The sequence below is a fragment of the Miscanthus floridulus genome, chromosome 2 (genome assembly GCF_019320115.1).
Source record: "Miscanthus floridulus cultivar M001 chromosome 2, ASM1932011v1, whole genome shotgun sequence".
NCBI lineage: Eukaryota > Viridiplantae > Streptophyta > Magnoliopsida > Poales > Poaceae > Miscanthus > Miscanthus floridulus.
Window position 1 is genome coordinate 151,106,473 of NC_089581.1, and position 70,090 is coordinate 151,176,562.

The 70,090-nt window shown below is 44.7% G+C and overlaps 6 protein-coding genes and 2 pseudogenes across 8 annotated transcripts; 1 reads left to right on the forward strand and 7 right to left on the reverse strand.

The window, feature by feature from the left end:
* Positions 1–929: 929 nt before the first annotated feature.
* LOC136540098 (26S proteasome regulatory subunit 4 homolog) lies at positions 930–4,149 on the reverse strand (annotated as a pseudogene).
* A 21,751-nt stretch (positions 4,150–25,900) lies between these two features.
* LOC136533011 (CASP-like protein 4B1) lies at positions 25,901–35,386 on the reverse strand. 3 transcript variants are annotated; one of them, XM_066525592.1, is made up of 6 exons: positions 35,199–35,386; positions 34,236–34,408; positions 29,220–29,400; positions 28,549–28,961; positions 28,307–28,442; positions 25,901–26,387 (listed from the first exon to the last, which is right to left on the reverse strand). In XM_066525592.1, the coding sequence occupies exons 3-6, from the start codon at positions 29,247–29,249 to the stop codon at positions 26,196–26,198; spliced, it is 771 nt and encodes a 256-aa protein (XP_066381689.1). In that variant the 5' UTR covers positions 29,250–29,400; positions 34,236–34,408; positions 35,199–35,386; the 3' UTR covers positions 25,901–26,195. The 3 variants fall into 3 exon arrangements, with proteins under 3 accessions (XP_066381689.1, XP_066381694.1, XP_066381684.1); XM_066525597.1 differs by having other exon boundaries at positions 28,549–28,891; positions 29,220–29,405; XM_066525587.1 differs by having other exon boundaries at positions 29,220–29,405.
* Positions 35,387–37,866: 2,480 nt separating this feature from the next.
* On the forward strand, positions 37,867–39,847 carry LOC136540099 (uncharacterized). The gene has a single exon (XM_066532090.1). The coding sequence runs from the start codon at positions 38,035–38,037 to the stop codon at positions 39,526–39,528; it is 1,494 nt and encodes a 497-aa protein (XP_066388187.1). The 5' UTR covers positions 37,867–38,034; the 3' UTR covers positions 39,529–39,847.
* Positions 39,848–40,529: 682 nt separating this feature from the next.
* LOC136540100 (uncharacterized) lies at positions 40,530–41,097 on the reverse strand. Its single transcript, XM_066532091.1, has one exon. It carries the CDS (start codon positions 41,095–41,097, stop codon positions 40,615–40,617), a length of 483 nt encoding a protein of 160 aa, XP_066388188.1. The 3' UTR covers positions 40,530–40,614.
* Positions 41,098–55,807: 14,710 nt separating this feature from the next.
* Positions 55,808–57,494, reverse strand: LOC136540102 (uncharacterized). Its single transcript, XM_066532093.1, has 5 exons — positions 57,369–57,494; positions 56,725–57,068; positions 56,501–56,627; positions 56,102–56,179; positions 55,808–55,864 (listed from the first exon to the last, which is right to left on the reverse strand). Exons 2-5 carry the CDS (start codon positions 56,875–56,877, stop codon positions 55,851–55,853), a joined length of 372 nt encoding a protein of 123 aa, XP_066388190.1. The 5' UTR covers positions 56,878–57,068; positions 57,369–57,494; the 3' UTR covers positions 55,808–55,850.
* On the reverse strand, positions 57,129–58,928 carry LOC136540101 (kinetochore protein NUF2 homolog). The gene is made up of 2 exons (XM_066532092.1): positions 58,117–58,928; positions 57,129–57,982 (listed from the first exon to the last, which is right to left on the reverse strand). Exons 1-2 carry the CDS (start codon positions 58,249–58,251, stop codon positions 57,374–57,376), a joined length of 744 nt encoding a protein of 247 aa, XP_066388189.1. The 5' UTR covers positions 58,252–58,928; the 3' UTR covers positions 57,129–57,373.
* Positions 58,929–60,478: 1,550 nt separating this feature from the next.
* LOC136540103 (laccase-3-like) lies at positions 60,479–63,665 on the reverse strand. The gene is made up of 4 exons (XM_066532095.1): positions 63,429–63,665; positions 62,939–63,335; positions 62,531–62,659; positions 60,479–61,889 (listed from the first exon to the last, which is right to left on the reverse strand). Exons 1-4 carry the CDS (start codon positions 63,540–63,542, stop codon positions 60,742–60,744), a joined length of 1,788 nt encoding a protein of 595 aa, XP_066388192.1. The 5' UTR covers positions 63,543–63,665; the 3' UTR covers positions 60,479–60,741.
* A 3,743-nt stretch (positions 63,666–67,408) lies between these two features.
* The window catches only part of LOC136540104 (probable leucine-rich repeat receptor-like protein kinase IMK3), an 8,600-nt pseudogene continuing 5,918 nt past the window's right edge, over positions 67,409–70,090 (reverse strand).

Below are 70,090 nucleotides of genomic sequence, written 5' to 3' on the forward strand. Positions count from 1 at the left end.
TTTTGCGTAACCTACTACTCTTTCGGTTATAAATTATAAGACGTTTTAACTTTTCTAAATATAGATATTTAAAATCTAAAAAAGCCAAAACAGCTTATACTTGTGAATGTAGGGGGTACGTCTTCGGTCTAGTTAACTTTCGCAGAGCCAATTACATCTTATGGTCTAGTTTGGCCTAGTTAGCCTGTGTTAAATTTAGGAATAACATGGATGAATTTATTTTAATTTATTGTTTGATTCAGGGTCTATTTGAAACTACTTCGTTCCATGTTTTCTTCCCTCTCAACTCTCGCACCCACACCTGTTGGACCAAAATCCGTGGGGCTCTGACCCAAAACCGCCCCATCCCTTATCTCGCCCTCAAGTCCTGTAACTTTTTTTTTATCATACAAGTCCTGTAACTTGGAGACGGAGAAGACGGTGAGGAGAGGTGAATTTTGTTCGATCTGCATCTGCACCGAATATCTCTCCGGGATGGTTGATTGTTCCACGCTTCCATCCCACTCCCATCCCGCTCGTTTGAAACCAAACAGCCTTCAATCTGGGACTTGCCCCGTCCACCATCCCATCCCACCAACCAAACATATGGTCATAAGAGCATCTCCAAAAGACATTCTAAATTCCACACTTCATATCTTCATTTGGCTAGTCACTCCATAAAAGCTCTCTATATAATTCAGCACACTCCAACAGACTAGACATATCTCACACTCTATATTCTATAAAAGGAGGAGAAAGGAATGGAATTTTAGAGCAACTCAAACATGGCAGATAGCCCGTCAAATTGAATAGCACTGGCACTGGCTAGTCTGTTGGAGACCAGATTTCTTGCATGTTAGCTAAAAATAGAAATAGCAAGTTAGATCCCAACTCTCTCGGAGATGCTCTGAGATTGTAAAATAAAACCATAATTTCCCAGCCGCAAGTCGAACTGCCAAACATGCAAAAATCTTTGTTTTTACAGCCAGAACGCAACAGTCTATAAACAGAACTACATTTACGAATAGTCATACATGTCCACGCCTGCACACAGACAACCAGCATTCAATCTCATCCTGACTCATCGCTGCCATTTCATATATCCAGTCCTAATAGGATAACTGTTGTTTGAGTTGTGTGTTTCCAACAAAAAAAAATGCTGTAATAAGCAAACATTCTCGGACCATTTAAGCAGATTACAAACACCAAGGCTTCTAGCGCTGCTGATGAGTCTCACATATAGAGGCCCTCTGGTACGCCTTCTTTCTTCTTGAACATGACCTTTTCTTTGGCCTTCTTGAAGTCTGCATGCGTCACCTAATGCAACGGAAACCAAATAGCAGATCATGAGTGGATATTTTCTGTGACCTTGTATCCAAGTTATAGGCTATTACAAAAGGTTAACTATGGTGAATTTGCTTATAGGTACAAAAAAAAAAGTGAATCAGGTACCAACAAGATTAGCCAAAGTAGCAGATTTATGGAAAAACAGAAGGGGGTATTTGGTGTACAGAGTTGTCTTACCTTCATCCGCCGCTCTCTCAAAGCAAGCAAGCCAACTTCAGTACAAATGGCCTTGATGTCGGCACCTGAAAACTCATCTTTTGACATAATAAACTCTTCTAGGTTTACATCATCAGCCAGTGTCATTTTCGATGTGTGTATCTGCTCATCAAAACAAAACCTGGTAAGAACAAAGCTGCTTTTCTATTAAAAGAATAGGACTGAGAAGCTTTCGTCACATAGAAGCACCTGGAAGATGCGTCGCCTGGTCTTGACATCAGGTAAAGGGAATTCAATCTTTCTGTCAATTCAACCTGGGCGAAGCAAGGCTGGGTCAAGACTTTCAATGCGATTTGTTGCTAGAATAACTTTAACATCTCCTCTTGAATCAAAACCATCCAGCTGATTTAACAACTCCAGCATGGTTCTCTGAATCTCACGCTCGCCACCAGAATGAGCATCATACCTACAACAGGGCAAGAAACAGCAAAACTCACATTAATCCAGTTCACTAGAAGCGCCAGCAGCAATTTTTTCATAACCAAAGAAAATAGCTACTGTGGTAGACTTTCATGTCTGATATATCCTACCTCTTTGTCCCAACTGCATCAATCTCATCAATAAAGACAATTGAAGGAGAAAGATCATCAGCCACCCTGAACAATTCTCTAACAAGCTTGGGACCATCACCGAGGTACTTTTGGATCAATTCACTCCCAACAACACGCAAGAACGTTGCTGATGTAGAATTGGCAACAGCCTGCAGCATTCAAAAGTTTTATGTAATTAAAAGATGATTTTTACGAACAGAGACATAGTATTCTCATACCAGAACTTGAGAATATCTTATGTCAGGAAGAAAAAAAGAATGATAAGCGTTCAGTTGATTCACTGCTTTATCGATGGGCAAAAATAACTAAGGCATGGAAATAAAAACTTGGAACTGTCCTCAAGGAATCAGCACAAACCTTTGCGAGTAGAGTTTTCCCTGTTCCAGGTTCCCCATATAGTATAACTCCCTTTGGAGGTCTGATACCAATGTCCTCATATAGCTCAGGATGTGTTAAGGGTAGTTCAACTGCTTCTTTGATTTCTTGAATTTGAGCATCCAAGCCACCAATGTCAGCATAAGACTCCAAAGGTGCCTTTTCAACTTTCATGACAGAAACCATAGGATCAACTTCGTCTTGCAAAATACCAACCACTGACAGAACCTAAGGGACACATTTGGCCAAGATGTTTAGTGTTTACTAAATAAGCATTCAAATCAAGAAAGTACATAAAACGCAGAGTACATCACTTGAAGGGCAGCATCGTATCTGCTAAAACAATCGTGAAAAAGAAACTGCTGTATATACCAAGGCAAACCTCTGAGGGCCATGAAATGCATTATTACTTGAAGTTGGAGTGACAAGTTTTCTACCTGCCATTTAGATCACTAATACTCAAAGCTGCAATATCAATTTCCAAATATTTGTATACCAAAGTATATGCCAAGTTTATGTGCATGGTGGGAAAAGAAATTATTTTCTTTATAGCACATGACAATACAATCAATAACAACACAGCAGAAATGTCAAAAAAAAAAAACAGCAGCCTAAAAACTATGCAATGATCTATAGATAGAAACCAAACAAATTACATTCTTTAGTTTCCACACGAGGTCATATTGAACAGATATATTATACACCCATAACTGTGAATTCACAGTCCATAAGCCTAGATGAATTAGCAATGAATGAATTTAAACAAATATAGAATTCATGGAATTCTCTCAACTCTTTATTGTGCTTGTGCACCTATGAAACACGATAATATGCTATAATTGTGTCCTTCAAAATTTTAAGGTTTCTCCACATTCCACCATACAGAACCAAAATAAACCCAATGTTCTTACAGTAAAGCCAATAAATTAACCAGAACAGCCTATTAATTATCACTTGTTTACCACTAGACACAATAGAAATCATAATATTCATATAAAAATTAAACTTTTTCCACCACTGATCTCCTGAATACCACACTGAATCACTAACTGAAACATACGTAACACTTTCAATTCCGTATTTTAATCCATGAGATCAATGCGAAGATTTCATATATACCTTGTTGTGCATCAGAATGGCACATCCAGGCTCGAGCTGGTCCTTATCGACGAAGGAAAGTATCCCGACGTAGTACTCGGGCCCGACGGACGAGGAGACGATGGCGTGGCTCTCGTCGATGATCTCCTCCAGAGAACCAACGCTCATGGGGGTGCCGCGGAGGTCGTCGACCTTGGATCGGTCCTCCTCCGTCTTATCCTCGCTGGGGCGCAGGCGCTCCTGGCTGGCGACGAACTCCTCTTCCATGAGGAGGTAGTCCTTGACGCGTTCGAGCTTGAGCAGGCGAAGGCGACACTTTGAGAGCGGCGCCACGGCTCCGCCTCGGAGCCCTTCTGCCGCTTCTGCCTCCGGCCGACACGGGAAGGGGCGGCAGGTGGTTCATATTTCTTCTTTCTTCCCGTCGCCCTGCTTGCGGTCGCCCGGGAGCCCGGGCTGTTTGCCCATCCCGCCGGGAGAACCTTGTCCCATCTCCGGCAGCCGTGAATTAGGGTTTGGCTCGGTGTGACTCTGTGAGAAGCAGGAGAAAGATAGGAAGGTGGAAGGCTAAGGGGAAAAGAGGAAAACGGGAGTTGTATATCAGGTTAGGATTGAGGAACTCCATCCCTCTATTCAAAATTATAAAACATTTTCTCTATTTTAAACTATAGTAACGTATTTTGATTTTATAGATATATTATTTTTAATACATATTTAGATATGACGTATATCTAAATACTTAACAAAAAAATATATATACTATCTAAAAATATCAAAACATTTTTCAATTTAGAATAGAGTGAGTACTAGAGCATCTTCAAAGGTTAGCCAAATTATTTTCTAAAGATAAATTTGGCTATTATTGAAGGAAAAACATGACTCTGTGAATGACTCTAGCTCTCCGTTTCACCTCATTCACTATTTATTTTTGGATAGCCTACCTTAATAATCATCCAGCCTCTTGGTTGTATAGAGTCTGTTGAAATACTCTAGTATTTTTTTTTTGTCAAATCTATTTTAGAGAATAGCTAAATCAGTAAATTTGGCTAGTCTTTTTTGGTAATCTAAGGCTAGCCACTTAGAGATGGCACTGGGTTGGATAAAGTATGCATGAAATGAATAATCGTTTGTGATAAATTGCATATATATCTCGTAGTATAAGATTTTGTATCCGTATATGGAGGTGAGATTTTTTATCTATACCCGTCGAGTATAATACATGTGCATGTTATAGCCACAAGTTAAAGTGTCATTAGAATAATTAGAGTTAGTTATAGTTTTATTAGCACTAATGGAAGGGTAGAATCTTATATTTGTATCACCGGCAGGCCGCGCTACACCATACCGCGGGTAGAATTGTCTCTCTCTCTTTTTCCATTTATTGGGCCGTTCGTTTGGCTGAAATTGACTGAAAAAATCAGTCAAAGCTGAATTGTTGTAAAAAAAAATATTGTTCCGGTTGAAAAAAGAAGCCGAACAAACCGGCTTTTAAGGTAAGCCAAACAGGGCCATTTAATCTCTCCACACTTCACACTGTTACAAACTAGAGGCAAATGAACGCCTCATTTCAAAATCGTGAGAGCAAAATCACGAGGTTTTTACTTGTGTGTCAATATAAAAGTTAATAATTATTCATAGGTCATTTAAAAAGTTGAGATCTCGCAGGTGCCACTGCTCTGAACTATTTTGCCTCCCACGCCATTCCGTCAACTTTTGTCGGTAACGGTGTTAAACACACAGATAAAATGACCATTTGCTCTATAGTGGGGCCCATATGTCAGTCACCCAAACTTTCCTCTTACTCTTCTCTTCCCTGTAGCCAAGCGAAGCCGTGGACGGCAAGCTCTCTGGTCGCCGAGTGACCCGCAGCCGGCACCCAGGCCACCGCCTACGGAGGCGAGGACGGCACGGCCACCATCTGTCACGTCGCGCATCTTGGTGAACATGGTGAGCAGGTCTGATCTGCGCCCTGCCGGCCATAGCCTCGGCGAGCTCCTCCTTGCGCCTGTGGATCACGTCGTACGTGCACTCATCGACGCCAGCCAGGGAGTGCTGGAGCACGCGCTCGTACCGACCCCCGTGGCAGTCGAGCACGTCTGAAAGCTCTAGTTTGTATTTGGTGAATTGATGAACCCCTAAGTGCTATCCCTTTTACTCTAAGTGATTATGAGATAGGGCAGCACATTCCAAGTGGTGGAGCAAGTGATGATGGTCATGTTGGTGGTGATGGCTATGGTGATCAAGTGCTCGGGCTTGGAAAAGAATAAAGAGAAAAATAAAAATCTCAAGGCAAAGGTAAAACTTGATAGGAGCTTTTGTGTTTTGGTGATCGAGAAACTTAGCGAGTATGATCAGATTTAGAATAGATAGCCGCACTATTAAGAGGGGTGAAACTCGTATCGAAATACGGTTATCAAAGTGTCACTAGTTGTTCTAACTCATTACATATGCATTAGATTCTAGTGAGTGCTAACACCCTTAAAAATATTTGTGAAAATATGCTAACACACGTGCATAAGGTGATACACTTGGTGGTTAGCACATTTGATCAAGGGTGGTGAAGTTGGAGAAGAGGAGGTGCTGTTTTCACTGACCGGACTCTGGTTCCAGAGTGACCGGACTCAGAGGGGCACGTCCGGTCATTTATAGCAGTGAAGGACTCGGTCTCGTGTGAGACCGGATGCCGGTGCAAGAAGACGCTTGTGCGTCCGGTCGAGTTTGACGTATGCTGACGTGAGCGGTTGTGCGAGCGAGAAGTGGACCTGACGCTGGGCGCGTCCAGTCGCTCCTAATCGGACGTGTCTGGTCTTCAAAAGGCCGCTCGGAAACCTTACTAGATTCGACCTGACTCTGAGTTGGCGCCCGTCATATCAGAGCTACGGCGCGTCTGGTCGTAACATTGGGTGCATAGGCGCGTGCGTGATCTGACGCAGTGGAGGTGCGTCCAGTTGCCGTACTAGCGCGTTCAGTCATCACTTAGGCGCTGGCGCAGCCAAACTCGATCGTTGGGATCGCATGGTCATCGTTGAACATGGGGACACGTGGACGCCGATCCATGATCGGACGCTGGGGGTCGCACGTCCGGTCGCCCCGAAACCAGTGAGGTAAAGGGGGCCAACGACTCTTTTCGAAGGGGCTCCCTATTTAAGTCATGTGGCTGGCTCTTGCTCACTCTATTGACCATTTTCGTTGACATAGCAACCTAGTGAGCTAAGCCAAAGTCCTCCCACTTATCTCCATCATTGATTCATCATCTTTGTGAGATTGGGAGTGAATTCAAGTGCATTGCTTGAGTGATGGCATCTAGAGGTACTTGGTGATTGTGTTTCGCTGTGGATTTCACTTGTTTCTCTTGGTGGTTGCCGCCACCTAGATAGTTTGGTGCAGCGAGGATTGTCGAGCGGAGGAAGGTGCTTGTCTCTGGCTCCGATCGTGGTGATTGTGAGGGGTTCTTGACCTTTCATCGGCGGAGAGTCAAAATATACTCTAGTGGATTGCTCGTGGCTTGTGGATCCTCATCATGTGTTGGTTGTATGACACCCAATTACGGGTTAGGCGTGTGAAGCATATTAGCGCGTGAACCTTCAAGTGAGTGAATCGCCACAACGGGGACTAGCTTGCCGGCAAGCAAGTGAACCTCGGTGAAAAATCTTGTGTCATCATTTGTCTCTGAGAATTTCTAATGTGATTGATTGATTGTCACTTGACACGGCGGTATATCATCTCTACCTCTCTTGTATTACTTTTTCTAGTGTAGCTAAGCTCTTTAGTGTAATTAGTTTTGAGAGCTAGCTTATGTCTTGTATAACACCCTCGGTGTTATACCCTAAATCATTTACTAAAATATGTCATGAGCATCATGTTTATGTGTTAGTGCATGTGATAAAGTGTGTAGATCAATTTCTTGTAACCTAAAATGACTAATGAAAATGTTAAACGAAAGTTGATTCAATAGTTCATGTATATCAAGTAGGGTTAAAAACTAATTTTTATTAAGCAAAAATACTATAGAACATGTGTGCGATACTTAAATAAAGTTTAAAGTACAAACTTTGTAGATGACAGTGAAATACTTCCTGTCGAAAAATGATATTACTAACTAATATTTCTACTAGCCTAGAAATTACAAATTGAAATCAAGTTCAGCTCAAAAACAGAAAAATTTCCAAGTTTGTCAACAGCTAGACATTGCTATGTTTAGCAAATTATTTTGAGAAATTGAGTTAAGGGGTGGTGTCGTGTTTTAGCTCGGATTGGAAGCCTAATAGGCCCTCTTTAGCATAGTGAAGGCGGTTTAGTGTCAACCTCAACCGTTTAGTTGCTATCGATGTTTTAAAATTCGTGCACGTCATAGTCTCAGGATGGTTGACGCCATGCGCATGGCCACCCCGCGCCGCACACATGGCCACGTCCCACGCGGTCACCTCGTGCCGCCACACTGGGTCGGTCAAGCCCACCTAGGCTTGGCCGAGGCTGGCCACAACGAGCCGCTGGCCCCGTGCCCTGCTGCCCTGCCTTGCGCTATCGCCATTGGTGCCGCCATGGCAGCGCTGCGCTGCCGTTGCCTCGTCGTCACATCCGCAGCCCCCCTATGGCTCTACACCGTTGTTCGCCCTACCGGTGGCCTACCGCTGCTGCTGTTGCGTGTGCTTGGCATATCCATGGCATCAGCACATGGTCGTACCTACTGTCGCCTCGCCCATAAAGGCGCGGTAGTCGCTCGTGCCGTGTTAGTCGTGGATGCGCGCACGCCTTGTTCGTAGCGCCTGCGCGTGTGCGTCTAGTTCAGGCCGCTCGCGTCCCGCCAAGGCAAGGACGAGCTGAGCTCTGACCTACCCCCTCCCCTCCCTCTTTGTTGTTGCCATGGTGGGCTAAGCCGCACCATTAAAACAAGAAGGGAGAAGTCACCATTGCCCGATTCGTCGTGTGGCTGGCTCCCTCACCCAGCTGCCAAGCTACCCGTCCCCACCCCACCTTGAATGGCACCCGGTCGAGCTTCAATTTTGGAGCTTTTCCCCGCAACCGTGCCGATAAGGCCGAGTCCACCCATCCCTGAGGGCAGCTTTCGCCTGACCACCTTGGGCCAAATTGGCTGCACCGCTAGACTCGTCTCGAACCCCTCCTCTCCATGCGCACCTGAGTCATACCCCTACCGCTGTTCCAATGCTACTGACGCGGTCGTGTCCACCATGGCTCATCACTAAGCTTGCCGTGCGTACGTGGCCAACCCTGCTCAGGGCATCTCCAGCCGAACCAACGCCTTCGCCGGGTCCTTTGAGTCGCTAATGCTCACTCGCTACCTCTACTGCTCCCTTAGCACCATGGCTCATCAGAACATTGTTGTCGCCACCGATGTGGAGAAGTCGCCCTACTTCGTCTCCGGTCTCTGAATCGCAGCCCATTATTGCATGTTGGCCCGTAGGTGAGCATCGGTCCTCTAGATGGGTCGCGAGAGTCCCCAGTTGGCTGGCGTAGCGGCCCAGTGCCGGTCAATGCCGCGCTGGTGAGCGTGGAGGCATCGGGGACCTCCTCGATGCGAAGACAGGTTAATAGGAGGGCTTTCTTGCATAAACGTTGTCTGTAGAAATAGTGCACATAGTCATCGTATTAATAGAGGATAGCACAAGGTGTTTTTGCAAAAGCGCCAGCGTGCGCGGGTTTATTCGCCGTGGGCCGGCCACACGTGGGCCACTGAAAGGTCCTAATATAGCTAGAGGGGGGGTGAATAGCCTATTTAAATTTCTATAAACCAACTAGAGCAATTTGATTAGTAAGATAAATAGCGTAATGCAAACTTGCTCTAGCTCTACGAGGGTTGCAAGCCACCTATCCAATCAATTCTAGTTACAATGATAGCTAGACACACAACTTGCTATGATACTACTCACTAAGAGCTCTCAATCTTTCTACTCTAAAGAGCTCCACTAAGCAAACTCAAATAGCAAAGTGAGCTCTCAAATCTAATTACACTAAAGAGCTTGCTACAACTAGTTTGCAAGAATATAAACGAGTGAGTAGGATGGTTATACCGCTGTGTAGAGGAGTGAACCAATCACAAGATGAAGATCAAGCCAATCACCGAGAGAATGCAAATGACAAGAGACAACCGATTTTTCTCCCGAGGTTCACGTGCTTGCCAACACGCTAGTCCTCGTTGTGTCGACCAACACTTGGTGGTTCGGTGGCTAAGAGGTGTTTCACAAACCTCGTCCACATGATTGGACACCGCAAGAACCTACCCACAAGTGAGGTAACTCAATGACACAAGCAATTTACTAGAGTTACCTTTCGACACTCCGCCGGGGAAGGTACAACTCCCCTCACAATCACCAGAGACGGCCACAAACAATCACCAACTCATGCCGATCCTCCACCGCTGCACCAAGCCATCTAGGTGGTGGCAACCACCAAGAGTAACAAGCGAAATCCGCAGTGCAACACGAATACCAAGTGCCTCTAGATGCAATCACTCAAGCAATGCACTTGGATTCTTTCCCAATCTCACAATGATGATGGATCAATGATGGAGATGAGTGGGAGGGCTTTTGCTAAGCTCACAAGGTTGCTATGTCAATGAAAATGTGCAAGAGTTGGAGCTTGAGCCGGCCATGGGGCTTTAAATAGAAGCCCCCATCAAATAGAGTCGTTGTACCCCTTCACTGGGCACAATGCGGGCTGACCGGACGCTCCGGTCAGACTGACCGGACGCTGGTCCCCAACATCCGGTCGCCCGATGGTGGCCACATGTCACATGCTTTCAACTATGAACGTTTGATCTCAACGGTCGAAATATTGACCGGACGCTCCGACTGAGCTGACCGGACGCTGGACCCTCAGCGTCCGGTTGTTTCCAGTAAGGGTCCAAATCCTATTTTTGCCGACCGGACGCGTCCGGTCATGCTTGATCGGACACAGCCCAGTGTCCAGTGCTCAACCCTAGCCACTGTGCCGTCTAACAGCTTGACCGGACACAGCATTTCAGCGTCCGGTCGCTGAGTGACCTAGCGTCCGGTCAGTAGACCAACGCCAGCATCATTTCGACCAACTCTATTTCAACTCTAACTTCTTCACCCTTGCTCAAATGTGCCAACCACCAAGTGTATCACCTTATGCACATGTGTTAGCAAATTTTCACAAACATTTTCAAGGGTGTTAGTACTTCACTAGATCCTAAATGCATATGAAATGAATTAGAGCATCTAGTGGCACTTTGATAACCGCATTTCGATACGAGTTTCACTCCTCTTAATAGTACGGCTATCTATCCTAAATGTGATCACACTCGCTAAGTGTCTTGATCACCAAAACAAAATGGCTCCTACATTTTATACCTTTGCCTTGAGCCTTTTGTTTTTCTCTTTCTTCTTTTCCAAGTTCAAGCATTTGATCATCACCAATGTCATGATCTTCGTCATTGCTTCATCACTTGGAGTAGTGCTACCTATCTCATGATCATCTTGATAAACTAGGTTAGCACTTAGGGTTTCATCAATTAACCAAAACCAAACTAGAGCTTTCAATCTCCCCCTTTTTGGTAATTGATGACAACCCTTATACAAAGATATGAATTAAAGTTCATTTGAATCCATGTTGCTTGCCCAAGCATATTTACCATGTGTAAAGGATATGGACAAGTTTCATGAACTCCATATGATAGCAATTGCTCCCCCTATATATGTGCTGAGAGTTTGGATTGTAGCTTGCACATATGCTTAGATAGAAAATATAGGAGTCAATTTCTACCAAATAATGCTAAGGTATAAGAGATGGACCTTTGAAGTGTGATACCAATCGGAGTGCACCAATATACCATCCTTAGCGCCATTAGTAACTAGACATACACAAAAAGAAAACTAGAATACCTCATGAGATCAATATTACAAGCAATGGTCTAGTTTCCATAGATTGAACATAGGTCTAGTTACTTTAGCCTATGCATGCTAGTTTTTCATTTCAACATTCAAACCTACAACTAGCATACACCACACAAGCATGGATATTGAAAATTAAAATGTATGTCATGCAAGCAAACATATGTAATGCACATTCAAATCCACCATACAAGTTCATGAGCTTGCTCCCCCTATTTGTATGCTCAAAATTTTAATTGATCCCCTTCCTTTGTCATATTCTCAAAATTTTAATTGATCCCCTTCCTTTGTCATATTTTATCTCTCCCCTTTGTTTCTTTGTTGTCTTTTCACTATCTTTGTATACTATTTCTCCCCCTTTGTCATCAATGACCACAAAGGCTTAAAGTATAGATAGGGTAGGATTATTAATGTCAACAATTAGCACCAAAGGTGACCACAAATTATAGATAGGTTGGGGTGAAACCATGTGAAATGAGGATCATTTTCTCAATTTGGTTCAATCTAGATTACTTGTAAAAGATTTTTAACTCGATTTGATCCAAGGACAAGCTTCTTCACACCTCCAAATAAAGGTTATCTTGTACCATATTGAGTTAAATACTTATAGCTCATTTTCTAAATCAAACACTAGGTTTACAAGCCCACAAACATGTCATATGCTACCACTAGATCATTTCAAACATACAAGCAATAGTGGTACCATACAAGCATCAAATTCATTTGATTTTCATGAATGAGCCTAGGACATGATAGGAATGATTAAATGCACTAAACAAGTCCTTAGCAATGGATGGATGACATGTCAATCAATTTTACCTTGCTTTGCTCGAAGGAGAGCCATGTCATATAATGGGGGTGCATCAACACATATTGGAGAAGTCAAGTATGTTTAATTCATTCCTTAGCTTGCAAAATCTCTTCTCATCAAGTGGCTTGGTGAAAATATCGGCAAGTTGATCTTCGGTGCCCACACTCTCAATGCAAATGTCCCCTTTTTGTTGGTGATCTCTTATAAAATGATGGCGGATATCAATGTGCTTTGTTCTTGAATGTTGAACCGGGTTGTTGGTGAGCTTTATGGCACTTTCATTGTCACATAGCAATGGCACTTGCTTGAATTTAATCCCAAAGTCACTCAAAGTAGCCTTCATCCAAAGTAATTGAGCACAACAACTACCGGCCGAAATGTACTCCGCTTCGGCGGTTGAAAGTGCTATACTATTTTGCTTCTTTGATGACCAAGACATAAGTGATCTTACCAATAGTTGACATATGTCCGATGTGCTCTTTCTCTCAACTTTGCATCCCGCATAATCGGAGTCCGAATATCCAATCAACTTAAATCTTGCTCCTTTGGGATACCACAATCCAACATTTTGTGTATGCTTCAAGTACCTCAATATTCTCTTTGTTGCCTTCAAATGACTTTCTCTTGGTGAGGCTTGAAATCTAGCACACATGCATACACTAAACATCACATCCAGCCTTGATGCGGTCATATAGAGTAGGCTTCTAATCATAGACCAATACATTTTTTGTTCCACCATGTTGCCACTAGCATCACTATCCAAGCTTCCACTTGTCCCCATTGGTGTACTAATAGTTTTAGCATCATCCATTCCAAACTTCTTAAGCATGTCCTTAATATACTTGCCTTGACTCACAAATGTGCCATTCTTCATTTGCTTGATTTGAAGACCAAGGAAGTAACTAAGCTCTCCAATCATGGACATCTTAAACTCACTTGCCATCATCTTGCCAAACTCCTTATAAAAATCTTGATTTGTTGACCCAAAAATGATATTATCAACATAGATTTGCATTATAAACAAGTCATTTCCAAGCTTTTTGGTGAAGAGAGTGGTGTCAACCTTTCCCATCTTGAATCCCTTAGAGAGTAGGAAATCTCTCAATCTCTCATACCATGCTCTAGGTGCTTGCTTCAATCCATACAAAGCCTTTCTCAACTTGTACACATGGTTGGGTTTCTTTTCATCCTCAAAACCGGGAGGTTGCTCAACATACACAAGCTCATTGATGTACCCATTGAGAAATACACTCTTCACATCCATTTGATACAACTTGATGTTGTGGGCACAAGCATAAGCTAGCAAGATCCTAATTGCTTCCAATCTTGCAACCGGAGCATATGTTTCTCCAAAGTCAAGACCTTCAACTTGAGTGTAACCTTGAGCCACTAATCTTGCTTTGTTCCTTATTACTATCCCATCTTGATCTTGCTTGTTCCAAAAGACCCACTTGGTTCCAATCACATTGTGATCCTTAGGCCTCTCAACTAACTCCCATACTTGATTTTTTGTAAAGTTGTTTAGCTCTTCATGCATAGCATTGACCCAATCAACATCCCGCAAAGCTTCATCTATCTTCTTAGGTTCAATGGATGACACAAATGAGAAATGCTCACAAAATGAAGTCAATCTTGATCTTGTTTGCACACCTCTTGAAATATCACCAATGATAGTGTCCAATGGATGATCTCTTGCAACATTAGTTGGTTGAAGCACTTGCACTTGATTGCTAGCATTTGATTGATCACTTGGTTGAGATGATAAACTAGCCATTTGATGGTCTTGCACATTGCCATCACTAGTGCTTACTTGGATTTTATCATGAGAACCACTAGCTTGCACATTTGAGTTAGAGAGCACTTGATTCTTGTCATCTTCAACATCAATCACCTCTCTAGGCCTTATATCACCAATGTCCATGTTCTTCATTGCATTGACCAATTGAGTTCCTTTCACATCATCTAGATTCTCATCTTCCTCTTGGGAACCATTTGTTTCATCAAACTCCACATCATGAACCTCCTCAAGAGTACCACTAGCCAAATTCCAAACTCTATAAGCCTTGCTAGTAGTGGAGTAACCAAGCAAGAAACCTTCATCACATTTCTTTTCAAATTTGCTCAATCTAGTGCCTTTCTTCAATATGTAGCATTTACAACAAAAAACTCGAAAGTATGCTATGCTGGGCTTTCTTCTATTCAATAGCTCATATGGTGTCTTCTCCATCATGGGGTGACAATAGAGTCGGTTGCTATAGTAGCAAGCCGTGTTGATTGCTTCGGCCCAAAATGAATGACTCATATTATACTCACTCAACATTGATCTTGCCATGTCAATCAAACTTCTATTCTTCCTTTCAACTAAGCCATTTGATTGAGGAGTATACTTGGTCGAGAATTGATATCTAATTCCAAATTTATCACACAACTCATCAATTCTAGTGTTCTTGAATTCACTACCATTGTCACTTCTAACTTTCTTGATAGTTATTTCAAACTCATTATGAATTCCCTTGACAAATGATTTCAATGTTGCAAACACATCACTTTTATCAACAAGAAAGAATACCCATGTGTATCTAGTAAAATCATCTACAATCACAAATCCATATTTATTTCTACCAATGCTTGTGTATGTGGTTGGTCCAAACAAGTCCATATGCATCAACTCAAATGCCTTAGATGTGCTCATTATGCTCTTCTTAGAATGTGTGTTACCAACTTGCTTTCCGGCTTGACATGCACTACATAGCTTATCCTTCTCAAATGTGACATCTTTTAAGCCTCTAACTAAGTCATGCTTAATCAACTTGTTCAATTGTTTTATTCCAACATAACCAAGCCTTCTATGCCATAACCAACCCATGCTGGACTTAGTGATCAAACATGTTGTCAACTGAGCTTCTCTAGCATTGAAATCAACTAAGTATAGATTCGCATATCTAAATCCTTTGAATATCAAGTTAGAGCCATCTACACTTATGACCTCTACATCATCCACACCAAATATGCACTTGAAACCAAGATCACATAATTGAGCTACCGACAATAAGTTGAAGTTTAAGCTCTCTACTAGTAGTACATTGGAAATGCTTAAATCATTGGATATTGCAATCTTACCAAGCTCTTTGACCTTGCCTTTGCCATTGTCACCAAATGTGATACTATCAATCCCATTGCTCTTGCTTTCATTGATTGAATTGAACATTCTTGGATCACCGGTCATGTGTTGTGTGCACCCACTATCAAGCACCCAATGCCTTCCTTCGGCTTTATAATTGACCTACAAAAGAAAATTAATTCTTTTTAGGTACCCAAACTTGCTTGGGTCCTTGTAGGTTAGTCACCAAGGTCTTTGGTACCCAAATAGCCTTCTTCTTTGGGCCCACAATTGGTGTACCAATAAACTTAGCCTTCACACCATTGACACCCTTATAAAGCATGTAACAAGAATCAAATTTGATTGATGATACATTAGGTATCTTGTTCTTGTTAGTCTTGCAATTTTGCTTTATATGCCCAACTTGCTTGCATCTATTGCAAAAACCGACCATTGTCCTTCACAAAGCTAGCTTTGGGAGTGACAAAGGCCGCCTTGCCTTTCTTGGGGGTATAGCCTAATCCCTCTCTATTGAGAGAAAATCTTTAGCTACCCAAGCACTTTAGCAAGTGGGCTTCTCCACCATAGGCATTGCCTAAGGCACGAGTGAGCTCATTCACCTCCTTCTTGAGGTTCTCATTTTCCACCATAAGTGAGGCATCACAAGTGAGACCATCACTCAAAGGTGAAGTGGAAGTAGTAGTGCTACAAGAAGTGTTAGTGGAAGCAACTAAGATGGACTTATGAAAAGATTCATCAATAAGATCATATGTTAGTCCCACATCACATGTTATGATCACTTGCTCCTTCTTGGCTTCCTCTACTTTGACTTGCTCAATGAGAGAGGAGTGAGCCTTTTCAAGCTTAGAGTGAGCTTTGCCAAGCTTTTCATGGGCTTCCATTAGCCTCTCACAAGTGGCATTGAGCTCATCATGGGATTGCTCAAGAAATTTGACTTTCTTGTTCAATTCCTTGCACTCCTTTCTCTTCATCTCAAAGCAAGTGTGCACTTGCTCACACATGTCCATGAGCTCCTCCTTGGAGTACTCATCATCATCATCATCACTCCTACAAGCATCACTTTCACATTCATCATCATCACTCACATCATATTGTACCTTGGTAGGTTTTGCCATGAGGCATGTCGATGGAGTGTTGAAGATGGAGGGCTTATTGTTGATGGCGATGCTTGCTAGTGCTCTCTTGATAGATTTCTTGTCGTTATCACTAGAGCTATCACTATCCGAAGAGCCATCACTATCCCAAGTGACTACATAGCCTCCACCCTTCTTCTTCTTTTAGAAGGTCATTCTCTTCTCCTTCTTCTCCTTCTTTTCTTTCTTATGCTCCTTGTGCTTCTTCTTCTCATCCTCATCATTGTCACTATTATATGGACAATTTGCTACTATATGATTGGGGCTCTTACAATTGTATCATCTTCTCACATACTCTTTCTTCTTGGAGTGATCTCTTCTCTTTCTTGCACCATAGCCCTTCTTCTTTATGAATTTTCTCATCTTGTGCACAAAGAGAGCCATAGCTTCATCATCAATATCACTAAGATCATCACCATCACTTGATTCTTTCTTGGACTTGCCCTTGTTCTTTGATGATGATGAACTAGCCTTGAATGCTATGCTTTTCTTCTTCTTGTCTTCTTCTTCCTTCTTGTCATCCTTGTCATCCCCCTCCCTTTCAACATGGTATGTCTCTTGTGTCATGACATCACCTAGTACTTGGGGGTAATATCCTTCAATCCTCCTCTTATGATTAGCAATCTTAACATCTCAAATCTTGGAGGTAGGCACATCAAGAACCGATGAGAGACATCATCATCCTTGATCTTCTCTCCCAAAGCCTTCAAGTCATTGACAATTACTTGCAATCGATGGAATATCTCCAGAATGCTCTCATCTTCCTTCATCTTGAAGCTTATCAATTTGTCCTTGAGAATGTACAACTTGGCACTCTTCATCGCTGGTGTGCCCTCATACGTTTCCTCCAATCGTGTCCACACCTCATTTGCTCTTTCATAATCCTTGATTTGCTCAAACACCTTGGAATCAATGGCATTGTATATGGTGTTGAGAGCCATTGTGTTGCATTGCTTGTTAGTCTTATCTTGGTTGGTGGGATTATCGGGATCGATGATAGCATAATCATTCTCGGTCACTTCCCATACTTGATCATTGATTGAACCAAGATACATCCTCATCTTTCTCTTCCAATAATCATAGCATGTGCCATCAAAGAACGGTGGTTTGCCCCCCACATGGTTGAACACAACTTAAGCCATAATTTGACACCGAGGTTGTTAAGCCTTCAATCAAACGGTGACCACGGCTCTGATACCACTTGAAAGGTCCTAATATAGCTAGAGGGGGGTGAATAGCCTATTTAAAATTCTATAAACTAACTAGAGCAATTTGATTAGTAAGATAAATAGCGTAATGCAAACTTGCTCTAGCTCTACGAGGGTTGCAAGCCACCTATCCAATTAATTCTAGTTGCAATGATAGCTAGACACACAACTTGCTATGATACTACTCACTAAGAGCTCTCAATCTTTCTACTCTAAAGAGCTCCACTAAGCAAACTCAAATAGCAAAGCAAGCTCTCAAATCTAATTACACTAAAGAGCTTGCTACAACTAGTTTGCAAGAATATAAACGAGTGAGTAGGATGGTTATACCGCCGTGTAGAGGAGTGAACCAATCACAAGATGAAGATCAAGCCAATCACCGAGAGAATGCAAATGACAAGAGACAACCGATTTTCTCCCGAGGTTCACGTGCTTGCCAACACGCTAGTCCCCGTTGTGTCAACCAACACTTGGTGGTTCGATGGCTAAGAGGTGTTTCACAAACCTCGTTCATATGATTGGACACCGCAAGAACCTACCCACAAGTGAGGTAACTCAATGACACGAGCAATTTACTAGAGTTACCTTTTGGCACTCCGCCGGGGAAGGTACAACTCCCCTCACAATCACCGGAGACAGCCACGAACAATCACCAACTCGTGCTGATCCTCCACCGCTGCATCAAGCCGTCTAGGTGGTGGCAACCACCAAGAGTAACAAGCGAAATCCGTAGCGCAACATAAATACCAAGTGTCTCTAGATGCAATCACTCAAGCAATGCACTTGGATTCTTTCCCAATCTCACAATGATGATGGATCAATGATGGAGATGAGTGGGAGGGCTTTTGCTAAGCTCACAAGGTTGCTATGTCAATGAAAATGTGCAAGAGCTGGAGCTTGAGCCGGCCATGGGGCTTTAAATAGAAGCCCCCATCAAATAGGGCTGACCGGATGCTCCGGTTAGACTGACCGGACGCTGGTCCCCAGCGTCTGGTCGCTCGATGGTGGGCATGTGTCACATGCGTTCAACTATGAACATTTGATCTCAACGGTCAAAATATTGACCGGACGCTCCGACCGAGCTGACCGGACGCTGGACCCTCAGCGTCCGGTTGTTTCTAGTAAGGGTCCAAATCCTATTTTTGCCGACCGGACACGTCCGGTCATGCTTGATCGGACATAGCCCAGTGTCCGGTGCTCAACCCTAGCACTGTGCCGTCTGACAGCTCGACCGAACACAGCCTTTCAGCGTCCGGTCACTGAGTGACCCAGCGTCCGGTCAGTAGACCGACGCCAGCATCATTTCGACCAAATCCATTTCAACTCTAACTTCTTCACCCTTGCTCAAATGTGCCAACCACCAAGTGTATCACCTTGTGCACATGTGTTAGCAAATTTTCACAAACATTTTCAAGGGTGTTAGTACTTCACTAGATCCTAAATGCATATGCAATGAATTAGAGCATCTAGTGGCACTTTGATAACCGCATTTCGATACGAGTTTCACTCCTCTTAATAGTACGACTATCTATCATAAATATGATCACACTCGCTAAGTGTCTTGATCACCGAAACAAAATGGCTCCTACATTTTATACCTTTGTCTTGAGCCTTTTGTTTTTCTCTTTCTTCTTTTCCAAGTTTAAGCATTTGATCATCACCAATATCATGATCTTCGTCATTGCTTCATCACTTGGAGTAGTGCTACCTATCTCATGATCATCTTGATAAACTAGGTTAGCACTTAGAGTTTTATCAATTAACCAAAACCAAACTAGAGCTTTCAGCCACACCATGGGCCGCCGCGCGCTCGCGCGAGCTACGTCGCGTAGGCCACGCGTGTGGGCCACGCGGGAGAATTCATTTTTCTTTTTTCACAAGGAATTAGAAATAGTTTTCTAATTTAATTTTTGAGCTAATCTTTGATAAATCATATAAAATCATGTAGATGTTCAAAAATTGTGAAACAAATTTTGTTAGGTTCCTAAAATTGTGCTCTATCTGTTAGTGTATTTAGTTCATATATGTACTTGTTGATATCAGGGGCTATTAAATCATTTGAGAGTGCTCAATATTATTAGGTTAAATATTGTATGAATTTTTATATTAAATTGGTGATAGCTTTAGTCCTAAAATTTTTATAGTAGCTTCATTGTATTATTATGTCCTCACTGTAATTTTGTAGCTTTAGAATAGACTAAGCATTAGGTTAGTTAAATGCTCTTTGATTCAAATATATACATTAAATCGTTAGTAGAAATAAAGATATATCCTTCATTTGTAAAGCTAGGTGTTTGTTAGTTGAACCCAACACTTTGTTTGGTAAAGATGATAGTTAGCTTAGTACCTTAGTCATTAGAACTAGCTTAGTATGCGTATTCTTAGTTTAGGAGTTGCTATTGCTTAAATGCTAAGTGTTGCATCATCATCGCATGCATGTAGAGAACGAGTTGGCGGAGATCATGACCACCGGCGATCACGAGTTTGAGGAGATCATCAAGGAGTACGAGAAGGAGATTCTCGTGCAGGAGGAGGTCTCGGAGCCCACTGACTGACTCAGCTAACACCACGCCTGCCCAAGGCAAGCCCTGGTGCATAACTCTTATTTTTTATAATCACTAAATATATATATGTGATGTGCATTTATGTTACAGGAATTTTATGAAAACTACATGCATAGATATAACTGTCCTAAGAGTCTTACTAGTGCAGGTTCGAGTAGCTGCTATGCTTAGGTTTTTTATAGCATGAGCAACCTGCCATTACTCACAATAGGTGATTATTATAAATACTCTCATGATAAAAAGAATGAAAGAAAAAATGGAGACATGGTAGGAATATGGTATGGGTATTGGTGGGTGTAACAGGTTGTGTCCCGCGACCAATGGGGCTTAGCTTGGTTACACTATTTTCCCTGCCCGTGTCGATTAAGGACCGTCCATTGCTGTGGATGGTAGTCAGGTCACAGACTTATTATCCTGAGCACATACCTGCTTATGAGAGCGGGAAGGCTCGTTACGCCCTTATCGTGGGTTCTGGCTCTTTTCGGACCGACTGATTGGATGCGAGGAAAGGTGGAGGTCTAAGCACCATTCTGATACCGGGTCTCAAGTGTGGGGGCTTAGAGTCCAAGTTTGGACAGGGACCTGGACCCCATGATAGGGGTGGAATGGGTTGGTCTTGTTTGTGCCTAGGGTACAAATGTGGCGTGTGTTTTAGGGTACCTGGCTAGGATACATTGGTTCACGAATCACCGTTTTCATAAGATGGTACGACTTGGCTATGGTCTAGCACCGTAGTAAGAACTAGAAGATGAAAGATGGTGAAATGGTTCTGATTGCTCAACCCTTGCTTGAAAGTAGAACATGTACTTACCTAGAATAGTTAGCTAATGAAGTAATCATGACTGTCAATAAAACTTGACTATAAGGATGAATTATTAGTAATGCTTTTCACAAACAAAAAGAAAACAACAAACCCATATTGCCTATCATACTCCTTGGAGTCAGTAAACTATTTCCACTAGTCGGGTAAGTCTTGCGAGTACATTGTGTACTCAGGGTTTATTTTACCCCTGTTGCAGGTGCAGCTTGAGGAGTAGCTCTTGTGTGGAGGATTCTTCTGGTGGGCACAGACGGATCCTTATATCGTTTTCGCTAGATGTTTATTTGTATTCCATTATTTAATTATCGCACTCTGAACTCTGGTATTGTAATAAATAATTTTCAAGAACTCTTGTTGTATGAAATGGACTCCGTATTGTAAGCTGGCTCATTATTAGATTCTAGATGTAAAACGTGGATTGTTTCGAGTTCTCCATTAGGGTGTGCTCGATGAAACTGTCCGATGTAGCTCACTTTTGAGGTGCTTAGTGTCTAGTGGAAGATGAGCGCCTCCGAAAGTATGCTATTTTAGACGGTTCTGCCACATCTTGTTAGTGGTTAGTGAGGCTCTTTAGTTAGTAGGCTAGCGCAAAATTTGCTGTCTCATATTTGTCTAATCATTTGGCTTAGTGTTATTGTAGATTTTTTAATAGGCTATTCATCTCCCTCTAGCCATTAGGACTTTTCAACGTCCTGGAGGTCGACGGCGTCAATCGTGGCCTCCACCCATGGCGGTCGAGCACATCCTAGAGGTCGATGGAGCCAGTCGTGGCCTCCGCGTCATGGAGTGCTGGAGGTCATCGCCGTCGGCCAGGGAGCGTCGGAGCACGTGCTCTTTCTATTTCATTTTTCTACTCATATTTCCTGCTCGTACGAGTAGAGCGTGGCTTTAGGTTAGGCGGCGGCCGATTTGGCTAGGCGAAAGGCACGCGGTGCCGAGGGCAGGCCAGTGAGTGGCACCCAGCACACGTGGGCCTATGGCTGGCTACAGCTCGGCCGGGTATAGCGCCAGGCGGTGGGGCCATGCATAGCGGCAGCCGTAGAGCAGAGCAAAGCAACGGCGGCGGTGCGGCGTTCCGGCGAAAAGGCTACGACACCGGCCAAACCAAGGGGCGGGGAAGGAAAAGGGGTCAGCCAGAGCTTTCCTATAGGCTCAGTTGAGGTAGAGATGGTGCACAGCAGGCCCACCTCGTGCGCGGAACGGGTGGCGGCACACCGAGCTTGGCACGGTCGCGTTAGCTCGTCGCTGGCGATGTCTCCTGCCAAACTGAGGTGAGCACCAGCACGAGGAGGTCACGAGGGGTTCACTAGTGCAAGAAATTGAACCAATTCCGAAGGACCGAGGTTACCCCAATTCGTGCACTGCTACGGCGGCAAGATGACCGGCGTAAATGCAATAAAGCTCTAAGTGGGTTTTGGTGATGTTGAGCACATAATTAAAGGACTAATGGCTTTAGCAAGTGTTTGATAGCATATCTTTAGTTATGGGTGCAAAGAAACAAAGGAGGAGACCCCCAACTCGAATCGATGGCTTGCAACGGCTCTAAAAGCTAGTTTAATTCATTTTATATTTTGAGATTGAGTTATAAGACAAGCTGTACTATCAAGGGGGATACTAATAATGGTCTGGGTGGAACCAAGTACTCAAAACTCTATCTTCAACTCAAATAATCCCAGGCACAAAAAGCCAGCCGAGCTGAATTCTTATATGCTCTGGCCTGCACGAAACCTCCGTGTCCTGACGCGGAGGCTCCAGGGTCTGTCTGACCTGACTATTTTGTGGGTGACGTGGGTGGTATTTATACCATACCCCTTCGCCCTCAATGATCATCTTCTTTATTCCTTTATTCCTGATGAATAGAAGCTCTCTCTCAAAGCTCAGTGCTCCCAACTCCCTTGCTCAAATCTTAGTGATTCCTTAAGGGATTTGGCTCTAGAGAGTGTGAGAAAGCTCGAGAAGATCCTTCTCCTCCGTTCTTGTGCACTTGGTGATGCCCTAGCCGCTTGGTGTGTTCGTTACTCTTGGAGCTTGGCTCCTAGATGGTTAGTGGTCGCCCGATAGCTCCTAGTCCGCTGTGGTTGAGCACCAAGAAGTTTGTATTACCCTTTGTGACTTAGTGGAACCCTCTAACCTATTGCTTTGGTGATAGGTTGGAGAAGAGGAGCGAGTTGAAAGAGACTCCATAGCCTTTGTGGCTAACCTCAACAACGTGGACGTATACAAGCCTTTGTGGCGAGTTGAACCACGGGATAAATCCTTGTGTTCACTGTGATTGTTGCTGCTGTTGTTGCTATTACTTGTGATTTTGATTGATTTTTAGGGTTTGCATCCTACCTACGAATTTCTCATCTTATAGGTGCAACCGACTATTTGGATGGCTCAACATACTCCCCAGGAAGGCTGGTATTACGTTCGATCTATTTTTCATTTGTTAAATTCCGCAGTAGATCGATTTCATACTCTGATCCCCGGAGGTTCCACGCTCAGTCCCAGAACCTCCGCGCCCCGGAACCTCCATGCTCAAACCCGGAGGTTCCGCGTTCTGACTGTTTTCATAAGTTGATTAAATTTCAGAAAAAGGCCTATTCACCCTCCTTTTAGGCCCAAAATTTCTGAAATTGGGCGGTGGAGGAGCACGGCTATGGCTTTATGTGGGTTGGGCGCTCAGCTAGCTTCCCTAGCTACTCACGGGTGCGAGGAATTGAAGCGGGAGTCTCAGTGTGGCGTGAATTTGAGTGTCGAAGGGAGGGGTGTTGTCGGTACCCAAGCGTTGAAGGTGGTCACATGCATCTGTGGGTTCGGTCAAGGCTGGCATTGGCCATGCAGGGCGCAAGCGGGGGTGTAGAGAGGCCAGGCGCGTCGTGTAGCACGTTAGATGAGGCAGCATTGCCTCGGGCAGGAGGCGCACGCGCGCGCAGTCTCGCCGCTTCATGGCCATCGGGTTCAACAGCGTCGGCGGGGCCTAGACCGCATCTGGTGGCTGCTCCGTGACGCTTTGGGACCTTGAACTCGGTTAGGCTACGCGTCGTGCGGAGAAGAGGCGGCGTCAGCTCGAGGAGGAAGATGCCATAGTCGTTGACAGCTTGGCCCCACCGAGCAGAGAGAGAAAGCAGCCATAGGATAGGGTTATGAGAGAAGGGTATTTTGGTCGTTTTCATTGGCCGGTCCCACATGTCAAGACTACCAAACGACAAAAAACCAACAGAATGCGGACGGAATAGCTTAAAAGACAAAAAAAAAAGTTTAGAGTAGTGGCACTTGTGAGAGCTCAATTTTTTTAATGACTTGTAAGTAATTACTAACTTTTATAATGACACACAGGTAAAAGCCTCCAAAATCATATAGTTAAAAAGGCAAGAATAAAAATACCATTGCACTTTAAAATAGGGAATGAAACAACAAATTTCCTATTACAATCTACTCCCTCCGTAATACAATTTTCATTTTTCGAGGAGTTAAAGGGCTTGAACTTTGACTAAACTTATATAAAAAAGTACAAACATTCATGATACAAAATAAGTATCATTAAATTAGTTATAGAATATATTTTCATAATAAATTTATTTGGATACATAAATGCTACTCACTTCGTTCCAAATTATTAGTCGCTCTGATTTTTTTGGTTCATTTATTTGGCTATGTATATAGACAGATTATTATATCTAAATACATAGTAAATTTTTTTGTATCAAACAAGTTAAAGCGTCTTAGAATTTGAAACGAACGGAGTAATACTATTTACTGTAAATCTAGTCAAACGTGAGCTATATTGACTTACACAGATACTATAGTTGCGTTCTTTTATGGACTGACAGAGTACCCTTGTTCGAAGTACCCTTGTTCCATAAGGCCCTGTTCGTTTGGCTGATAAGTCAGGCTAAAAAGTAGTGTTGGCTAATTTATTGTGAAAGAAAAATAATATTCGTTCGCTAAAAAAAATACGGAGAAACGAACATAGCCAAAGACCCCTGCATCCGCACCTCGATGTGCCCCCGTCCCCACACGCTGCTCGCTTCAGGCCTCCTGTTCACTCCAGACGGACCTTCGTCTTCCTCGCATTTCTTCAATTGTGGTGTCGGCCGAAATGCCCGAGCGAGAGGGAAAGGAGGAAGAACGTAGGGGCACAGTTAAAACCACCACCATGTTAGACAAAAAACAGATAGGATTGCGCTAGGGAGGAAAACTAATTGGTTTTGCTAATTGTAGGAGAGCCAATGCTCTCTTTTTTTTTTGAACGAAAGAGAGCCAATGCTTTTACTGTACTATTTTGGAGGGAAACCTACACAAAGACAATAGACAATAATCTAGGCAGGTAAATAGAACCTTTTCCATTTCCAAATGAGACTTTTCCAAGCATATGTTGAGCCATAATCTTTTCAATATGTCAGCTAATTCATCAATTAGGTTTTGGTTCAAAATATTGTTTTAGATCCATCCGAACCATATCAAACCATCAGACCAGACCACCTGCACCTTGTTCAGACTCCAGACTTCAAATCAAAAGTTGGAGCTAAATATCAGTCGTCAGATAACCTTGTATAAAATAAATATATCAACCATGTCAATTAGAAATTTAGCCAGAAGATTTCCGACAGTAATGCACGCAGAACAGAGTAGCAGCTGCATCTGCATGTTACAGGACCTTGTTTGGATGTAAATGTATTCACTTCAATTATATGTGTTGAAGTTGGAGTGGGTTGAGGTGGAATTTAGTTAAGTTCCATCCAACCCACTTCAACGCACATGGATTGAAGTGAATGCATATGCATCCAAACAAGATCTAAGGATAGCAAACATTTCACTTTTCAAATCAAGGAAAATTATGAGCCCTGAAATAAGCATACAGCTCTACTTCTGCATATGTTGAGAGAAGCTAAATGTTCTCATCATGGCAGCAATATCTTAGAATGGAAAACAATCATATTCAGGAATGCCACGTATAATTCTATGTACACACATGGAAGCTACAGAAAGCAACAACAATCACCTTAGCACATAACAGATGACCTTCAAGATGAAGAGAAGCATCAGAGGCTTCTCTTCTTTGGATTAGCAATCCATAATGAATATTCCACCAAATGGGTTTTACTTCTACAACGATGATTCACATGTATGTTTGTTTGGAGAGCTTGTAACCAGAAACCACTGCTGACAAGGCAAGAGCTAGAAATGCAAAGAAGGCCATGCTGATTGCTGCAGCGGTCGCATCTGTGAAGTTGTTGACAACTGCAGATCTCATGCGGTTCGTGATGGGGACGGCAGCCGACAGAGCGGACATCAGCAAGTATGCAACTACCTGCAAACGACGACACAGATCTCTGTCAGCTCAGTTATATCATTTAAACATTGCAATCAATTTCGTCTAACGAATATTGTTGTAACTATCAGTTTCAGTACAAAGAATGTCTTGAAAGAACGAAGTTGCAGCCAACCAATTTTTTTTTCTTGTTATCTTGCTGCACTAGAAATGGTATCATGACATGAAATAGATAAACTCCTGAGTCCTGATCAATGAATCTAAGAGGGATAAACATGAACTTTGATACAAAACAAAACCCTCTTAGCCAGTTTAACTGTTTTTTTAGATAACAGAACGAGGTTCCAGTGTCTACCATCCGAAGATGATACACAACTGATAGTCAAGACACAAACCAAAGCCAAGAGGCTCACACTCTCACGTCCAAGAGAGGTAAAAAAACAACAAAGTTTAGCCAGTTTAACTGTTATAAGAATACACCACATGACATGAAGGGTTACTTCATGTAATGCCACATAAGTCCCTTGAACCTTATTATTCTAACTCCGTTTGACTAACAAAATCTAGGTATGCACTGGAAAGTAAATTCAAGTTCCAGCAAATCTACTTCTAACTTTTAAGTAACCCTTAGAATAAGTGGGGCCACTGATTGAAATATTAGAATTTTTTTTCATGAGATTTGAGAACTAAAGCTATGAAACTTGAAACTAGCAAGAAACAAGTGAAACTGTAAATGGTCATGTTATTTGCAGAACCTGACCCCTCCCCCCGGGCTCCCACCCAAAAAAAAACTTAACAAAGGAGTTGCAGGACCAAGACAGTCATATCCCCAAGGGCAGGCTAAGTGGACATGGTCCCCCAGACATTTCAAACTTCATTGTTCCACACCAGAGTATTTCAATGCATTTAAGCATAATCCATTGGGCATCATGAACAAATTTTTGACATGCAGTACTTATCTCCAACCAACTGAAGATTCAAAACATAGTCCCAACTTCGAGCTCATTTCAAAGTTTGGTCCAACCACTCCAATCTCCCTATGCTGGGCACCAGATTACCATGATTGCTGCTGTTGCCCTGTAATGCATGCGCTGGTACTAGTATTGCCCACATTATTGGACCATTCTTGAGACTTGAGAGCTTCTAGCCCACAATCCTTTTCCTTAGTTTCTTCCAAAAAGAAACTGAAAGGGGTATTAGGTTCTCTAGTTGAAGGTGTGCCTCGAAAAGGAGCATCACAGACCAATCTGACTGATCCAACAGTAAAACGTGATGTGCCTCTTCTCACAAAGTTAGGCCTTGTTTAGTTCCTCCCATCAAGTTTACTCTCTATCCCATCGAATGTTTGGACACATGCATGGAGTATTAAATACAGACTAAAAAAATAACTAATTGCACAGTTTGCGACTAATTTGCGAGACGAATCTTTTAAGCCTAATTAACCCATGATTTGACAAGGTGGTGCTACAGTACACATGTGCTAATGACGGATTAATTATGCTTAATAAATTCGTCTCGCGGGTTACTGACGGATTATGTGAAATGTCCGAACACCCCATGCGACACCCCCATATGACACCCGATGTGACACCCAAAACTTTACCCCCTGGATTTAAACAAGGCCTTAGTCGCACCATTCTTGTATTGCTCAGATGGGGAAAAAAAGCTGCTGGAGAGAATTCTACTACATGCTACTACTGATGAATTGATGTGTTTCTTCACCATGGAAGTAGAATGTCTGTACTGGAAGTCTGGAACCTTTACTCTTACATATCACTTTATAAATTGCACTCACATTTTACACTCCCCCCTCCATTCATGTTCTTCTCCCTTTTCCTTCACTGAGCAGGAATCTCGACCAAAATCGCGAAACACATCGGACGTTTGTTGATTGAGCGAAATACTCATGTCAGCACAAGATTTATAGCTGCAGACTAAAAGTTGAAGCAATCACTCGCCTGATCACCGACGAAATCCAGAAGCCTCCCAGATGCTGAGGAGACGGGGTCGACGCCGCCGCGCATCCGGTGCGCGTGCCGCGCCGCCTGCGCCAGCGAGTAGAGCAACGCCAGCGACGCGATTGCAAGCAGGTACCTAGGGAGAAACAGAAGACGCAACAATAATAAGCCATAAATAAACACGGATCGAAGAGCACGCCGAGTTCGAACGAACCCCCAGCAACCGTCGTCCGCTCGCGCACCTGTACTCCTGGTAGCGGTCGAACTGCATCCAGTCGCCGTGCTGGTTGGACGCGACGAGCACGAGCGCGACGAAGGCGAAGACGGCGGCCGCGGCATGCAGCGCGAGGGGGCTCTTGTCGAGCATGTCCTCCCGCCGCCACCGCGCCACCACCGAGTCCACCACGCCACGGCCACCGCCACCGCCGCCGCGGCGGGCGCGAGCGCCCGTGCCGCCATCCGCGGCGGTGGAAGCGCCGTTGTAGGGGGCGTAGTCTGGCTTCTCGGCGTCCTGCGACTTCTCGGCGGCGGCGGTGGCGGTGGTGGCGGTGGTGGCGGCGGCGTCAGTAGTGACCATCGCCATCGCTTTGCGGCGCACAGCGTCGAGGTGGTGGATGAGTGCGTGGGGAAGGGAGGGGAACAATATTAGCGGGGGCTGTGAGATTAAAAATAAAAGTGCTTTATTTTCAAGTACTTTAGCCCTATTCACTTGTCTGAAACTTAATTAAAACTAACTAAAAAATACGGTTTTAATTGAATTGACGCGAGAAAAAAATACTGTTCTGAAAAACCGAAAAGCCAGGACTTTTGTGTGTGACTCCGGGAAGGCACTTGTGCATTACAGAGGCGGAAGCAAAGCGAGGTCATTCGCACAGACAGTGAGACAGATAAGGCGGTTGCTCGAAATAATTACCAGAACAGAACTCAATAGAATAATCTCCATCCGCGAAGGACTCGGGCCCACTTGTCAGTAACTCGAAAGCTGATTTGCCTGTAGCGTGTTAGCGTCCATTGTCCTGTGACGTGTCAGGACTCTAGTGACAACAAGGTACCGCCGCTGGGAGAGTGGCGGACGCTAGTCTTGTTTCTGAAGTCTGAACTGCTCCGGATCAAGAAGTAGAACAAAATCCACATCAGATCATGGTGATTTCTAAAATTGGATATTAGGGAAGGATAAAGGTCCTTCTCTCTTGGGTTGTGATTTATGAGTACAAGTCGTAACTTAGAGCATCTCTAATAGCCTTTCTAAATCACACTCACTAAATCATCATTTGGATAGCTACGTGTATAAAAATCGATTTCTATATATTTTCACTCTCCAACAATTTTTCTATATCTCATGCGAAGATGACTATATTTAGATGATTATTTAGAAAAGCTGTTGGAGGGTAGTTTTTCACCAAAATCTCTATTCCTAGCATTTAGAAAGGATATTGAGAGTCTCTTGGAGATGCTCTTACTTGCCCCAATTTGAAGTTGAAAATGTTGTTGAATTGCAAGCATTCTACTATTTGTTCTAAATTAGAGGATGTTTTGGGTTTTTTAATACGTACCTTTTGTTACTCACTTACATATAAAGTATGTCTATATGCATAGTAAAAAAAATATCAAAAAAGACAAATCATCGGGAGGGAGTATCTTCAAAAGTGAACAACATGATCCTACCCGTAATATACAAAATACAATAGCATAGAGAGAGTAGCCGCTACCCCTGGTTGGGTTTGTGTTTTTTATTTTTCTTTATTGTTTCTTTATCAGAGCTCATGTGCTGGAACTTACAGCATGGAGCGAGTTGAGCCTTTATGTTAGAATTTATACCCCTTTCATTCTAAATTATAAATTGTTTATGTTTTGCTATGCATCAAGACATACACTATATCTAGGCGCATAGCAAAATTTATGTATCTAGAAAAGTCAAAATAATTTATAATTTAAAACGAAAAATAATTTGTTTTATAATAAGGTCTCTGTACCTCGTAACTTTTTTTAGATTAGGGGAGCTGAAGGATTTTCATAGTTCCTATCTGAGGGGAGCTTCTTCGCTGATCTTTGTAGAAAATCTGCAAGCCATTAGAGTGGTGGCATTCGAATCATTTTGGTTACATGGCTAATTGTCACAACTAATTTTGCTTCTCCACAAAAACCAATATGGAAACTGTGCATTGAAAAATTTAGATCTACATGGGTTTCACTATCTCTTCTCTATAAACTATCTATAAAAACTATACACTGAGATTGCCCTAAGCTAAGATATACGTGGTGTTTCGGTACTTTTGGAGCCCAAGAGCAACAAACCCAAAACATCAAAGGAGATGTGGAGTCAATGGCGATTCGGAGAGCTTGCCTACATCTCCATGAGTAGAGACCGAAGGCAGGAGTTTTGAAGAGTGGAGAAGATTTAGGATGGGTTAGGAACATATCCTTCCTTACTGACCGGAATAAAGATTTTATGAAAAAAAAAATCTATTTGACAGCTTTTTTATAGAGAAAATGTTGGATGATGAAAAAAATTATAGATAACTATTTCTATTTAAATGACTTCATATAATAATTTATAGAGCGGGTTCAAGAAAGACATTTAGAGATGCTTTTAGGCTAGTTTTTTTTTTTCATTTTTTCCTCTAAAATTTGAAATGGAGTCATATACTCATATATACACATTTCTCTTGGAGTTCCTCGTTCTGGTCCTGCATCCTAATAATTTCCTTTGCAGGCCCGGGCGTTTTGGAGTTTAGTTTGGTTTTTCTAGTGTTTCAATTTCTACACTAACATCCTAATCGAGCATGGGGATTCGTCTCCATCGGGACATCTTCCGGCTTCAAACCTTGTTTGCGTTTGACATGTGCCATCCACACCGTGCTCGAAGAGTAACGTATGCCCCCCTCGGTGCATGTCCCCCATCGCGTCAGCCACGTCTTCCATAGGCAATGATGAATCCTCCGTCTGTCTAGAGGAAATCGTCGTCCTTTTCCTCACCTCCTGACATCTCTACGGGCTTGTTTGGATGCACGTGTATTCACTTAAATTCACATAGGTTAGAATAGAATAAAATAGAACTTAGTTTAATTCCACTCCAATACACTTCGACACACGTGGATTAAGATAAATAAGCATCAAAGAGGCCTGCACGGGAAGGGCGAGGCGCAAGCCGCACCTAAGGGAGTACGTGAGGCAACGCCGGTGGTGACCTAGCGTCCTCCTTGACTGCGGTGACACACTGTTCTGTATTTTATTAAGCCTGAATGCTGATACTGATTCAAACTTTGTGAATAGCTTCAGAACTGGAATCTTTCATGCGTCGCATTTTTCTTCTTTCTCAATGATGCATCTCTAAGTTTTTTTTTTCTATTGTATTCAGAGACATTCCACAAATTGCAATCACGCCTTCCTCCAAACTAACGTTACATGTTTACGTTACATGTTTGGTGACCACCAGAAACATGCTAAATTGAAGAACCTGCAGAAGTTGCTACTACCTCATGAGACCGATGTGCTGCAACTGCAATGAGGAACATATGAAGATTTACTCTGTCCTCTTCCTATATGCCTACTGATTCTAAACTTAAGAGAAATAGAGAGAGATCCATTTGGAGAAAAATTGTATGGACCCAGGCTCCAGGTACGGGGGCAACTATGAAGACCATGTGTTTTCTCTGTTAGTAGCTAAAGATGGCAACGGGCTCCGATACCCGATACCCGACGGGTATTTGATCCATTAGGGGACGGGGATGGGATCATATCTTTACCCGTGGGCATCTAAATGGGCAAGAATCCATCCCCGACGGGTATAGCGGGTACGGGAACGTTCCCTGTTTACCCGTCCCCGTTACCCGTTGGGGAACCCGACTATTTGAACTGTCATGCGAGTATTAGGCCCAAAGAAGTTCAACATAGATATTTTAGCCCAAATTTAAACAATCATATATATAGTTTGTGTTCTAGGAACCCTAGTTCAATTTTTCCTCACCATCTCCACCAGCAGCACAAGCACGCCTGCCTCACGAGCGCTCGTGCCCCTCGCTTCCTCAGTTCGGTCTCTCTGTCACCTTTGCTCGTCCTCCTCGCAACTTCGCTCCTTCTCCTCGGCATCTCCGAGACTCCGACACTTATACCCGGGTGAAGAAGAAACGTCTCTAATTACAAAGCTGCGACCCAAGTGTCCTTGTTTATCGGGTATGCAGTACCCGTCCGACATCTGTTACCCGATCGATGCCCGACGGGTACGGGGATGGGCAATAATCTATACCCGAGACAGTTAACGGGGACGGGGACGGGATGAATTCTCCGTAGCGAGGAAGAGAACGTTCCGGCAATACCGATGGGTACCCCGTTGCCATCCTTATTAGTAGCGACCATTTTTTTTGGAAAAAAAAAACATTATAATTAGTAGAGACCTCTTACCGGCAAGGCTTCAAAAACACCTGTTGTACAGGTGTATCCCTTCTACACTCCTACAGAGTTCAAGTTCAGAATAACCAATCCCACTGCCTTTCCACCAAAGCGCTATCACATCCACCTCTAAGCTCCATAGTTCTTGCTATTTTTTCAAGAGAATAGCCTTATGCTGCTTAGGTTATATAATTAGTCCGGACGATATGTAGGACAGTACACCTTCAAGAAATTACAGTCATCTGAAAGTCTGAAACAAGGTACAACAATAGGCAAACACCAGTACACAGCTCCAACGTTATGTACACACCTACAGTGATCATTTCAAACAGGAAGCATAATCAAAGCTTAAGTGGCCAACCAACTTCTGATGACAAGTCTAAATGATCCACACAAAGTCGCTGCTATATAATCTAGGTCTCATAATTGATTTAGAAAGATCATTGTAATATCCAGGTCTTAAAACATGATTTGTCTGTATACACACAAATGTGTTGCTGCGTGGTTCTATCATCATTGGCAGTGGCATTTACGTGAAATCTTTGGACTGAATCAGGAAACCAAGGGGGGAGAACGTGAGCGATTGTGCCTTGATTCACACCCTACTTGCATTTGAATATTGAGTTAAATCACAGCTCCAACTCCCCAGTTTCCCAGTTCCTCGGAGATCTATATGATGACAGTCCCTAAATACTTTTAGCAAAAAAATAAGAACTCTAGACAATTTATTCGGTGCCCATTGGATAAAGAATTTTGCAGAAATTCTGCAAGATTATATCCTTAATAATTGTCAAAAAGTCATATGGGTTGGGTTCCTGCGGACCAATCTCACATGAAAAAAAGGGCTTGAACCTCAATGTTTTGGCAGTTCCTTTTGACTCATGCTTCAATTTTCTGAAATCCATGTACATAACCTCCAATATTTATGTCCTTTACAAAAGAAGAAACTGATGCAAATTCATCAAATGGACAAGCACTGGCAAAGAAACACACGTGGCTATCACTAAGCACTAACAAAATTCCAGGGGTTCAAGACCGAACCTGGTCATATTTGGATATTTGGAGAACACAGCTTGGTGTCATTGCTTAACTCCTTCACAAAAAGGGTTGTAACCCATACACACAGCCCCATAAATCCATACCACATTTTGGTGTGTGGCCAATTAAACTTTCCAATGAATCCTGATCACGTTCAGCAATCAGCACAATGTGATTGATGAGGCACAGATCACAAATTGTTTTATGCCATCAAACATCTGAGGCACTGCATCACCCTACTTGTACTAAAAGAAACCGAAAGTTCATACAGGTAAACATAGGAACAGAGTTTTGCATCACACATTAACACTCCACCCCCCCCCCCCCCCCCCCCCCCCCCCCCCCCCGACAGTAACCCTCCAAAGACAGTCAGCCTTGTACATACTTATAAAGGACAAATAGTATCAAAGAGGCAGGTACTGACAGGATATAGGTTAAAAGAATAATGGTTAGGGAAACCAAAAAAAAAAACTAAGTTAGCATACATGTTGACTGTGCTTACCTGCTTTCTTTCATCTGAACCTCAAGCTGCTTAAGCAGACGGTAGTGTTCATCCAATCCCTCAGAAACCTTATCGATCTTCATTAACAGTCGTTCATACACATCTTCCTTCCCGCTGACGTGACTTTTCTGTTCCATAGCTTCTCTTGAATGAGTACCTGAGGAGGGATATCTCTGCAGACGTACAAAGAATGGATTTGTGTCAAAATTCAGTGAACGACGACCGCCATGTTTTGGTATGCAATCCCTCAGTTTCAGAATACAAATTATTCTGGTTAAGTTTCATTCTGGTTAAGTTTCATAAACCGGAACAGCCGTCATTCTCTTCACCTTTACACCCATCTAGCGATTTCTATTGTTTAAAAAATCAAGAGTTTCACAAAATCTTCACTTCAAATGATCAAGGTGAAGCACTTGCACATTCTGGTTCCACACTCGTGCCTGTTCAAGACCTTATAATCATGTATTCATCTATGTCATTACACCCATCAAGTTTTAATAAAGACAAGAGTTTCATAGTATCTAATTTGGTTTGCAATTGATCACAGATGAAGAAAGGATATGATGTTAATTCAAGACCTAGCCACCACCTCCAAGCCCCAGCCTCCCTTCCTCTACGATGGACCCAGACAAACCTAACCCTAACCTTAAACCCAAACCTAACTCAATGGGCAGCAACGGAAGAGTAAGACAACAAGAAGCTAACGTACAATTAAATTCGAATAAAGAACTTCGACAACTTCAGACGAATCCAAGTACAGCAAACTAGTCAAGCCCCCAAAAGAACGAACTTTCTGTAGACAAGATCGCAGCGTTCCACAGATCAACACAACACACAATTAGACTCGCAATTCCTGGCCCTAATCCAGCAATCAATGGCGTTCAAGTCAAGTCGCCCAACTTTACATGCCCTAACCAGTCAAGCACCAAGGGGAAGAGGAAGCGGGAAGAGAGGATCGGTTACCTCTGTGGGCACGGAACTGCTCAGGAATCTTCGCTCCATCAGGCACCGCTGCTCCAGGGGCTGCCGGAGCCGGAGCGAGCGGGCGACGGACCGGAGGATCGCCGCCGACGCCATGTGCAGGAGAAGTTGAGCCGCCGCGGAGTCCTGGAAAGGAGAAGAATCGATGGAGGGGAACCGCAGCGCGCAAGAGTCTGTGGAGTGGAGGCCGATTGTACAAATCAACGAGCCCAGCCAGACGTCGGGCTATGTGTGTTTGTCAGCCCAGCAAACTTGGGCCACTTTTGGTCCACCCAATGGGAAATGAAAAGGAAGTTCACGTTACCTTTTTTTTACTTTTTGCGAAAGTCTATTTTTCCACATTAAACTCTAAAAGCGGTAAACCACCTCCCTAAACTTAAAAACTGTTCGTTTTACCAACCTAAACGGTTATAAAAGGTTTTCAAAGGTGACTTTATCTTTATCTTTTTTTTATTTATTTTGGCTAAATCTTTGAAAAATCATAGTAAATCACAGAAAAATCATAAAATAAAAAATCAAATTTTATTGGACTACATATGAGTAGATCTTTACAATGAACATATAATATGGTATGCTTTAGTACAAATGGTTTACCGTAGCTTTAGATCTATACTTTTAAATAATTAATTCATAGGTGCAATTTCTATGGCCCAATTATGGTAAAATTTTTATAGTGGGCTAATTATTATATGCTTGAACTATTGTAAAAAATTTATACTCATTGGATCATGTATAACTTATAAATACTTTTTAACAAGCATACACCTAAATAAATCTATAACTAAGCCATACATAATCTAATGAGTATAAAATTTTTACTATAGTTCAAGATGCAATAATTATCCCACCATAAAAATGTCACCACAATTGGACCATAGAACTGTAGCTATGAATTAATTGTAGAAAAATATATATCTAAAGCTACAACAAAAGATTTATACTAAAGCATACCATATTATACGTTCACTATGTAGATCTACTCATGTGAAGTCCAACAAAATTGGATTTTCCATGTTATATTTTTTCTGTGATTTACTATAGTTTTTCAAAGATTTAACCGAAATAAATAAAAAAGAAAAAGACAACCACATTTGAAAACCGCTTATAACCAGTCAGGGAGGTAAAATGAATGGTTTTATAAGTTCAGAGAGGTGTTTTACCCGATTTTAAAGTTCAAGAAGGAAAAACAAACTTTCGTAAAAGTTGAGAGAGGTAATGTTGACTTTTTTCTAAATAAAAATATGTGCGATTGTTTCTTGGACGAACCGACAAGCCTCTTTGATTTCTAAGTCAAAGAAGACTACCCCAAAACATAACGTGGTAGGAATATATTAAAAATATAGTTTATTATGTATCTAATGATACTAATAGTAATAATACTATAAATCTTGTCACATTTCTTTTTAATTTATTCAAATATAAAAAAGTATAATTTAAGACAACTCTAAAAATTAATTTTATTTGAGAATAGAGGTAGTATAGCTAATAAAAATTATTAACCACCATCTCGAAGCTAATTGTCCTCTTAGTAAAAAAAAACTACTTCCTCCGTTTCAAATTATAAGTCGTTTTGACTTTTTTGGTACATCGAATTTGCTATGTATCTAGACATACGTAATATTTAGATATACAACAAATTCGACGTACCAAAAAAGTCAAAGCGACTTATAATTTGGAACAGAGGAAGTATTAGTTAACTAAGAGCAACTTCAAGAACATATTTATATCCTTTCTTCTTGACAGGGATAGAGATTTGGTGAAAAAAATATTCTTCAAGTGCTTCCATTCTTTATTTAGACTTCTCGCTAGTCAAAGACGAAGAGTGATGTTGGCTCTCTGGAGGCTATCGAAAGTGCGCACAAGATTGGAGAATGGAATGATATAAAGAACGATTTTTATTTAAATAGCTCTCCAAAATAATAATTTAATGAGTGAGTTTAAGAAGACTCTTAGAAATGCTCTAATAGATTAGCTAATTACCCTGCTAATTCACTAAGGGCAGTACAGGCTTGCATGCAGTTTTTGCCACGGTGGAGGTTGATAAAGCGCTTGTTGCGCCCGCTGCTAAGGGCTTATTTAGATTTTATTTTTTCTAAAGTTTAGTTAGCTAAAATTGAGGACTAAAACTTTAGATAATTTTAGCTCACTTATCATGAAGCTTAAAGTTTTCATGGGGTTGGCTAAATTTTAGAGAGAACTTTAGACTTTTTGTTTAGAGCCTTAAAAGTTAAATTAAAAGTTAAAGTGGTCAAAAGTTTAGGACCCAAACAAGGCCTCAGTTAAACCGTTGGGCGCCTCTGCTTAATTAAGTATGGAAATTGACAGTTATAGCCTAGATTAGCATCAGAAATTAATTTACTCCATTGTAGATTAAGACTCTTATAGAAAAAACAAATTATCCTCTGTTTTTCAAGGGTCTGTTCAGGCATCTTTGCATTGTAGGCCTAATGGATCCTTCAACATCCAAACTTCACAATATACGGTTCAGAATTATCGCTTTCACTACCGCAGAGCTAACCGATCTTCTCCTCTCTTCAGTTCCGCGTCTTCAAGCTCCGGTTCCCATGGAAGCAGCAGACAATGCAGCCCGCAAATAAGATCGCAACCCACCCATTTGCCATTTGGACATGGCACTTTGCACATACGCCTCTCCCGTCCTCCAGTATCCCAAGCCCGTACGCCTCATCGTCTTCGGCAGCCGCACCGCCGATCGCTTCTGCTCCCGTTGAATCGCCCCTCCTCGCGCAATTGACCCTGCTTCCGCTGAAATCAGGCCTAATTGGCCGTCGTCTGCCTAACGCGCAGGACGCGGTGTGGCATGAACCCGACGGGGCGGGTGGCACTCCCGCGCGCCATTATGCTCCTCGCCATCGGCGCGCTCGGGCTCTGTCTCCTATGGGTGGAATTCGCCGTCGTGGGCGGTGGCGGAAGGGCAGCAGACCCCGCCGTTCGGGCCGCCGTGGCCGGGAGGAGGACTCACGCCCAGGCGGCCGTCAGGTCGCCGGACGCGTGGCGCAGCCGCGAATGGAGACAAGCGGTAGACCACCATGCCGCCGTCCTCCGAAGACACCCCGCGGACGGCATGCTCTCCGCGTCCTCCCACGCCGTCTGCCTCGGCGGTGCCCAGGAGGCGATGGCGCTGCGGGAGCTCGGCGTGTTCGGCGCCGTCGCAGTCGCCAAGAAGCGGTCCCCGCCCCTCGCCGTAGCCGGAAGCGACCACCAACTCCCGTTCCCGGACTCCTCCGTCGACTTCATCTTCGCCGGACGCGCCCTAGACTCCTCCAAACGCCAGGCCGACCTCGACACCGAGGCGGCACGGATTATGAAGCCGGACGGCCACCTCGTTGTCCTCACGTCCGGCGCCAGCGACGCCTACAGCCTCCGGTCCCTCCAGGCTCTTTTCCCGTCCCTCGGATTACTCCGATCGCGCGAGACCAACGGCTCCACCCTCCAGGAGCTGGTCTTCCGGAAGCATGCAGGCATTTCCTCCACCACCACCAGCAGCACGTCCTCCTCCTCCCTCAACGGCAACAATCCCGCGAGCAACTGCACGTATCGCGACCACCAGCACCGAATCATCGACCTCGCCGAGCCGCTGATCCAAGAAGAGCCGGCGAAGCCATGGATCTCGCTGAAGAGGAACATCAAGTACCTGCCAGCGCTCGCCGACATCGACTTCAAGCGCCGGTACGTGTACGTCGACGTGGGCACCCGGAGCCACGGCTCCAGCATCGGCAGCTGGTTCCGGAAGAAGTACCCGAAGCAGAACCACACCTTCAAGGTCTTCGCCGTTGAGGCCGACCCTGCGTTCCATGCAGAGTACGCCACCAAGAAAGGCGTCACCTTGCTGCCCTACGCCGCCTGGGTCCGGAACCAGACGCTCATGTTCGAGATCAACGGTGGCCCGGCCGGCAAGAAGAAGGGCGCCAACAGTAACGCCAGAAAGCCGAACGGCCGTGGCATGGGCCGCATCAGGACCGCGGCCGGGGCGACCAACGGGGTGTCGTCAGGCGAGTTGCGGCGCGTCTCGGCGTTCGACCTCGCCGAGTGGCTGAAGCGGACGGTGTCGGAACAGGACTTCGTGGTGATGAAGATGGACGTGGAGGGCACCGAGTTCGACCTCATCCCGAGGATGCTCGACACCGGGGCGATCTGCCTCGTCGACGAGCTGTTCCTCGAGTGCCATTACAATCGGTGGCAGAGGTGCTGCCCTGGTGAGCGGTCGCCCAAGTACCAGAACACGTATGGCGAGTGCCTAGAGCTGTTCACCTCGCTCAGGGACAGCGGCGTGCTTGTGCATCAATGGTGGTGATTAGTTCATAATTCATAACTGACGGCATCTTGAATCGTAAACCTACATATGGGGGATTTTGGTGTGTGTCCCAACTGGATTTAACACAGGATTTTGGTGTGTTTCTATAGTTTTGATGATCGATTCTTGTAGTTACATGACGAGATGAGGAACATATTGCAGACTAACTTCGAAGCAAAGGTATTGGTGAGTGCCACTATTGTCCATGAGCAACTGAATCATTTTTGCAGGCTTGTTTAGTGTCCATTTTTTTAGCCTCCATTCATTTGGCAAGTACTATTTTTTACCTGCCAACTCTGTTCTGAAATGACAGTAGAAGCGTAACTTGCTGCTTCTTTTGAGTTATCGCATGAGTTTCGTCTATATCATTGTTGAATTGCACTCCTTTTCCAACATTACAAATGTCGTTAGTGTGTCCCCACCTTTGATGTAAACTGTTTCTGAAACATATTTGTTTGAACCTCCTTACTCCTGTCTAAATAATTTTAAAGTGGTTTAAACTGCTATCAAACTCTCAAAACAAATTAAACCTTTGCATTAAGACCTGATTGAAAGTTGGATTCATATATATCTCCCTCGTGCTACGTTGACAGGAAATCCTGTCTCATATTATGTATAAGATCATCATCAAAACTAAACGTGATCTGCAACATTATTTTTCTTTCTGGGCTTTGGATGAATATAGTAGTCCAGTTTTGGCACAACATGATTGAGAACAAACACAAAACATGGATGCTTGTACTGAAGATTTCAAGTTCAAAACACTCATTCCATTTCAATAAGCGTACAACAAGAGTGTCCCATCTTGATCCCTGTTTGGTTGTTTCTCCTTCACAGCCTATTCGGTAACTCTCACCAGCTTCAAAGCTTGAACCGGGAGTGAGAGCGAAAAATCTAGCAGGAGGAGAAAATCAGAGAGGCAAAAGGGGTTGCCTCTCAGCTAAAACTCAAGGATCAGACGTCCATGGTGCACACCATGCACAACCACCATGACTATAACGTCCATAACTATTTACACAAGATAGAGAGGAGGAAACAGAAACAGCTACGTGAGCTGAAAGCACGAAGAGATGTGAGACTGAGACCTCACGAGTCATTAGCAGTCTCTTCCAGGATGCTGTGAAGGTGTGGCCGCCACACCGTGGAACGGCTGCTCCGGCGGCGCTTGAGGCTGGCCTTGCCCTCCGACAGCACCTCCGCCAGGTACCTGTCACCATTGTCCTTGGCCTCCTTAGCAACAGCAGCGCTCGGCGGCGCGGTCGTCTTCAGCGACCGCGCCTTTTTCTGCTGCGGCCTCCTCTTCTTCTCGGGCACCGACGAGGCCGGCACCAGGAAGTAGAAGTACCCTCGCTTCAGCTCCGAGTCCGGGGCAACGATCAGGATCCGCCGCGCGCCGCCCTGGGAGCACGGCCTGCTGAGGACGTGGTTAGGGTGCGCCACGATGACCTCGCCGGCGGTGACCGGGCGGGTGTACTCCTCGATGTGGCCACTGAGGTGGACGATCCGGATCACGTCGAAGGAGCCGCAGGGGAGCACGCAGGCCAGGCAGCACCGCAGGCTGTTGCCCATCCCCTGAAGTTGCTAGGCTCTCTCTGCAGTTGGTTTGGTTGCTTGCTTTGTTCTGAGAAGTGAGAGCTCTCTGCCTGCCTGCCTGCCCCTTGGCTGTTTGGCATGGCCGGGTGGCACTGGTTTTTATATACAGTGCAGGCTATGAAGCTAAGCTGAACATGTTAAACAACTTGGGATATACTATTGTGCAAAAAATGAACAAAGTAAAGCGTGCACGGTACAAGTGCCTATTTTATACACATTAGTAAATTAACTTCTAATCCCACCATCATTACAGTATGTTGGTTATCTGGGGGAAACTAAGCATATGTATACTGCTAGCGATAGTGTAAAGAACTCAGTTCAAGCAGGAAGCAGGATTACGGGGTACGTAAGGGATGCATACATGCAAATGTACATCCATTGGTCCGTACAAAAAACTCAGAGAGAGCTCTTGCGCCCATACAGGTCGGACTGTGTGCAACCACATTGAGATCTCACAATAATCCGTATGAAAAGATGAGCTGGCATTGGGTGACCCAGCCTTATATCGTCCCAATACTTCTTGGTTTTGAGATGTGTTCTCTTTTGGTTACTTTGACGTGAACACTACTCCCTCAAGGCGTTCATTGAATTTGCTACGCCCATGGTGATAAAACAATCCGTGTGTTTCGATCGCGGTAGATTTGAGGAATCAGAAGGAGCCAGAGGCTCCTACTGCAAATTTATTGAAAATAAAAGAGAAAGCAAAGTGTCAAAGATTACAGGGAAAAACAGGGGAACAGCGAGCAAAACACTCCCATTCTCACTCACACCGGAGAGAGATTTCAGGGAACACAGAAGGAGAGAGAAAATTAAGAGAATTACAAATTGGAGTTGATCCATGCTTCTAAGTTGGGGGTGATTGTAGCCTTTGTTCTGTGCAACAGCAAGAGTGATTCTACCGTGATAGTCCTTTTGCAATCAGCAACTGTGGGGTTTTTGTTTCTGAAGATAATATCATTTCTCATCACCCATATAGCCCAACAGACCAGTATGAAGATGTCAAGTGAGAAGCTAGCATTGTGAAGGATTTGCCATTCTCGAAATATTTCAGGAATTGTGAGTTGATCTGCATATTGAAAATTAAACAGTCCCCAACAATCCTTGGAAAAATGGCAGTAGAAGAGGAGGTGCATTATTGTTTCTTCAGAAGGTTGCTGACAAAGCACACAGTAATAATCATCTAAGTGCATTCTTCTTCTTCTCAGTATGCTTCTTGTGCTTAGTCTGTCTTTGAGTACCAACCAGAAAAATACTTTATGTTTGTTTTGACATGAAGTCTTCCAAAGCCATTTGAAGATAGGGTCAATCTGAGAGTGGCCTGTTAAAATTTTATAAGCCTTGGAGGAGGAGAAGTGAGAGGAGCCCCAAATGTATGTCTAACTGTCATTCACATTGTCCAGTGTTAAATCTTATAGTTCAACCTGAAGTTCTTGCATCTGATTGTAAGCTTCTATTGATAATGGTAAGTGGAACAGATCATGAAAATAATCTGTATCATGGGCTGTGCTTAGGCTTATCCTTTTGTTTTTTGCAAAGGAATGGAGCTCTGGGTACTGTATCCTTCTTACTTGATCATTCCAGACATCATCCCAGAAAAGACATGTTTTGCCATTAAAGATCAGCACACTTGCCATACCTTTGTACTTATCCAGTAGCTTCAAGATATCACGCCACCAGAAAGATCCTCTTGGGGCTGTAGAGTTTGGCAGCCTGTCATTCCTGTAGTGTTTATCCCAGATCAGGTTCACCCATGGCAGATCTTTTCTATTAAAGAATTTGTCTAGATGTTTAAGTAGTAGTGCTTCATTCTAGGTTTGGAGGTTTAGCACACCTAATCCTCCTTCACATTTTGGTAAGCTGACTAAAGGCCAGGCTGCTTTTGCCATTTTCCTTGTATTTTCCTCTGCATCTCTCCAAAGACAATATTTCATGTATTTGTCGATCTGTTTGATCACTGTTTTTGGCAAAGCAATTGAGCACATTGTATAAGTTGGGAGGGATGTCAGGACTGAATTAGTGAGTTCAAGCCTACCAGCTTGGCTGAGGAAAGGTGAGACATAACTCAGTCTTTTTTCACATTCACTGATGAGAGGAAGGAAATCATCAACTTTTAGTCTGCTTAAACTCATGGGCAGGCCTAAGTAAGTGAAAGGGAAAGAACCAGTTGCACAACCAAAGGTTCTAGCAAGGTGATTTAGTTTTTCATTGCTCACATTGATGGGCACCATCATTGATTTAGAGAAATTGATCTTCAGACCTGTTGAGTCACTAAAAGCTTGTAGGATCCCTTTTAGAAAGAAGAGTTGTGTGGCGGAGGCTTCCATGATGATCAAGGTATCATCAGCATATTGTATGATAGGAAAATCCAATGTTGGGGCTGAAATTGGTAGCCTTAAATGACCACGCTGTGTTGCCTTGTTAATGATGGACTGGAGCAAGTCGGCTGCTAAGACAAAGAGCAGAGGAGAGAGAGGGTCCCCCTGTCTGACTCCTCTTTTACAATGGAAGGTTTTGCCAGGGACTCCATTTAACAGAACTGTAGATGTCCCAGAACTTAGAATAGAATTAATCTAGGATCTCCATTTCATGCCAAAATCCTTGTGTGCCATTACCTCCAAAATCACTTTATGCTCTATTTTATCGAAAGCTTTCTCGAAATCAAGTTTCAGGACTATAATCTCCTTTTTTGAGTGGTGGCATAGGTGGAGATATTCAAATGACCATGCAACGCAGTCCTGGATGGTCCTTGTCCTGATGAAGCCATACTGATTTTGGTGTACTAACTGAAGAATCATACTCTGTAGTCTGTTTGCTAGAAGTTTTGTGATTAGCTTGATAGAACAATTTAGCAAGGAGATTGGCCTAAACTCACCCACTTGTTGTGCACCATCGGTTTTAGGGACTAGAGTGATAAAGGAGTCATTTATGCTCTGAAGGCAAACTGAGTTATTTTGGAAGGCAAGACAATGAGCATAGAAATCTTCCTTAATAAAGTGCCAACATTTTTTGATGAATTCATTGTTAAATCCATCAGGACCAGGAGCTTTATCATTGGCTAGGTTTTTGACTGCTGCATCAATTTCATCTCTAGTGAAAGGAGCTTCCAGCCATGCAAGGTCTGTGTTGTTTTCTAGGAAAAATTCAGGTTGAAGGCTATTGATTGAAATTCAGAATGTCCCAACCTCTCTTTGAATGTTTCCTAAAGTACAGTTGCTTTGTCTATATGATTGTGTACCGTTTCACCATTGTGCTTCTGCAATTGAGCTATCAGGTTATTTCTGTTCTTGAGTGTTGTAGATGCATGAAAAAGCTTGGTCCTAGTATCACCTTCTTTTACCCATCTAATATTGCCTCTTTGTCTCCAGTAGATTTTCTGTTGCTCCAAAAGCTGCTTCAGTTTCTCAGTAAGTGCTTCCTTAAAATTCTATTCCAAAACTGTCAGATCTCTGAATTCTTCTATGGTCTCTAGGAGGGAGATAACAGTCTTGACATGACTTAGAATCTTCTTGAGACCTGAAAGTTGTTGTTGCCAGGCTCTTAGCACTTTTCTTAAGTTCTTGAATTTTGCGGTAACTAGCTTGGCCTTATCAGTTTGACTGCTTACTTCATTCCAGCCTTGCTGAGCAATCTGCAGAAAAGAGGGGTACTGCATCCAATAGTTTTCAAACCTGAATACTTGCCCTCTAGGGATGGAGGTTGAGACTGTAATATTGCAAGGCCAATGATCTGATGTTTGCATGATAAGAGTGGACACAGAGGTATCTGGGTAAGCAGTAGTCCATGAACTAGAGGTGAAGAACCAGTCTAGTCTTTCCAGCAAAGGAGATGGCTGCTTGTTTGTCCAAGTGTATTTCTTGCCATACAAGGGAAGTTCCACCAGGCCTAGGGCATCTATAGCTTCGTTGAATAGGAGCATCTCATTTGCATCTCCTCCAGGCTTGTTTCTGTTGTCTAGTTTCCTTAGAAGGTTGAAGTCTCCAACTATAAGCCAGTTATCATCAACAGCCGTTGTGTAGTGCTTGAACCATTGTAGAAAATTTCTTTTTCCTTCATGTGTGCAGGGCCCATATATGTTGGTCAAGATCTAGGAATCATTGTTGTGTCTAGCAGAGAACTTGATTGTGATTGCAAAACTGTTCTGGAAGATTAGCTGGCCACTGAATATGGAGCTTTTCCATCCAGTGGTGAGCCCCCCTGATGCTCCAATGGAAGGCAGGAATTCAAAGGAATCAAAACCAGAGGGACTGAATTTTCTTAGAAATTATAGATCAAAAACTTCCCTTTGGTTTCTTGGAAGCAAAAAACATCACATCCAGCATCAGTAAAAGTATCTTTGATTTGGCTCCACTTTTCATCTGAATTAATACCTCGAACATTCCAGCATAGCACTTTCTAGAATCTATGGGCCTGATTATTCATAATTACACAAAGGTAGATGGCTTCTTCTTTGGTGCAGGATCCCTAGAGTGAAGGGGCTGGCACCATCTTCTTCGTGGAAGGCTGAGACACTTTCATTTTCTTTAGGTTTTTTGTTTTCTTTTAGCTGCTTCTTTGTGATGGTCTTGCTGGTTTCCTTCTTCTTCAGATTTAGGATCTTTTCAGACATGATGTTTTCATCAATCTAACAGAGAGATGTACCCAGCTTATTTATCATGGCTGGGGATAGATCTGGTGGGTTTGGATTGCATGCCAGGCACTTCTTGCTACTCCAGATGTCTGCTTTAAAACCTTTGTTATTCTCTTTTATTCTTGGGCTTCTCCTCACTTGAGTCTCAACCAGAGGTACTTTGGCCTTCTTTTTCCCTCTTATAGAAACATCAGGTAATTTTTGATTAACTGAATTCTCAAGCTCCGAAAGCATTAGAAGATTATCAGTCCTCTTGCTGATGCATGAGAGTTCTTGTGTGGGGCACTGATTAGGGATCTTAATGCTAGTGGTTGCTAGACTTTGATTGAAGAATTTCCAAGCATCTGATAAAATAAAGTTCTTTGCCCATGTGTAGTTGCTTGGTCAGAGTAACATAGAGGTGAAAAAGGTGCCCACTGAGTTGGGGCAGTAATTTTCCTGCCAGAAAGGTTTTCTGATGCCCTGAGCTAGAAATCTGTGGCTCCAGTCATCAACCCATTTTGTTTCTGATAAAAAGCAGGGCCAACAGTGAATTCATCTCTGATGAAGACTGCACCCACATTGAGGAAACTATTTTCAGCATTTTGATTGTTGAATTCAGCAGCAAAGGGGGTTGGGTGGACTCTGTCAATGATCCTGACCATTCGTAGTTGGATATTATTTTCCTGGATTACTTGGTTCTACCGCGAGTCCATATTTTGCTCAATTTCAGCCTCCTGAATTTCATTTTCATTCAAAATGTCATTCTCATGAATTTCCAGATTAAAGGAATTGTTCTACTTGTCCAACAGATGGATGGGAGGTACATCAACCACATTGTCAGACACATCCGCTTGGGGAACAGGTTGGGCAGGTTGTTCCACTAATATCTCCTGCATCATCTGCTGGTTATCATCCTGATCCATCTCCCAAATGTTTTGAGCTTGGTTAACTTGGATATTTAGATGAATCAATACTTCTTGGGGATCTTCCACCATTGGCAACTCATTGAGATCTTGAATCAAGACAGGAGGTGCGGCATTTAAGTTGATTTCTATAGCAGTCTGTTCTTGTTGTGCAGCTAGCAACACCTCAGGCCAACTTGGCCAATCATTATTTTGTTGAGGAACAGCCCCATCATCAGGGGCATTGCCAATGGGCTCCAGGATTTGCTGCTGAGGGGGTTCTTCTTGCTGATCCAGAATATTTTGTCCCAACCCAAAGAAATCAAATTCAGGCTGTCCCTGAGTCTGTACATAGGCCGGAATGGGATTTTCATCATTTTCTTGGAGCATTGTATCAACACTTGTATGGCTGGGTGTAGCACTACTAGTCTCCCTGGAAGGCAAAAGGATACCAAGAGTTAGATTAGTGCTAACATCTGCATGTTTCTCTGTGTTGTGGGTCTTAGCTTCGTTGTGGCCCACTGTCATTGAGTTATTAGGTAGCTTCCAAGGTACTAAAAGAGGCTCCGGCGGATTCGTTGAATGTTGAGGCATTAGTGAATATTTCCACCAGTCTGTGAAGGAGGAGAAGTGCGGTGGGCTGCTCGATCCCGGCCCCAAAGCCACACGCGCATTCTTGGAAAACCATCTGGGCTACGCGAGGTCATCTTTTCCTTTATTGCAAAGTGAAGGCTCTTGGAGCGCGTTGCGTTTGTGGTAGGCAGCAATGCAATTTACTGTTATGTGTCCCCATCGCATGCAGGCCAAACACTTGATTGGGTTCATGCAGGCACGCCGAGGATGTTTGTCAGAGAGACATCTTGAGCAAATCCCGGGAACCTTTCCCTTTGAGAGATATTGTGTCCCTGGCGGTTGACGTAGACTCAAATTCAAATTTGAACTCCCACCGTTGTTGTCTCGACTGGCTCTTTTTTGACCGGAGCCTGAATGGAACTTGGCATGAATTGAACGATCTTTGAGTTGAGCCGAGGCATTAATCTGGCTAGAATGATTCGGGAACTGCAATCTATCAAAAGCAGAAACTCTCAGTGGGATTCTATTTGCACCTGTCAGAGGGCTAAACTTTACTGCATCTGCAAAAGAGCGCTGGCATGTTGATCTCTAGGCTGCAGCTGCTGAGGAACTTTGCTTGGAAGAGGAGGAGTTTCTTCTGATTTTAGACCAAGATATGTCTTCTTCTTTGCAGAACTCAGCAAACTCAAACTCCCATCGAGGGCCACCATTACTCTAGAGATTGAAGAACACTTTGTAACCAGAGCAGGAAAAGCTATTGAGCTTGAAAATGTGGAATCCAACTTGCTTGGCAGCCACAGAAAACCAGAAGACACGATCGGCAAGCTGAACAACATCAAAAGCAGGAGATGAGCCACCAATGGTTGCTTGAAGAATCAAACCAACCGAAATGGGGCAAAGACGAAACTTACAGCGACCAAAGGAAGCCACTAAGAAAAACGGACGACGAGCAGAACTAGCAGGTGAAACTGAAAGACCAAATCTCTGACGGACCACAGATTCAATGCCCAAACCTGGGCAAAAACTGAGGCCAGGCAGGTCCATGGCGCAAGAGGGGTTCAGAAGCCGGCACTGGCACCGCTCCGGGTACTGCAAGATGTAGAGCTGACAAGGAGCAGGAAGGGGAGCTCCGACGAGAGCGTGGCAGTTCCGCACCCCATTGCAGCAAAACACCGAATAGGTTGTGTTCATGCTTCACAGAAGTTTCATCCTCTAGCTCTCGCACCGAACAGGACGCCATGAAGGATTTCTTCGAAGCCCACATGAGGTTGTGATGGACCTGTCGTCCTCATTACTCGTCAGGTGGGCAGGGGGCAGACAACAGAGGAGCCAGCGTCCGGCTTGCCGCGTCCTCGAGGGCAGCAGGGGAGGCGGTGGTCCGGCGGACAACAGCCACCGCAGGGCCGCAGATGCAGCAGCTCGGGGGCGGTGGTGCAGCAGCTTAGGGGCGGCAAAGTAGCCTGGCGATTTTTTTTCACCCACCTCTCAACATACTCGCCTCCTGTACCCACGCACGCACGCTATGACGCTAGATTGATCTCGATCATGGTACGCACAAGTGGCCAAAGATCAGGGGGTTCAAACTGTTTGGCCCTACAAATGTTGCACCTTCCGATACATCCATTGGTGAATGATCAAGTTCCTTAGCATTTTAATTTGTTTCATGCTATGGTAGTGGTATTTTTTTTCTCATAAGCTGTCTCGGATGTTAGTACTTACTGGCTGAGCATCTAACAAGGATAATACTACACTTAATACACCATGCCAATGCCAATTGGATTGTTTCTTGACGAATTACACGGTACAGACACATACAAACACTACTAGAAACAGGGCCTTTGCCGAGTGCAAACTGCTTTGCTGAGTGTCAAAAATCGGGCACTCGGCAAAGAATTGCACTCGGCAAAGAATTCTTTGCCGAGTGCCGGGCACTTGGCAAAAAAGGGCAGTCGGCAAAGGACTTCTTTGCTGAGTGTCAGGCTCTCGGCAAAAGCACGGCACTCGGCATAGGCTGTCCCGCGTAACGGTGTTCGGCCACGTCCTTCTTTGCCGAGTGCCTGCTGTTAGGCCCTGTTCGCTTGGAGGAATTTGTGATAGAGTAAACAGTGTTTTTCATCCATAAACAGTGTTTTCCGGCTGAATTTCAGGACAACCGAACAGCCCCTTAGGCACTCGGTAAAGTTTTTTTTGAAAAATACTTTGCCGAGTGCCCCTAACATGACGCTCGGCAAAGGTTCAATATTTTTTTTTGAAATGTCTTTGCCAAGTGCCTAACAGCTTCGGCACTCGGCAAAGGGAGGAATTAAAAAAATTATATTTTTTTGAAATACCTTTGCCGAGTGCCCCTGTGAAGACACTCGGCAAAGAAGACATTTCTAAAAAAATTCAAAAAAACCTCTTTATCGAGCGCCTTATTCTTGGCACTTGGCAAAGACCCCTTTTGCCGAGTGTCATGTCCCGGCGCTCGGCAAAGTTTTTTTTTTATTTTTGGCCTCCAAATTTTTTGTGCAACCCTTTTAAAGTACCAGGAACTCCTCGTTAGAATTTGGGGATTTTTTTGTGGCTTTTTGATATATTTAGTTACTTTATTTCGTTTACTTGAATTTTTTTGAAAAATATAAATTTGAACTGCACGTGGTACGAATAATGGAATTTAATGATTCAAAAAATGATAGTCATATTACTAAGTGTAGTGTGAGGCCGTATCCAGGAACGGACCCAAAATTTTGGACATCTTATTCACGAAACATGACCGCGAACTTGCGTGCGAAGTGTTTTTAAATTCTATAAAAAGCAAACGAAGTCCGAAAATCATAAAACTTGTTGAGATGTCGTGATGTCGTATTTAGAGGCTATGAAAAAAAATTTAGAAGATTTCATGCGCGTTGTCACGTACGATGCTTACAAAACAGGACATCTCTACAGGTGACAATGTGACTACACGTAGAGATGTCCTGGTTTGTAAGCATCGTACGTGACAACGTGCACAAAATCTTCTAAAATTTTTATCATAGCCTCCACATATGATATCACGACATCTCAACAAGTTTCATGATTTTCGGACTTCGTTTGCTTTTTATAGAATTTAAAAACACTTCGCACGCAAGTTCGCGGTCATGTTTCGTGAATAAGATGTCCAAAATTTTGGGTCCGTTCCTGGATACGGCCTCACACTACACTTAGTAATATGACTATCATTTTTTGAATCATTAAATTCCATTATTCGTACCACGTGCAGTTCAAATTTATATTTTTCAAAAAAATTCAAGTAAACGAAATAAAGTAACTAAATATATCAAAAAGCCACAAAAAATCCACAAATTCTAACGAGAAGTTTCTGGTACTTTAAAAGGGCTGCACAAAAAATTTGGAGGCCAAAAACAAAAAAAAACTTTACCGAGCACCGGGGCGTGGCACTCGGCATAGGGGTCTTTGCCGAGTGCCAAGAATAAGGCGCTCGGCAAAGAGGTTTTTTTTGAATTTTTTAGAAATTTCCTCTTTGCCAAGTGCCTCAAGCACTCGGCAAAGGTATTTCAAAAAAAATCTATGCCGACGGCCAGATCGGGGCACTCGGCAAAGTTGCCTCCTTTGCCGAGTGCCTCCCTGATCCGGCGCTCGGCAAAGGGGCGGGTGGGGGCACTTAGGCGAATTTTTTTTCATGGCACGCGCCATTCCTTATCCACTCGCCCGTGACCTTCCTGGCTTCCATCCACTTCCCCCAAATCCTTTCCTCTCCCATCTTCTGCTCGCCATTGAAGTCGCCCAGGATGCATCCACCATCATCGCCGTCCCTCCGTCCCAAGCACCAGCCACCAGCACCACCGGTCCTCCACTGCCCACCGCCCCCACTAGCGCCGCCCGTCACCACCGGTGCAGTCGCCGCCTCTAGCCTCCGCATGCCCGCCGCTGCCACAACAGGCCCGCCAGCCGCCACCCCCAACCAACAGAGCCCCCCCCACCCCCAGCCATTAGCCCCTCCATGCCCAGTCACCAGGCCCTCCACCAGCCCTAGTCACTTTCGCTTCAGTGGCCAGCACAACCCTCCTGCTCCCTCTACGCCTCACCCCTCTTTCCCAAACCATACAACCAAAGTTTTCAGATCTGCAACCTTTTCCAGTGGTTGCTGCTATCGTCGGGCACCCGAAGTGAGTAAGATGTTGTATGCCCCTATATTCAAGTGTGAATGGGGGGTTTTTCTCTTTTTGTCTGAAGGAAATTTCTCGTCTTCAGTCTAAATGATTTGGGAAACATGGTGAGAGTTATAATTTCGGAGCATACACCATCTAACTTTGTCACTAGATGTGCAAGCTTCCCTCCTGAAGGCCTCGAAGTATTAGCCGGTTAGTTCCGCTAGATGTGTCTGTTTTAACTATTGTTCTGATCACAAGTTGTTCATCTACATGTGAGAATTCTTTTTTAATTCCATACTTTGCACAACATTGCATATCTGATTACACTCATTTCCTGTCTAGTTGATCACATTCTGGATATAGGCTTGTTGTGTGCTCCAATGGTAAGATATTGACTCCATGTAGTTTGAAGTTTTTTAGTATCAAATTCGTATTGAAGGTCAAGAGCACTGTTAAAATTAGCAATTATCCCATCATATTATCAATCTCATTTTAGAATTAGATCTGGTATGTAATGTGCAGTCAACATGAATTCTTTATTTCTCCAAGAGCACATGATTGTCGTCCTACATGCATTTTTTCTACTGCCTATAGTTAGCCACTTTATAGCTGCTCTGAAATTATTGGTTGAATTTTTAGAGCTGCACATGAATGATTATTCCATTATATATCCTGATATGGGCTGCAGTAGCAAGTTCCATGAATAAAAGTTGTCAAGTGTTTGCTAAAACAGCACTGAAAAAAATATTTGGTTTGATAAGATTTGAGAGGCTAGCATGTTGTTTAACTATTTATTTGCATGAATCTTAATTCATTGTTTACACATGTCTTTAGGACCATTTTAGTGTTTTGCACAACACTATAGATAGGCTTTAGAGTTTCATGAGTATGCTTATTTCAAGTTCCATACTAATCTAGCTTTGAAAACTATTTTTAGTGTACATTTCTTGTTAAGTATGCATAGCTGTTATCAGTCACATTATATTTATATTTGAATTGCAATAAAAAAGATTCTACTTCTACACTTTACCAAAGTACCTAATGAGGATTTAAACTTCACTGATTGATGCAGTCCTTTAATCTTCGAACAGATAAGCGAGTGGGGCAAGTGATGTCTTCAATAGTGTTGAGATGAGAGACAGGTGGCCAAAGAAAAGATGATGACTATTGCGTGATAACTGGTGAGTGCTGCAAGTACTTTGTGGAGGCAACAACCAATTCAATATTAGATAGTAGTTCCATGTAGTTTCATTGATTCTGTGATCAACCAATTCAATGGAACACTGCTATGTAGAAGACTAGGCTTTAGTGTTTTATTAGGAGTGTGCTTCTTTCCAATTCCATATTTTATACTTTGTGCAACACTGCAAATCAAGAGCTGAGTTACAAAACTGATTTTTATTGTACAATTCTCTAAGTATGCACTATTGTCACTCAGCAAGTCATATCATGGAATGCAGTCCTCACTTATCAAAATGTTTGTTTGCAATCAATGCTCCAAAAATATGTCATGTTGGTTCTTATTTTTTGTAGGTCATTGCAAAAAAAAAAGAGATACCACTTGTCATGCTTAAGGAAGACTAGAGTGGCTTGGTAAGATTATTCTGTGCACTTCATTTTTGCTCTAGTTGACCTGTATATCGTCTGATTGTAGGTGCACTATTAAATTATTTGCATAATTTTGTTAGTATGGATCAGATTGTTTTGGGTAATTTATTTATCCTTCAATAAAGTGCTAGAACATTTAATTTTATTTGCATAATCTAGCTGGCTATTTGTTCTTCAGTTATTGCACAACAATTAGCAGCTGTCATCTTTCAGCAACCGAATTGTTCGGATTAGTAGGAGGTGCTAGAGCCGGGTTTCTGAAATTTCATCTTCTTATGACGCAGTCGTCAGAGCCGGGTTTCCTCATCCCGCTGGCGCTGTTCCTAGCCTACAATGCGTACAACCTGGGCGAGTACAAGGACAGCCGGCTATCGGCGCACGCCTCCTTTGTATGAATTTATTTGTCATGATGGAATGTAAAAAAAATTGCCGTTTTGGGTCACTTTGCCGAGTGTTGCACTCGGCAAAGGACCCCGTTGCCGAGTGCCATGGTCACAGCACTCGGCAAAGCTGGAAAAATGGGCGCTCGGAAAGCCATTTTTTCAGCTTTGCCGAGTGTCATGACCATGGTACTCGGCAAAGAATTTTTTTAAAAAAAATCAAACTTTGCCGAGTGCCGGCCAGAGGGCACTCGGCAAAGATTTTTAAAAAAAAAAATTCAAACTTTGCCGAGCGCCGGCCAGGGGACACTCGACAAAGAATTTTTAGAAAAAAAACATCTTTGCCAAGGGCCGGATAGAGGACACTCGGCAAAGATTTTTTTATTTTTTTTAAAAAAAAATCTTTGCCGAGTGCCTGCAGGGTTGGCACTCGGTAAAGCGACCGTCAACGGGGCCGGCGCCGTGACGGTCGCTTTTCTTTGCCGAGTGCCCCCGGGGCTCTCGGCAAAGAGGGCTTTGCTGATCAATTTTTTACCATATGTTTTTTGCCGAGTGCCGCAGTCGGCAAAGGTTTTGCCGAATGCAATTTGGCCTTTGTCGAGTGCCTCAGGCACTCGGCAAAGAACCTAAATCCAGTAGTGAAAGGCATATGCATTTTTTTTTGTGAATTATACAATACAAATATAGACACTCACAAACACGTAGACATACTCATCGGCACTGAAAAAGTGAGCCAGATTATTACCCTGGGCGCACAATACAGATGCAGACACCCAAAAACACGTATGCATATACTCACACCCTCCGAAAAAGTGAGCGGGCAAATCTCAAGATTGTTACCACGAGGCATGCTTTTTTTTTTCAAATTACATGGTACATACTCACCCTCTATGCACACACGCACTCAAACCCTACCCATATAAATACCTTCGAAAGATTGAGGCGGTAATCTCGAGATTGTTACTATGGGCTTCTCACTATCAACGGGCAAATCACGAAATAAGAGCGCGACTAAAAAATCCAGAGGAATGTGAACACTCATTCCAATGAAGGACTTGCAACCAGATGAATAGGTTTTACCACAACAAACCTGACCAAACGCTCACTTCGCATGTAAATTGCCATTTAACCAGCCAATTGTCATGTTCCCCTTGTTCCACCAAAGATGATGGTAACGGAAACATATATTCTCCAAACATGTCATTACCATTTGTATTCCACTAGTGTCAGGGCGCGCGCATTCGCGCGCCCGGGGATAAGTGTGGGTATAGAATGTGATGCACGCGCTCGGGGATAAGTGTGGGTGTAGAATGTGCCGTGAAGCAGGTCTATTTATATAGATTACCGAAAGGCATGCCTATAACCAGCATGGTAGGGCATTAGAGCATTATACAAGCAAGGTTCACATAAATAGCATGGTGCATCATATACTGAATATTACACGGTTCTGTTTAGTACTAAACACACAAGACTCAGAAGTCCACTATAGGTTGCAATGTACATAGGGATTACACAATTGTCTTTAGCACTAAACACACAAGACTCAGAATTTAGGTATGTAAAGTCGTGCGCCAATGTTGAGTCATTTTGCGAAAACTAAAAAGGCAAATGTTGGAATGGAACATGGATGCCCGTGTAAACTGAGACACTCCATGGAATTGAGCGAAGGAAAACATGTAGAATTAGATACGATTAGATATGTAAGCCAAATAGGTTGGCAGGACGGCCTGGTTTTGGCGTAACTGGAATTAGAACCATATGTATTAACCTGTAGGAACCACAATCAAACAGCTGTATTATGAGCAGAGGATACATAAATTGTTCTAAGTCAACCAAATGTAGCAAATGCAGTGGACATAGGCTATGGATAGGTCTGTGGGTGTCAAAATAAACGGGAAGCATTCATCCATAGAAGAAGGGTATTGTGTGGCAAAAAAAAGAGAAAGAATTTGGCTTGGAAGCAAAATAGAAGTGCTAGATGTAAATAATAGAAGGCAAGATAAAGTGTTGTACACTTAACATCTAGTTGTTGAGCAGCTATAGCGGATAAAGGGGACAATTTCCTACAAACTCAGGTATTTCTTGGTGATTTCTTAAATAATTGATGAACAGTAACGCACTTTGGGAAAAAAATAGCGTGCAAAATTAAGCAAAGCAAGTCACTACCTGCAGCACAATTAATAGTAGTGCCTTTTTTCACTCACTGTGCTGTGGCCATTCATAACTGAACATCTAAGAAGTAAAAATGAGGGAGCAAGAGAGATTGTGCCAGTTTATGCAGGTTTTGTTCAGTGTGTAATAACAGGTTGTGTTCAGGAAGACGCATGCAGGCAAACCAATTTATTCAATCAGACTTGAATGTACGGAAGTCATCGTGAAATAGATCTGAAGAAGCAGACAGCCATACCTTACAAATAAACTGCCAATCGAATTATATGTGAACCAGAAACGAGATCCGTCAGATCAGATACTCTTTCTCCAACTGTTCAGCTGTCGCTGTATATCACCTGTGGATTGTTGAAATGGGCTACGTAGATAAGCCTGAAACCAATGAAAAGAAATCGCACCACTTAGACCATAGTAATTGAATTTAAATTCAGTCAAAAAGTTAGACGTCGACAATTTCTCAGATTGAGGTTTGGCCCCAACATTTATGAAAGCAGAGATGATAGACACTGTAAGATGTAAATTGAGGTGGGTAGCTGTATGAATGCGAACTCATTCTATTAGCCTACATTCACCTAAACAATGAAAGTCAACAGAGAGATTGGAAAATACCTTTGTTTCCCGAATAAGGTAGCAGAAAGTAGGTGTGCGCCATCGCGCACACAGGCAGGTTGCAAAAAGACCTCGAATCTGGAGAATATATAGATTATAAAAAATAAGAAGGTAGATATATAAATCTAAGATGTGCATATTACATATGTTGTTCAAGGTTTCAAAGAGCCGAGGATGGTGCATAGGTTTATATTACATGCACTGTCAGTGGAGTAGAGAAACCGGGAAAAAAAACAGAATAATGGATGCAAAGATATGGCCAAATCAAGTCTCTGTTCAGAGAATGAACTACTCGAGAAACAACTGGGAATAAAGCTTTGTATTGAGCTGTTGAACTAAGACGAAATGAGCACTAAATGATCCTCCAAAGGCAAGAAAATCGAATGCGAGTGTACTCACCAGAGGCATCAGTGTTTGTTATTTGTTGGTCCATGTAAACATGCTCGAGAAGTTCATGCGCTTTTGTGTAGTCGTTTTGTTTCAACCGGAGCAGTTCCTTGTGGTACTTCTGAGAGAGTGCAAATTCCTGTCAGTATCAAAAAGGAATCTTAGCGACACAATGATACCGAGCACAGGAGGAGCCGCGGACCGGCGGCAGGAAGCGGCGTCGGGGCGGCACCTACGCCGGTGGCCACAGGGAGGCCCGCTTGGGACGTGCTGTGCCCGGGGACGGCCACCGTCGGGGCGCACGCGCTTGCCGCAGCCCAGGGACGCCGTCGCGCCGGCAGCTCGTGGCGCGGTGGCCTCGTGGCCCCGGCAGCGAGCCGCGCGGCCATCCGGTGGCGCTTGGCCCGGCCGGCACGCCACCAGGTTGGGAGAGAGGGAGAGGGAGAGAGAGGAAGGGAAGGGTGGACGCGGCGGGGGGCGACGCCTGCGGGAGAAGAGGCGTCTGGGATCGGGACGAAACGTCGGGAAGGGGAAGAGGAGGCAGAAGCGGGAATCCCAGCTATACAGTCGGCCTTTGTTACTGCACAAAAGCTAGTAAAATATAACAATATATTGACAGAAGGTATCAACAATACGCCAAATAAGAAATCTACTCGGTGTTGTAGCTTAAGGCAGCAAGGTAGTAGTGCCAAGATTATTGACAGCAGCCATAATATGCAGGAGGTTCAAAGTTGACATATGTAAACAAAAGCCCACATTGTAAACCTCTGTTTTGCATGGATCACACAGAACACAAGAATAAAAACATACCAAGGAAAAGCTCCAAGTACCATTCTATTCAAAAGGAAGGAAAAATGCAACGCAAGACAGGAATCAGCACCTTCCTCAGCGTCTCTTCTCTCTTTTCGTCCAAGGCTTTTGATGCAACGCGCAGCGACAGCTGCTCTCTGTTGTAATCATGAAGCCTCTGCTTGAGGGCATCGACCTCCTTCTCGAGCTGGTGGACCATGGGTGCCTCCAGCTGCTCCCTAAGCAGATGTTCCTCTTTCGCCTTGCTAAGCTGTATAAGGTGGAAAATGGAAGGGAACAAAACGCCAAAAAGAAAACACACACAGGGAGAGAAAACCTAAGTATTTCCCCGTACAGAAGGCAGGAAAATGTAAAGGAGGAGGATGGGAACGCGACCTCGTCGATCTTAGCCCTGACCTCCCTCTGCCGTTTGTCAAGCGCACCGTACTCTTGGACGATGGGCTCGAGCAAGGCGAGCTTGTCCCGCCTGAAGAGGAGGAAGTTGATGAGGGCGTTGAGGATGAGGACGACACAGGGGCCATCGGCGCGGAGGAGGTCGCGGAGATTGAGGTCTCGGAACTGGATGGACTGGAGGAAGGCGTTGGCCCTCTTGTAGATCCGCGACAACCGTAGGGCGCGCATGTGGTGCTCCGGGTTGTCGACCACCTGCAGCGCCTGGACTGTAGCTGCTGGTCGGGCTCGTGGCTGCAACAAGCAAAATGCCCCCCAAAGCAAGCAAACGCAGAGATGAGGCCGGATCCAGGTGAGACGGGACAGCTCGGGGCGAGGGGAGCGTCGGGGGCGTACCCGACGAAGTTGAGGAGGAAGAGATAGAGGACCTCGGCGACGAAGCCGGGCTGAGGGTGGACGATGTCCTCGGCGTAGAGGCTAGTGCTGGGCGCGATGCCGTGGCTGTGCAGCGCCGCCTCGATCTCTGCCGGCTCGAACAGCGGGAAGGAGTAGGAGCTCGCCATCCCCTCCGCTGCGGGCACCACCGGCGAATCGAATCGAAATCGGATGGGTGGGGTGGGGTGGGATGCGATTTCGGCGGGTTTACCCCTTTCCACTCCGGCAGGCGGCGGCGTTGGGGTTTTCGTCTTCCCGCCCCGTTCTGCGCTGGAGAAACGCAGCGTCTGTGGCTGAGAAACTGAGCCCACCCACCATTGATTTTGAACACACCCGTCCTCGATGCCAGCAAGGGGAGGGGAAGGGGAACGGGAAGGGGTAGAGGAAGGGAATGAAGGGAGACAATGCACCTCCACTTGGTTCGCGTCGGAGGCCTCCCTAGCCGGGACGGCTGCACCCGTACAGCCGCGCTGGGGCTTGCTGGTCTCGGAAGGGGCGGCGACGACGATGGGGAGAGGCGGAGGCAGAGCTGGGAAGGGGGAGGGGAGGAGCACCGGCGCTGGGGAGGAGCGGCGGCGGAGGTGGGAGGGGGCGGACAGAAGCTCGGGGGAGCGGAGACGTCGAGGGAACCGGCGTCTGCGGCGATGCTTCTGGAGGAAGGGAGGGAGCGGATAGAGACGGCAACAGATATTTCTGGACGAGGTAGGATCAGCCTCCACCGTTGATCTCAGAATCAAACGGTCAGAGGATATCGGGGTGACGTGGACGGCCTGGCCGCTCGGGAAGCACTTCCGGCTTGTGTAGGGTAATGGGCTTCATCTCTTTTTTAAACGAACCGTATATGTGGGCTTCATCTAGGAACCACTATGAAGCTCATGAGATAGGATTGTGACTCCCACCTCCAAATGGCGGCTCAACAGAAGCTAACACTACATCACAAAAGCAACCGAGTAACTGACACCATGCTATTAAGACACATAAACAATTAGTAGAAAAAACACGCGCAGTACCCCCAAATTAAATTGATCCCACCAGCATGCAAAGCATGCACCTCTGAATCCATGCATCTCGATGATTCGGGATGGAATCACGCCGTCGGATCTACAGTGGAAAGTATTTTTCCTTTTATTTTAGGAATTTTGGGAACATTTCAACAAAGGAGATCTTTCACAGGTCAAACCAGACCTAAGATTTAATCTAAAAGAAATTATTAGATTGAATCGAATCTATTTGCATTAAAAAACCGATCGGAATGCGACGTGGCATACTCGAAAGCTCTAAGAAATGCATGGGAAAGAAGGTCAGATTAACCCCGAAAAAAGTGATCCAAAAATGGATTTGCCTAAAGTTTCTGGATATGTCCGACCAAAGATTTTACCCACCCAATAGTAAAATCCAGCAAATAAAGCAAAAACGGCTCCCATAGAAAGTACATAATGGAAATGTGCAACCACATAATAAGTATCATGTAGAGCAATGTCTAGCCCAGAGTTTGCTAGAACTATTCCAGTGAACCGAAACAAAATACTTTTCCTTGCTTTTGAGAATTTTTTTCCGTTGAACATAAACCCAATTTTTCCTTTTTTTTGATTCCTTAGAATCTTTTTTTTCTCTTTCTGGTGGTATCAAACTGCCACCTAATATCTTATCCGCCTCTTCAGGAAAATGAATATCTCCGGAAAAGATTTTGAGTTCTGTATGGCTTTTTTTTCTCTTCACTTTGGACCAATCCACCTAGTCGACTTCTTGTATTGTAGACAAGTGCGGGTCCCGGACACATGGTGGTGACAACCCTCCACACTTTAGGGCTGGCTTTCCTCTGCCTGTATGGGACAAAGCAATGCCAGCTCCATAATTGTGATTATAATACCAAATGAGCTATTGATAGCGTTAATCCCTGTGAAAGTTGCGTGTACTTTGACACTGTTGGCCTACTAGCATTTCGCCACTAAGCAATGATGTACTTTCTGTTGCAATAAAGACGTGAGAAATGTGATGCACGTACTACCTTTTGCTGAATGCCTCAAGCTTTATGGATCACTTAAACAACAGCAATGGCTCGTCTTGTATGGTTTTTGACATAAATTAATCAGATTGTATTGTCCAATGATTTAGAGTGCTGATCGCTGTTTGCCGGTTTAGGTGTTGTTGATTGAAGCCTCTAAAGAGAGCTTGATGTTGAGAGTTGTACGGAGGCACCATTAGTTTTTTTTAGGAAATTTAGTTTTTTTTTAGTGGCGAAGATACAATTAGTAGTTGGGTTTGTTCAACTGGAACACTTAGGCCCATTTTTCACGTATGAAACTAGCAAACGTTCAAATAGGCCTCACCCAAGCAGTTGGAAGCCCACTCACTCTAATTTCAAAGCCAAGATTACATGGTAGTGCCGAGAAAGCCCATTACGGAAACAAACCCAATGAACCTGATCTGTATTCAGTAATATACTTCCCTTCTGCTAAAAAAACAGTAATATAGTTCCCCCTTTCTTTGAAAATTCAAATCGAAATCCAGAATGCAAATGCCCAATTACCAATGCAAATACACAGCACGCGTCCGATGCACACAGCCTCCCTGTACCGCCACGTAGTCACGCACGCCAGCGAGAAACTGAGAAATCTCTACAGCACGCAGATGGGCAAGTCGAGCGGCGGCGCAATGGTGGTCTCGAGCTCGGACTCGCCGTCCTCCACCAGCAGCGCCATGGCGAGCCCGCCCGTGAGGTGCGCGTCGATGTGGCAGTGCACGAGCCACACCCCGGGGTTGTCGGCCACGAAGCGCACGACGGCCCAACCGCCGACGGGCACGCCGATGGTGTTGCGGCTGGGCGGGTCCACCAGGTTGAACTTGGCCTCGTCCTGGCGCGGGTCGTAGTTGCCGAACCCCGTGGCCAGCACGAAGAAGTGGTACCCGTGGATGTGCATGGGGTGCTCATCGGCGGCGAAGATGCCCGTGTCCTGGAACACGATCTGCACCACCGCGCCGTACTTGACGCGGTACAGCCGGGTGCCCTTCACGGGCTGCCACAGCGCGCGCGGGACGTTCTGCGAGGTGAAGTCGAAGAACACCGGCGGGAACGCCGGGAAGTCGTCGGTGAACACGCCGGGGATGTGGTGGTAGTGCGCCTGCAGCAGTGAGACGGTGTTGGGGAGCTGGAACGACACGTTGTTCATGCTCGCGCCGAACCGGGTGTTGTTGGGGCCCTGGCAGAACGGGCCGGGGCGGCAGTTGAAGAGCCCAAACCCCACGGTGGTGAACACCTCCTGGGTCACCGGGCCGGGCACCTTCACCGCCACTGGGCTCCGGAGGCTGTTGGAGAAGGCGGTCGCCGTGTTCGTGTCGTTGAACGCCGGCAGGAACGGGAGCATCGGCTGCGGCCCTGCGCGGCCGAGGTGGCCGGAGGACCTAGTGGACCGGCCTACTGGGCCGCTGAAGGCACCGGAGGTGGTGGGGCAGCCGGGGGCGTTTTTGTACTGGAAGATAGCGGTGGCGGTGGTGTTGTCGAAGGGGACGCCCTGGGCCGAAGCGTAGGCGCGCGCGGCGAGGTAGTATCGTCCCGGGGCTGCGTGCGCCGTGACGAGGACGTCGGTGGTCTGGCCGGGGCCGAGGAGGACGACGTCGGTCTCGAAGGGCTTGGTGTAAATGGCGTCCGCGGCGACCACGGTCATCCTGTGGCCGGCGAGGCTGACGAAGAGCTCTGTGTTCATGGCCGCGTTGATGATGCGCAGCAGGCTCGTCTCGCCGGCGACCACCGGGATGATGCTCGTCTCTGCATTGGGTGACACATGAACGCGTAGGCATAGCACGCGAAGAATTAGTTTGTGAGTTGGGCTGGTGGAGAAAACATGCATCATCCGCTGGTCAAAGTGGGTGACATCATGCGCATGCTTGACATTGGTTAGAATGTTTCTTCTTTACAATCTTTTATTTATGGTTTAATTCACATCTTGTCTCTTCGTATCGTCAGTTTGTATGACAGAATATAAAACAAAGCAACCAACCACCAGGGGAGCAACTGCAGAAGACAAGTGCCTGCAGTGTTTATTTACCATGCCGTACGGTTTGGACTTTGGAGAGAGACCTATGCCTGAGAGAGGCATGGATGAGTCTTTTCCAAACCGAAAGTTGCTTTGGTCGGTCTAACCAAATTTAGAAATTGTGCAACATTTTGTAGTGTTTTCTGAATCACCATTGTTCTCTCTTTAAATGATGTGTGTGTGCAGCGTCTCCTTGTGGTTGTGGTTAACTAGCATGTTCGCTTGTTGGTTTTAGCCAGAGCATATCAGTTATGGTATAATATTTTTCTCTCACAACAAACCAGCACCAACCGGACTTATCAGCCCAGAAACCAACCAATGAACAGGTTGAACAACATGAGCAACTGAATCAACGAAATTAACCGGCGCTCACCTTGGCTGGAGCACGGGAGCAAGTCTCCCGGCTGGCCGTTGATGAGGAGGGCATCAGAGACGTTGGGCGGCGCGCCGGTGATCATGGACTGGCGGAGCACAGCGATGGGGTTCCTCCTCCACCACTCGGCTGCACAAACATATGCATTCAGGCATTAGCAGAGCCAGAAGCTTTTAGGACCCCGGATAATTCTTATTATGCAAAAATATTTAGCTAGAAAATTACAGGATCTACTTCGATATAAAGAAAATTTCCTTTTGAACGTCGGTGACGAGCCCGGCCGGCCGCCCGGGGTGGCCGAGCGGTGGCTCCGCCACTGCATTCAGATCAGTGAGGCGGCGGCATTGGTGGTGGCAGCCGGCGATACAATTACCGGCGGGCTGTACTTGTGCTGTACTTGTATTGTACCTAGGATGACGGGGGCCTCCATTTGTGGCTTGGGGAAAGGGTAGGGGAGGCCCCGCCTGGGGTGGATGATGAGCGCGCCGTGCACGGTGGCGCGGAGCCAGGAGCTGTGCGCGTGCCACCACAGCGTGCCCTCCTGGCCCTGGGTGGTGAACCGGTACGTGTAGCTGCCGCCGGGGCGGATCGGGCACTGCGTCACGAACTCTGGCCCGTCCGCCCACCCGTTCCGCAGCTGCCGGAGGCCGTGCCAGTGGAGGGTCACGGTGTACTGCGCCCGGTTCACGGCCTTGATCGCCAGCGTGTCGCCACTGTACACCTCGATCGTCGGCCCCGGGAACAGCCCGTTCACCGTGACGATCTTCTGGCTCTTGCACAGCCTCTTCACTAGCGTCTCCTGGACCTGCAGCAAGCCAGCAGCAACACCAAATCATTTACCATTTTGAACAGATTGTTAGCTATTGAACCACAAAACGCAAAGCGCAGCAACACTTACGATGAACTCGTAGAAGCGCTCCTCGGCGAGGGCGCCGGGGAGAAGGAAACAGCAGAGCAAAACAAGAGCAGAGCTGCAGAGCTTCACGAGACCTGACCTCGCCATCGCAGCCATCGCTCCGAGCCTGATCGGCTGGGCTTATTGTCTCGTAAATGATCGTAAATTTTCAGTCGGAACAGTACACGATCCAGCAACGAACAAGCCCAGCCAAACGAACAGGCTGACCGGCAATGGCTGGCTGGCTGGCTTGGTGACCAAGTGCGAGACCGGCGAGCGTTATATAGAGTCAGGCAGCAACGATGGGGCGAGACCCGAGAGGGAGAGGTAGTGCAGTTGTTTGGGGGTTTGGAAGATTAGGTTTTGATTGGCGCGACTGCCACGTTTGGCCTTTAGTGTGGCGGTCGAGTACGATGTAGTTCGACCTCGCATTGCTGAATGAATAGCGAATGCTGACGGGGGAGTTGTTGCACCCACTGGTCTAGCGAACGCGTCGTTTCACCGTGCCCAATCGTTCTACTTCTACCTGTTGTGTCTTGTGAACATTTGCTGCTGCTGCTGCGGTTGTTGATGGTACTATGATGCATGGATGGACGGTACCTTGCCCTGGAAGATTTGCATTTTTTTTGAAGAAAGATTTGCATTAACTCTGGTCAATCAAGAAGTTGGAGGGAGAAAAAGGTGCAACTTACTTCTTTTCTGCAGGTAAAAAAAAAAGAGTAGGGCTTACTTTATCAGGGTGGTGCTAGTACATCTGTTCAGTTGCCAACCTACCATTGAGAACTGTCTTCTGCTGGTGTGGACTCTGGACTGAATTTCCTTCGATAACACTATTCTTGGAAAGTTGTTTTTTTTTTGACAGGTTCTTGGAAAGAAAATAGCCCCAGCGAAAGCACTAATGAAGCAATAATACATCTCGCAAAGAAAGAAAGAAGAAGAAGAATAAACAAAAAAAAAAGGAAAGAACAGCGCGTTTATCACGAAGAAGATTGAGACTGATACTCTGAATGAGACTGCAAAACATAAATCAAGAAAGTTTGCAACTACAGACACCGGTTTGGTAGGTTCTTTGACAAAGTGAAGTCAATTGGCCCCTTTTTTCCACTCCAACTGAACAATTCCTCTGCTTTCAGCGATTAGGTGGCCAGGAGGCGACGCAGGTGACATATGATTAGTTAGAGTCATTGAGCGACATATGATTAGTTAGGGTCATTGAGCTATCTCACTTAGCCGCAATTTCTAGCCGGTAGCAAATAGCTAATCTTTGCCGATTTCATCACCGTACCACTGAAAGGAACATGCGTCGGCGTTCAGCAGATGAAGTCCATCTGCAGCTCACTTACTATGAAGGATTCAAATGTTCACTCTGGTTGCTCACAATAAACAAACTATAAATTGACTGATTATTTTCGTGTTTCGTCTAGGTCTGTGGGATTTTGGCCATGCCAAAATTTCTGCAGTACCCTCGAATCAAACTCAAGTTGGAATAAATCGATCCGGTTTGTGGATAGTACAAGGCTATAAGCACCCTTGTTCATATGTTTGAACTTTGCAATGCTATTTCCTGGACAACGAGAGGAAGGGCCAGCTACAGAATCTCTTTTTCAGCCTGCACTTTGCCAAGCTACCAAAGGCAGCAGATCATAATGAGAGAGTGAATGTTACTTCCAAACTAGTTGACACTTTCTATGAATCTGGACAAACTGTCCATATTTATAGCTAAAGTGTTAACTATTTTAGAGTGGGTGCAAATTAGGGATGCAACTATTTTAGGACGGAGGAAGTAGGTGTAAACTTGGGAGTTGGGATGTAAGAATTTCACAGAAAATATTTAGGTCTTGTTTGTATGCATGTGTATCCACCTCAATCCACATATGTTGGAATGAAATGGAATGGAATTTAGTTTAATTCCACTCCAATCCATTTCAACACATGTGGATTGAGATGAATACATGTGCATCCAAACAAGGCCTTAAGATGCACCAGGAGTTGGGACAAATTCCCATATTCCTGATTGGGTACACTATGCACTACAACTTGAGATAGGATGTTCCTTTGCAGAATGCTACTACTTTGTAATGGCAAATATTGAACAGGTAGTACACTCGTGCTGACCATTAGTTGTAAGCAGGCAAGCAGCTAAGTTTAAAACCAAATGTGCAGGTAACATTACTTGAGAGTTTAAGACCTAGTCCATTGGCAAGCTGACATTGACGGTACCCGTATGTTTGGTGTGTATTTCACATTGTCGAGTAACTACAAAATGGGTTAACTCCGTCTTGCTATTTACGTGCAGGTTGGACGCAAACAGCCAAGTCCAAGAGGTCGACGAAAGGGTCTGCACAATCAATGGCTGGGTCACTGGATAGTAACAGGCTAACAGCCCTGGTAAGAAATTGGTACTGGCTATAAAACCGTGATCTGTAAAGTTTGCAGGTTGTGTTGTGCGCTCAGTTTTGCCCTGGTAACATCAGAGGGTTCCTCTGTAATGTCATGATCTGTGATTTGAGTACCGTTCGTGTTTTGCATGTTAGGTGGCAGGTGATATGAGCATTCGTACGTTTTGTGTGCTCAGATTTGCGTGGCATGAGAAACCCTTCCTAATCTGACAAGTTACAATGGACAAACTCAAGTTTGTCATTATGTGTTTGGTTGCTAGCCACAACTTGCCACATTTCACCTTAAGTTAGTAAGTATTTGGTTAGCAATTAAATTAGATAAGATTTTTTTGGACTCTACGAGTCGTAGAGTAAAAAAGTATAGCAATCTTAGCCAAGGTAAAGTGTGGGTCCAAATTTTCTAGCCACACTTTTTGTGTCTTGCCACATTTGCTTAAGGTTAATTGTGGCAAATTATGGCTGGAAAGCAAACAACCCTGAAATTTGACATTTCTCTCAAAGGGAAATTTTTGAAAGCACCAAAGGTTCAATTGAAACTTAATCAGAAGCCAGCACTCCCAAATCATCTTCTGATCACATGGAGTGCTTCTGGCAGGTACAAACGAATTCAGCAATTAAAGAATGACATCGCAACCAAAATTCTCCTACCCCCTACACCTGTACTGTATAGACTGATAAAGAGCCTGTTCGCTTGCTCGTATACGATCGTGGATTATAAGCTGGAACAATATTTTTCTCTCACACCAAACCAGCCAGCAGTAAATAATCCACGATCGTTTACGACGAAACGAACAGGCTGAAAACGGATAGACTCTGAAGTCTACTTATTAAAAACTCAAGTTTGTCATTATATGTTTGGTTGCTAGCTACATCTTACCACACTTCACCTTATGTCGGTAAGTATTTGATTAGCAACTAAATTTAGATAAGAATTTTTTGGACTCTGTGTCGTTGAGTAAAAAAGTATAGCAATCTTAGGCATGCCAAAGTATAGCTCCAAATTTTCTAGCTACACTTTTTATGCCTTGCCACATTTGCTTAAGGTTAATTGTGGTAAATTATAGCTAAAAACCAAACAACCCAAAATTGGACATTTCTGGCCCGTTTCAATCCTCGGAATTGAAATTATTTTAATAATCATAATTTCAACACATATTAATTAAGCTAATATGATTGTATATAGATTATAGTTGTTTATTATTGTTGTCTATACAAGAGAGATACTCATGTGTTGCATTTGTACCGTAGGGGACCGAGTTGAAGAATGTGTTATAAGTTACAAAGTGGAATGGTGATCTATAGAATTAATTGTTTAAAGAAAAAAGATCTATAGAATAAATTTCCATGTTCCACCCTATGAATTTGAAAGGTTTATACATGAACTTTAGAAAGCGGTGAAATTATCAAATTTCAAGCCAAATAGTCTTATTTATTAAGTAGATTTCAATTCCTCCAAATAAAAGGATCCAAACGACCCCTTAAATGAAAATTTTTTAAAGCACCAAAGGTTCAATTGAAACTTAATCAGAAGCCACCACTCCCAAATTATCTTCTGATAACATGGAGTGCTTCTGGCAGGTACAAACGAATTCAGGAATTAAAGAATCACATCGCAACCAAAATTCTCCTACCCCCTACACCTGTACTGTACAGACTGAAAAAACGGGTAGACTCTGAAGTCTACTTATTAAGAACCTGAAGTAACTGAGAACTGTAAATTTCAGTCTGCAAGAGGCTGACTACTCTGTAAATGTAGATTTCGTCTCGTCCGTGACACTGGTGGCGGTCGCGGTAGTATGGCTCGGCTCACCGGTGAAGGACGAGGCGGCAGAGACAGCTACTGAGGGCTTGATCTGCTCAAGCTGCCGCAGCACCTGCTGTGCCTCGGGCCTCGCTGGTGGCGAAGGATCGACACAATGCAGTGCCAGTTTCAGCGTCTTCACCAGCTCCTCGCCGGTCTCTGAGCCCGCGTCCGCGTCCTTCATGAGCTCCAGGTCGAACACCTCGTTGGTCCACTCCTCCTCGACGACCGAGGCCACCCACTGCGGCAGGTCGAGGCCGTTGGTCGTGTCCCCGGGCGACTTGCTAGTCAGGAGCTCGAGCATGACCACCCCGAGGCTGTAGATGTCGGTCTTGGTGTTGGCCTTCTTCAGCTTGGAGAGCTCCGGCGCGCGGTAGCCGAGCGCGCCCGCGGCAGCGATCACGCTGGAGTTGGCCGCCGCGCTCATGAGGTGCGACAGGCCGCAGTCGGCGATCTTGGCGTCGTTGCCTTCGTCCAGGAGGATGTTGTTGCTGGTGATGTTGCCGTGCACCATGTTGGCGTCGGTGTGTAGGTGGTGCAATCCCCGCGCCAGGTCCATCGCGATGTTCATCCTCGTCGGCCAGTCCAACGGGCTGCTGTCCGGTGCACGAGCTGCGATAATACACATGGTGAAGTTTTGTTAAGCACAAAAAAGAAGCAAATAGATAGCTAAAGAGAATCCGAGCTTTGGAAATTGCACTGAGCAAGTGAGCTTACCATGGAGGAAAGAGGCAAGGTTGCCCTTCGGCATGTAGTCGAACACCAGAAGCTTCTCGCCCTTGGGTCCCAAGTAATAGGCCCTGAGGGCGAGGAGGTTGGGGTGCCGAAGCTTGCCGAGCGCGTTCACTTCAAGCTCGAACTCCTTCTGGCTCTTGGCGATCTTCTCCCGGAGCCGCTTCACCGCGACGTAGCTGCCGTCCTCCATGGTTGCCTTGTACACCGTCCCGTACGTGCTCTTCCCCAGGATCTCTGCGGTCGCGCACAGCAGATCGTCCGCCGTGAACGAGAGCGGCCCGTCGAAGTGGACCAACTTGCCGCCGCCGTCCCCACCGGTGTCAATGCCTGAGCCTGCCTTCCCGACAGTCTTCGTGGTCGCCTCCTTGGCGCCCTTCTTGGGGGGCGAGCTTTCCTTCTTGTCTTTCCTCCAGAAGATGAAGACGCAGCAGAACAGGAGAAAAAAGAGCAGGAGGATGCCTGCCACTGCAATGATGAGCTCCCTTTTGTTGAGCTTCCGGGTTCGCCGCTCCGACAAAGGCACTGGAGGAGACGGCGCCGTCAGTGGGGATGAAGCGGAAGTGCAAATGGCAGAGCCATTGAACCCACAGAGCTGAAGGTTTCCAAGGAACGAGCTAGAATTGAACTTGTTGGATAGAGCTGCAGGCACAGGCCCCGAGAGATTGTTGTAGGACACATTGAAAGAACTGAGATTGACAAGGCCGCTCAAGGAGGCAGGAATTTCTCCGGTGAGGTTGTTCTCTGACACGTCGAACAGTGACAGTGCCGAAAGGTTCCCGATGGTCGCTGGGATTTCGCCATCGAGGACATTCCTGCTCAGGGACAGCTTGGTCAGATTCTTAAGCTCGTCAAAGCATGCCGGGATGTGTCCTCCGATGTCATTGCCATCGAGATTGAGCTCTACTAACAAAGTGAGGCTGCAGAGTGACTCAGGGAGGCTACCACCTAAAAGATTGTCAGAGAGATCAAGCTTTCCGAGCTTTGTGGCGTTGCCAATCCCATCCGGGATGCTTCTGTTAGTTGATCTCTACCGCCCTTATCTCTGCTCCCTGATCGGGGGAACTCAACCCTAATCCGGTTGGTGGGCTCCTGTCGCACAGCTCACATAAAAGGAAGGTGGGGGTGAGAGCTCGGACTACGAGGTTCGCCGTGAGCCGCCACTCACGCCAACATTAACCCTAATCCGATCTAAAGACCGTGCTGCCAGCGACGGGATGAGCCCGCCACCTCTGCCTCGCCCTACAGGATACCGCCGGCGTCACTGGACTTCATCTCGCTGGCGCTGGACGTCTTCTACACCACGGCACCGGCTGCGGTGCATCTACTGAAAAGACGAGGAGCCTACCCGGATCTACGGTTTACACACAGAGGTATACATATTTCGATCCTAACAATGGTATCAGAGCAGGTTACAAGTGTGTATTCCTAACCCTAATCGGGTAAAAGCAAAGAAAAGGGACCGGGGGTGGCGGATGTCACTGGAACCCGGTCACCACTGCCACCGCGCGGGGAGAAAGAACAGATCCGCGTTCGGATCAGAGAAGCAGTAAAGAAAGAGGATTAGGATCTCAAGAACCCTAACCCTAGAACGAATCCCCATCACTAATCGGTTCAATCCGAGAAGAAAGAAAGGAAAACAGAAAAGGAAAAAGAAGAGAGGGGTCGGCACACGAACCCTAACCCTAGATCCATTCGGATCAAAGAAGAAATAGGGCCCTAGGCTCACAGAG

What these genes read in the sequence shown, in the direction of transcription:
- LOC136533011 (XM_066525592.1), bottom strand. Translation starts at nt 29,249, where the DNA reads ATGGAGATTATTCTATTGAGTTCTGTTCTG. An exon ending in GACCGCTACCAGGAGTACAG is followed by an intron (nt 28,443 to 28,548) that starts GTGCGCGAGCGG and finishes GTTTCTCCCTAG; the next exon opens with GTACCTGCTTGCAATCGCGT. An exon ending in TGGATTTCGTCGGTGATCAG is followed by an intron (nt 26,388 to 28,306) that starts GCGAGTGATTGC and finishes CGTCGTTTGCAG; the next exon opens with GTAGTTGCATACTTGCTGAT.
- LOC136540099 (XM_066532090.1), top strand. Translation starts at nt 38,035, where the DNA reads ATGAACCCGACGGGGCGGGTGGCACTCCCGCGCGCCATTATGCTCCTC.
- LOC136540100 (XM_066532091.1), bottom strand. Translation starts at nt 41,097, where the DNA reads ATGGGCAACAGCCTGCGGTGCTGCCTGGCCTGCGTGCTCCCCTGCGGC.
- LOC136540102 (XM_066532093.1), bottom strand. Translation starts at nt 56,877, where the DNA reads ATGGCCGCGCGGCTCGCTGCCGGGGCCACGAGGCCACCGCGCCACGAG. An exon ending in GCCTCCCTGTGGCCACCGGC is followed by an intron (nt 56,628 to 56,724) that starts GTAGGTGCCGCC and finishes TGATACTGACAG; the next exon opens with GAATTTGCACTCTCTCAGAA. An exon ending in AACAAACACTGATGCCTCTG is followed by an intron (nt 56,180 to 56,500) that starts GTGAGTACACTC and finishes TATATTCTCCAG; the next exon opens with ATTCGAGGTCTTTTTGCAAC.
- LOC136540101 (XM_066532092.1), bottom strand. Translation starts at nt 58,251, where the DNA reads ATGGCGAGCTCCTACTCCTTCCCGCTGTTCGAGCCGGCAGAGATCGAG. An exon ending in AGCCCGGCTTCGTCGCCGAG is followed by an intron (nt 57,983 to 58,116) that starts GTCCTCTATCTC and finishes TGCTTGTTGCAG; the next exon opens with CCACGAGCCCGACCAGCAGC.
- LOC136540103 (XM_066532095.1), bottom strand. Translation starts at nt 63,542, where the DNA reads ATGGCTGCGATGGCGAGGTCAGGTCTCGTGAAGCTCTGCAGCTCTGCT. An exon ending in AGCGCTTCTACGAGTTCATC is followed by an intron (nt 63,336 to 63,428) that starts GTAAGTGTTGCT and finishes GGCTTGCTGCAG; the next exon opens with GTCCAGGAGACGCTAGTGAA. An exon ending in GCTCCCGTGCTCCAGCCAAG is followed by an intron (nt 61,890 to 62,530) that starts GTGAGCGCCGGT and finishes CACCCAATGCAG; the next exon opens with AGACGAGCATCATCCCGGTG.